The sequence below is a fragment of the Elaeis guineensis genome, chromosome 7 (genome assembly GCF_000442705.2).
Source record: "Elaeis guineensis isolate ETL-2024a chromosome 7, EG11, whole genome shotgun sequence".
Taxonomy (NCBI): domain Eukaryota; kingdom Viridiplantae; phylum Streptophyta; class Magnoliopsida; order Arecales; family Arecaceae; genus Elaeis; species Elaeis guineensis.
Genome location: NC_025999.2, coordinates 87166459 through 87238239, shown reverse-complemented (window position 1 = coordinate 87238239; position 71781 = coordinate 87166459). Strand labels below are relative to the sequence as shown.

The following is a 71781-nucleotide window of genomic DNA, read 5'->3' as shown; positions in this document are numbered from 1 at the left end:
CAAAACCACCATGATCCTTCCCTAGTTCCGGCTGCGAAGCCTCCCTTGAGGAGGATCCTACTTGAGATGTCTGTCAGCAGTCTTCTTTCCCACCCCCTGAGTTCCCCCAACCCTCCATGAGCGGAATCAGAGCAAATCCTAACCTTCGATTTTTCTTTCTCACTCTAGACAATCGAAATATGATGCTTTGATGTTTAGATCTTTGATTGAGAAAAAGATTGCATTGGTATCCTATTGGTGCAAAAATCCGCTTGCGCCGGAGAAGCTGGAGTCGGAGAAGTCGCGGTCACCGTCAGGACCTGCAAAAGAAGTTTAAACCGGAGGTAGGGTTGCTCCGGCAAGACCCTCCGACGCTCAAGTCAGTTCTCTGCCTCAACAAGAATGGAGTGCTCGAACGGAGAATTTAGCAGAATTTTTAGATGAAGATTAGAGCTTATAGAATAACGTATCTGGGGTCCCCTTTTATAGACGGAGGGGGCAACAAATTGATAGCGATGCCTGTAACCGTCTGGTCGTGGGCTGCCCATAGTCAAGAGGAATTTATTGCGGAGGGTAATGGAGTGGGATCGTGGCTATCGCCGTGGCTCGCCACGTGGAATCAGTTACGGAGAGTGGAGCGGCGTCCGCTGTCGTGACTTGTCATGGAGTGGTGGAATCACACAGGATCCGCCGCAGGGAGTGGGGCGGAATCGTGGCCGTTAATACGGCCTGTCAGGGAGTAATGAAGCTGCGTAGGGTCCGCCGCAGGGAGTGGGGCAGAATCGTGGCCGTTACTGTGGCCTGCCAGGGGTTTCAGATTTGTCGGCCGAAGTTCGGTTGGAGTCGGTAGTGAGGTCCGGTATCCGTAGGAGTTTGGGCGAGGTCTACCTGCAGTTGAAGTCGTGGGCGGAGTCCGGCTCCCGTAGGAGTCCGGACGAAGTCTGTCTGCAGCCATTGGAGTCGAGGATGAAGTCCGGCTCCCGTAGGAGTCCGGGCGGAGTCTTTCTGCAATCAAAGTTAAAGGCGAAGTCCGGCTCCCGTAGGAGTCCGGACAAGGCTTACCAGCAGTTGATGTTGAGGACGGAGCCCGGCTCCCGTAGGAGTTTGGACGGAGTCTACTTGCGGTTGAAGTTGTCGGCGGAGTCCGGCTCCCGTAGGGGTCCGGACGAAGTCTGTCTGCAGCCGTTGGAGTCGAGGATGAAGCCCGGCTCCCGTAGGAGTCCGGGCGGAGTCTTTCTGCAATCAAAGTTAAAGGCGAAGTCCGGCTCCCGTAGGAGTCCGGACAAGGCTTACCAGCAGTTGATGTTGAGGACGGAGCCCGGCTCCCGTAGGAGTTCGGGCGGAGTCTACTTGCGGTTGAAGTTGTCGGCGGAGTCCGGCTCCCGTAGGAGTCCAGACAAAGTCTGTCTGCAGCCGTTGGAGTCGAGGATGAAGCCCGGCTCCCGTAGGAGTCCGGACGGAGTCTTTCTGCAATCAAAGTTAAAGGCGAAGTCCGGCTCCCGTAGGAGTCCGGACAAGGCTTACCAGCAGTTGATGTTGAGGACGGAGCCCGGCTCCCGTAGGAGTTCGGGCGGAGTCTACTTGCGGTTGAAATTGTCGGCGGAGTCTGACTCCCGTAGGAGTCCGGACGAAGTCTGTCTGCAGCCGTTGGAGTCGAGGATGACGCCCGGCTCCCGTAGGAGTCCAGGCGGAGTCTTCCTGCAATCAAAGTTAAAGGCGAAGTCCGGCTCCCGTAGGAGTCCGGGCGGAGTCTTCCTGGAGTTGATTCTGCTGAGGACTTCGACTGTGGGTATTTTATACCCAACACCAATCTCCCTACTTCCGAGTTTGAATTTCGAACGAAGGAAGTACAGAGAGATGGGCACAGCCGAAATCATCCCCTCGAATCCTGCGCACTGCCGCCCTCAGATATTTTGGCATTAAATGTGCGCATGCTGGAGTCTTTTCGGATCGGGGCGACCTGAAGAATCTTTTCGGAACTCCCGCCGAAACGTGATCCCAAGCGTTGCGCTACAGAAATTTGCGAACAGTCAATCCTCGATAGCGGCGAGTGGGACACGTGGGACACATGGCATGCACCAATTGGCCTAGGGACACCCGCCGCCATAACTGTGCTAAGATCCGCTGGCTATTTAAACCCCCTACTCTTCCTTCGGGGCTTTATCCTGCCGAAAGGACGGTATCTTTCTTTCGTCTGAGAGCCTAACTACTCAGCCACTTCCTCCGCACCAGCCCTCGCCGTCTTTAGCCCCTCGATTCTTCACCTTGGGGGTTCCCACGTCATGCCCTCCACTCCGGAGGCCATCCTTGAAGGGATGTATCGGGCCTGGAGGAAGGCGAGGAGGAGAACAGCGGCCGGTGAGTTCGCCGGTCATCAAGTGGCCGCTGAGGATCCCCGTCGTTTCAAAGGGGGCTCAAGGAAGAATTCCTTCAACAACAGGGGTTTAATAACGGGGACCGCCGGTAAAGGTATTCTGTCCGAGAATTTCGGAGTAGCAAGGTGGGGTGATACCGGTCAAGAGGGCAGAGCTGTCGTCACAAGCTGTGGCGGGATCCTTGATGCCGTCGAGGTCGAGGGACCAGAAGCGATCGACATCGACGGTGGGATAGTAAAACTTGTTGCGGGGATGGTGGAAGTAGCGCATGCCGACCTTGCTAGAGCGTTCTGGACGGTGGCCACCACGGAGTATTCGGTGATGACGCATATTTCTGGCACCACCGTTGCCCCCAAGGTGACTCCGGTTCTTCTTGAAACAGGTCTTCGTCGCCGCTGCTGTTGCCCTTACCGCCCTCGGGAATCTATCCCATCCTTTTCCCCCTGAGGTTGGGACTTCGAAGGTGGAGCGAAACAAGGCGGGGCGAAAGCCGATGAGCCCATCACACGTACTGGACGACGCGGCTGGGAAGGACAGAAATGGGAAGAGAAGTTTGCAGCTCGAAGCGGCCTCCGGTGCATCCTTTCCAAACCGTGTTCGCGAGACTCGCAATGATGTATACATTTTTTTTTCCTGGCCCACCGGGTCTTGTAACGTACATCCTGTCAGTTGAAAAATGAAAAAGAGATTTTATTACCTCGTCTGCATCTTGTATCGAGTAGTCGTCTGTCGAACTTCTTTATTCTTCTTTCTTCTCTCTTCCTTCTTTTCTTCATTTTTTTTTCACGTCGTCCCAAGGTCGTCGACGATCTCTTTTATTCGTGTTGGATTGTTATTTGCCGAGTTCCTTTTCGACTTTTACGCCGTTCGAAGATACCTGGTTGTCATTTTCCCGTCAATGACTGCAGGCTCGCTTGGGGCCATTCGGGCCTGGGGTCTCTCCTAGGGCTTGAGTTCGGGGATCCGAGCTTCTGTCACCCTAAGTAAGTTGTCCTGTTTTGTGTCGAAAACTTCCTCAAAAGCTGGGACTCCCGATGGGAGCCCCAGTCCTTGCGGTGACAGAGCTTTCTGTACCTCGATCGCTGTCCGTTTTTCAATCGTAGCTATCATAGTCCGTTGCCTTCCTTTTTCCTTTTCGCTCGGAGTTTTTCTCCGCTGAAGTCAAGGCGAAGCTCGGCTCCCGTGGGAGTTCGGACGGAGTCTATTTGCGGTTGAAGTTGTCGGCGGAGTCCGGCTCTCGTAGGAGTCCGGACGAATCTTACCGGCGGTTGACGTTGGCGACGAAGCCCGACTCCCGTAGGAGTCCGGGCGAAGTCCTCCTTGGGGTCGGAGTCGTAGGCGGAGCCTATCTCCCGTGGGAGTTCGGGCGGAGTCCTTCTTCAGTTGAAGTTGGCGACGTAGCCCGGCTCCGGCAGTTGAAGTTGGTGACGGAGCTCGTCTCCCGTGGGAGTCCGGACGGAGTCCGCAAGGACTAATCCTGTTGAGAACTTCGGCCATGGGTATATTGTACCCAACACTCTCTCCATCCGGTCTAAATGGAACCGGGCCTTCGACTTTGCTCAAGTTAAGGCGAAGTTCTCCTCCTGTCCCTAACAGGGTTGTGGGGGCTCATATGGGCGTTGTAAGGCCTCTCCCCCCATCCGGTCTAAATGAAACTGGGCCTTCGACCTTGCTCAAGTTAGGACGAGGTTCTCCTCCTGTCCCTAACAGGGCTGTGGGGGCGCATATGGGCGTTGTAAGGCCTCTCCCCCCATCCGGTCTAAATGAAATCGGGCCTTCGACTTTGCTCAAGTTAGGGCGAGGTTCTCCTCCTGTCCCTAACAGGGCTGTGGAGGCTCATACGGGCGTTGTAGGGCCTCTCCCCCCATCCGATCTAAATGAAACCGGGCCTTCGACCTTGCTCAAGTTAGGACGAGGTTCTCCTCCTGTCCCTAACAGGACTGTGGGGGCGCATTAGTGCGTTGTAAGGCCTCTCCCCCCATCCGGTCTAAATGGAACCGGGCCTTCGACCTTGCTCAAGTTAGGGCGAGGTTCTCCTCCTGTCCCTAACAGGGCTGTGGGGGCGCATACGGGCGTTGTAGGGCCTCTCCCCCCATCCGGTCTAAATGGAACCGGGCCTTCGACTTTGTCGGGATGAGATTTCCCTTTCGTTTTTGACACAGTTTGTTTGCATTGTTCAAAGACATACAGATACGCAACTTTCAATTAAAATGAAGTTATTGGTAGTACACTCGCAAGTTTTTCGAGCTCCACGGTCGCGGGAGGTCGGCTCCTCCGAGTTCCCTAAGATAATAAGTTCCTGGCCGGACCACTTCTTTGATTTCATACGGTCCTTTCCAGTTTGGGGCGAGCTTCCCCCGGTCTTGGGGTTGCGAGACAGCAGCTCGTCGGAGCACTAGATCTCCTGTTTTGAAGGCCTTGTTCTTGACCCGGGCGTTGTAATATCGAGCAACTTTCTGTCTGTAGGCTGCCATTCGAACCTGAGCAATCTCCCGTCTTTCTTCCAGCAGGTCGAGGTTGGCTCTAAGACTTTGCGAATTTTGATGTTCGTCGAATGCCACGACTCGTGCCGACGGGAGTTTTAGTTCGATTGGGATGACGGCTTCCGTACCGAGGCTAAAGCAAAGGGGGTCTCCCCCGTAGGTAGCCTCTGGGTAGATCGATACGCCCATAGTACATGGTAAAGCTCGTCCGCCCAAGTTCCCTTCGCTTTTTCATGCCTCGTCTTAATTCCCTGCAAAAGGGTTCTGTTAGTCACCTCAGCTTCGCCATTCGCCTGGGGGTGGGCTACTGATGTAAAATTGTGGGAGATATTTAGATCTTCACAGAATTCGACGAATTTTGCTCCTGCAAATTATCGTCCGTTATCAGTGATTAAGGTTCTGGACAGACCGAACCTACACACGATCGACTTCCAGACGAAATCTTATACTTTTGCTTCTGTGATTTTCGCCAGTGGTTCGGCTTCAACCCATTTGGTGAAGTAGTCGATCACCACAAGAAGGAACTTTCTTTGCCCGGACGCCATGGGAAAAGGGCCAAGGATATCCATCCCCCATTGCGCGAAAGGCCATGGGGCACTCAAGGGTGTGAGCTCGGTGGCGGGCTGTCTCTGGACGTTGGCGTACCTCTGGCATCGATCACACTTTTTGACATATTCAATCGAATCACGATGCATCGTTGGCCAGTAATATCCCTGGCGGAGCAGCTTGTGGGATAAAGATCTAGCCCCCAAATGATTTTCGCAAATCTCCTCATGTACTTCCCACAAGGCGTAGTCAGCTTCCGAGGGTCGGAGACATCTCAAGAGGGGCAAGGAGTATGATCTTTTGTATAATTTGCCCTCATAAAGGATGTACCGGGAGGCTTGATTTCGGAGCTTCCGAGCCTCCTTCGCGTCCTGGGAGAGAACTCCATCTCTGAGATAGGTTATCAGCGGGTCGACCCAGCTGGGCTCGTGGTCGATCTCCATTACGGGCCGCGATTCTTCTGTACTCGGGTGTTTTAGAACTTCAAAAGGATGCCTTTGGGCAATTCGACCGGAGCTGATGTCGCCAGCTTGGAGAGAAGATCAGCTCTGGTATTCTCCAACCTTGGAATCTGTCTAATGTTGAAGCTGCTGAAGGCGGGGGTGAGCTCCTTTACCTTCTCAAGGTATCTGGCCATACTGTCCTCCCGCGCTTCGTAACTCCCGCTGACTTGCCCCACCACCAGTTGAGAGTCACTGTGCACTCGGAGCTGACTTATTCCCAGCTCTCTGGCGATCCTTAGTCCTGCAATCAGAGCTTCATATTCCGCTCCATTGTTTGTTGCGGGGAACTCGAAATGCAGGGCATACTCCGCGATGACTCCCTCCGGATTGACCAAGATCAGGCCTGCACCTACGCCCGACACGTTGGAGGATCCGTCCACATAGAGGGTCCAAAAGTGATCGGAGGAATTGGCCTCTTCGTTGGGTGAGTTCGGTTGAGACTTCAGGTCGTCCACTTTGCTTTGCTCAGGCTCGACCTCCTCTGGGATGGTGCACTCCACTATGAAATCTGCCAGTATTTGGGCCTTTATTGCTGGTCTAGGTCTGTAGTTGATGTCAAATTCCGTGAGCTCGATCGCCCATTTTGCCATTCTTCCGGAGGTGTCTGCCCGGTGCAACACCGCTTTGATCGGTTGATCGGTGAGTAGCGTCACGGTGTGCCCTTGAAAGTAGGGTCGGAGCCTCCGAGCTGCAACCAACAAGGCGTAGGTCAGTTTTTCTAATTTGGTGTACCTGGTCTCGACGTCCCTCAGCGCGCGGCTAATGTAGTAGACTGGTCGCTGGACTTTCGCTTCTTCTTTGACAAGGACGGCCGCGAGGGCCATGGGAGAGACCGCTAGGTATAAAAACAGTTCCTCCCTAGGTTCAGGCTTTGCCAACAGCGGGGGTGAGCTAAGGTAACTCCTTAACTCATCGAACGCCTGTTGGTACTCAGAGGTCCAGTATAAGTTCTTCGGCTGCTTGAGGGTTTGAAAGAAGGGCAAGCACCGTTCGGCCGACCTTGCGACGAAGCGATTAAGAGCCGCTATCCTCCCTGTGAGGCGTTGAACCTCTTTGATCGACTTTGGGGCGGTCATCTCCTGGATGGCGCGAATTTTCTCTGGATTGGCCTCAATCCCGCACCCCGATACCATGAAGCCCAGGAACTTTTCTGAGGTTACTTCGAAAGCGCATTTAGTTGGGTTCAGCTTCATTTTATACTTTCGGAGAGCGTCAAAGGTCTCTTCGAGATCGACGACATGATTTCTGGAAGACTTGCTTTTTACGAGCATATCGTCCACATAGACCTCCATGTTTCGGTCGATCTGCTCTTTAAAGATTTTGTTCACCAACCGTTGGTAGGTTGCGCCCGCATTCTTGAGGCCGAAAGGCATGACCCTGTAACAGTAAAGACCGCGATTAGTGATGAAGGCTGTCTTTTCTTCATCTTCAGACGCTATTCTAATTTGATTATAATCGGAGAACGCGTCCATAAAGGTGAGGAGCTCATGGCCTGAGGTCGCGTCCACCAGTTGGTCGATTCTGGGAAGGGGGTAGCTGTCCTTTGGACAAGCCTTATTCAGCTTTTTGAAGTCTATGCACATCCTCCACTTGCCGTTTGCTTTTTTGACCAGAACAACATTGGAAATCCAATCAGGATAATTGACTTTCTTAATGAATTCGGCCTTGAGGAACTTATCCACTTCCTCGGCTATCGCCTTCTGCCTCTCCGGGGCATGACTCCGGATTTTTTCTTTCGTCGGTCGATGTTTTGGATCGACGGCCAGATGATGCTCCATGACTTCTATGTCAATCCCCGGCATGTCTGCTGGAACCCAAGCGAAAATGTCCGCATTCCTTCGTAGAAAATCAATAAGACACGTCCGCACTTCCTCCCCCAGGTTGGAGCCAATTAGCGCCACATGCTCTGCGTTCCCATCATTCAAAGGGATTGGTACCAGATCTTCGATTGGGCCGCCCCTTTCTTCGGCGAGGTCATCGCGAGCATCTAGTCCATCGACCGGACAGGGGTCAGCCTGATCGCTTCTTTGCAAGGCGATGCTGTAGCAGTGTCTGGCCAGGGCTTGGTCTCCCCGGACCTCTCCGATCCCCTGGTTGGTGGGGAACTTCAACTTCAAATGGTAGGTCAAAACGACAGCTCGGAGAGCATTGAGGCCGGGTCGGCCAAGGATTGCATTGTAGGCGGATGGCGCCTTCACCACCAAGAAATTCACCAGAGCCCTGGATTGCTTTGGATATTGACCCGCGGCCACAGTCAAAGCTATCATTCCTTTCGTCGGAACGGCGTCACCGGTAAACCCCACCAGGGGGGAGCAAATCGGCCTCAGATGACCGCCAAGAGCAGACATTCTTGAAAAGGCGTCGAAGAACAAGATGTCGGCCGAACTTCCGTTGTCGACAAGAATGCGACGGACGTCGTAATTTGCTATATTCAAGAAAACTACGACCGCATCGTTATGAGAGAATTAGACTCTCTGGGTGTCTTCTTCGGTAAAAGTTATGGGTTCTTCAACTTTTTGCCGCTTGGAGGATACAGCTGGTATGTTGGTTGCCTCCCGCTGGGATCCTCCCGAAATTGTGTTGACGAAATCCGATAGAGGCCGATCGTCCGGCCACTCCTTATCGACGACCATAGCCGGAGGTAGTTGTGCGAAGGTCTCGCGAGAAGGCATCAGATGAGGAAAGGAGGAGTGGGTGCCGGATAAGATGACCGGAGGTGGATCCGTTGAGCGCTCCTTTAAGAACAAGGGTACTGCGAAGACACAGCCCCTTCCTCTAGCGCCAATCCTGTTGGTGCAAAAATCCGCTTGCGCCGGAGAAGCTGGAGTCGGAGAAGTCGCGGTCGCCGCCAGGACCTGCAAAGGAAGTCTAAATCAGAGGTGGGGTTACTCCGGCAAGACCCTCCGACGCTCAAGTCAGTTCTCTGCCTCAACAAGAATGGAGTGCTCGAACGGAGAATTTAGCAGAGTTTTTAGATGAAAGATTAGAGCTTATAGAATAACGTATCTGGGGTCCCCCTTTTATAGACGGAGGGGGCAACAAATTGATAGCGACACCCGTAACCGTCTGGTCGTGGGCTGCCCAGAGTCAGGAGGAATTTATTGCGGAGGGTAATGGAGTGGGATCGTGGCTATCGCCGTGGCTCGTCACGTGGAATCAGTTACGGGGAGTGGAGCGGCGTCCGCTGTCGTGACTTGTCATGGAGTGGTGGAATCGCACAGGATCCACCGCAGGGAGTGGGGCAGAATCGTGGCCGTTAATACGGCCTGTCAGGGAGTAATGGAGCTGCGTAGGGCCCGCCGTAGGGAGTGGGGCAGAATCATGGCCGTTACTGTGGCCTGCTAGGAGGTCCAGACTTGTCGGTCGAAGTTCGATTGGAGTCGGTAGTGAGGTCCGGTATCCGGAGGAGTTTGGGCGAGGTCTACCTGCAGTTGAAGTCGTGGGCAGAGTCCGGCTCCCGTAGGAGTCCGGACGAAGTCTGTCTGCAGCCGTTGGAGTCGAGGATGAAGCCCGGCTCCCGTAGGAGTCTGGGCGGAGTCTTTCTGCAATCAAAGTTAAAGGCGAAGTCCGGTTCCCGTAGGAGTCCGGACAAGGCTTACCAGCAGTTGATGTTGAGGACGGAGCCCGGCTCCCGTAGGAGTTCGGGCGGAGTCTACTTGCGGTTGAAGTTGTCGGCGGAGTCCGGCTCCCGTAGGGGTCCGGACGAAGTCTGTCTGCAGCCGTTGGAGTTGAGGATGAAGCCCGGCTCCCGTAGGAGTCCGGGCGGAGTCTTTCTGCAATCAAAGTTAAAGGCGAAGTCCGGCTCCCGTAGGAGTCCGGACAAGGCTTACCAGCAGTTGATGTTGAGGACGGAGCCCGGCTCATGTAGGAGTTCGGGCGGAGTCTACTTGCGGTTGAAGTTGTCGGCGGAGTCCGGCTCCCGTAGGAGTCCGGACGAAGTCTGTCTGCAGCCGTTGGAGTCGAGGATGAAGCCCGGCTCCCGTAGGAGTCCAGGCAGAGTCTTTCTGCAATCAAAGTTAAAGGCGAAGTCCGGCTCCCGTAGGAGTCCGGACAAGGCTTACCAGCAGTTGATGTTGAGGACGGAGCCCAGCTCCCGTAGGAGTTCGGGCGGAGTCTACTTGCGGTTGAAGTTGTCGGCGGAGTCCGGCTCCTGTAGGAGTCCGGACGAAGTCTGTCTGCAGTCGTTGGAGTCGAGGATGACGTCCGGCTCCTGTAGGAATCCAGGCGGAGTCTTCCTGCAATCAAAGTTAAAGGCGAAGTCCGGCTCCCGTAGGAGTCCGGACGGAGTCTTCCTGGAGTTGATTCTGCTGAGGACTTCGGTTGTGGATATTTTATACCCAACAGGTATCCTTGTATATTGTTGTGTAACATTCTTTACTGGCTTAAATATAATGGGCATTTTGTCCGATTCTAATGAGGGGTATGTTTGACATTATCTTTTTTTTTCTTGAAGTTGTAGTGCAAGAAATATTTAATTTGGATATTAAGTTAAATATGTAATGACATATACTGATTCAGTGTAGTTCACTGACGAAAAAAGATACATAAATTGCATGATGCTACATTATGCATAGGTTAATATTCTATAAGGAGAATTAATTCTACCAAACAGAAAGGATTTTCATTTGTAGTTTTACACTTAAGGTTAATTGACTCAAGAATAAGCCAGTTCAAGGATTCACAATAACTTTATTAGAGGTTTTTGGTTGAATTGAATCCTGTAATACATGTAATGTTAGACTGCCGTTGCTTGTGATGCCATCCTTTTTTTTTTTTTCCCTCAAACTCTGGACTATTTCACAAAACTCCTCGACGCATGTCAAGCGGCAGGCATAGAAAATGCCAACGTATTCTTCATTATATATATATATATATATATATATATATTCAGCATTTTATTTTTTATCCATCTCTGAAGTGTCTAATTAGGTGTTAATCCAAATGATAAATGCACTCGGAGAAAATATTGTCCCATTGTAAGCTATCTCAGACCTCTCCTCTCTTTTTTTTTTTTTTTTTTTTTTTTTTTTCTCTTCATTTCCTTTTTTTTTTACCTTTTTCATTGTATTTATGGCACAATGAGAGATCATATGCATCTCTTATTCCTCCCTCCCTCTAGATGGCTTCCTCATCCCCCCCTTCTCCCTCCCCATCTTTCTTGTACCTTCCTTCTCTCCTCCTTTCCTTCATACACTTATTCCTAAGCACTTCCTCTTCTTCGTTCTCTATGCATGCCCTCTTACTGCACATTTCTCCCATTTCTTCCATTCCTTTTACCATACACATCCATTCACATTCCTCTCACTCAAATGGGATGAAAGGAAGAAGAGGAAGTATCTTCGAGTCAAATCCACACATGCGGATGGAGAGGGCCATAAATTAAAAGTTGCAAAGGAGAAAATCATATCTCGTTCAGATGCGGCAGAGGGAAAAAGGAAAGAAGAAGGGAAAAAGGAAAGAAGAGGGAAAGCATGGGGATGGAGAGGGAAAGGGTGCCTTGGATGTCGTGGCCTCTAGTGGTGAAATTCATTGGAAATCCATTTACCTTATTCTTAAGGTAGCTTCTATCCTTTGATTGAAATTTGATGATGGGCATCACAACTCCATCCATTGGTTCCTCCCCATTCGTGTTGGCATCGACGGTGATTTTTCTCCAAATAATTAAAGCAATGACCATGGATTCGATGGTTTTCTCGATGTTGAATTTGTCGAGGTATGGCTTGAAGAGAATGGAGAAGATGAGCTCACTGGCACTGAGGCTAAACTTATAGTGATCATCATCATCATGGAACACTAAATGGGGAGTCGAAGGCACCTATCCCAATCTTGATGATGAGGTAGGAGGGGTTCTAAGAGTCATCAAGGTGATAGGAAATATGAAAGGAAGGATTGGAGTTGGAGGTGGAGCTCCCATGACTTGTTAACGGAAACCCCAAAAAGGAAAGGGAGGTTGAAGATGCTTATGGAGATCTTGGCCCTCATAAGGGGCTTCTAATCCTCCCGAAACCTGATGGAGGCCTTCGTAGCATCTGAAAGGTCCAAAAGATAATTTATTTTTTTTGAAAAAAACAACTATAATCATATTTTTGTAAGAAAAAAATAATTTTCATATTTATACAGCATCCGAATCTTGATATAATAATATTTTTTTCATATTAGACAGATATATCAAAATTTTATGCAGCATCTAATATTTAAGGATGTATTTGGTTACACTTTTTGATTTTTGAGTTTTATTTTTTTTTTTCATGAATATAGCTTTTGCTAATTATTATATTTCTGTTAAATTTTTCTATTATCTAATTATATTCACCTGCTAGTACAATATGATTATTTTCCATCAATCTATGATAATTTTTATCCAAATCTAATAGTTGGACAACATGTCATAAATGGAAGCTAGCTTTTGCTAGTTAACAAATAATGCATGGCTATAAGTTAACCTTATCAATTGGGTTTAATCATTCCTCTCACTTGCAAGTATGAAATTTTTTTTTTTGAATGCAAATTTTAAATAGTTTATGCAATTTTTAAGGTTGATAAACCTAAAATATTTTATAGTTCTCGGAGGACCTAGAGTGCAACTTAAGATTTCATATTTATTTGTAGAGTTGGATTTACAAATATAAGATCAGCAATCTCTATGTTTTGTGGACTTCAAAATAATTCAAAAAATAAGTGTCACAATCTCATCTTTTGTATTTCTTTGTAGCATCTGTAAGTGATTTCTACTCTATATGAAACACAAGAACGATGGTCAACACACACAAAAAAAAAAATTGTCTATATTAATTATAGATAAATCCTTTTGTCATATTCCATTATAAAAAATAAAATTATTTGTTCACATGTGGAAGATGTAAAATAAAACACAAATCATTCACCAGACATCCATATAACCCACCACGTGAAGCGCTGATGGAGCTCCATTATGTTATCTTGGACATTGGAAAATAATTCGTAAAGATCTGAGGTCTTATTTCTTTGTCCATCAATAACAAGTCATCAAGATCTTTTTTTTTTGGTAAACAGTCATCAAGATCTTTATACGAAATGTATTCTATACTAACACCTTACAACAATTCAATGCAAGTGTGGAAATATTACTAAAAAAGTATGTAAATAAATAAATTGTGGCACACGTTGGGTTTAAACTATGGAAGCTTTATGTATAGAAACATTATCCATGATTGGATGCGCCTCAACAATTCTCTCTTGCGAATAAACTACAGCTCTAAATACTAAAGTTTATATAATATATCATACGTGCTTCATGGTTTATATTAGAGGGTATGCTTAATTATCATCCAACAAATACAAACACAGTTCATGTTAACCATTCCCATAAAATCTCCCCAAGCAGCTGCAACCCACGGCTTTTAGAAACAGGCAGGGGCAAACTCGACATATTTCGGCCCCGCACCGGTAACCTAATCGCGTGTATCATAGAATGAACAGACCGCGCGGGTTTCCACAACTTCTGGTGATGTTCCGGGGGAAGCCTAGTCAGCAATCGCATGTCCGAACTGACTCGTTTTAATCATTGCTTCACACGTCACCGTCTTCTTCTTCCACCCCAATTCGAAGAAAGAGAGGCTTCTCCCTAGGGTTTCCTTTCCCCCATCTCTTCTCCTTCTTGTTCTTCTTATAGGGTTTCCTCCCGGATTCTTGTTTTCTTAGAGAGATTGGGAGATGGTGGGGCACGGGCATGCGATCCCGCTGGAGGTGGTGGGAACGATGATCGAGATGGCGGACGTGGCGTGGAGCGCCCTCGAGTACCGCCGCGAGCGGAAGGCCGAGGCGGCGGAGGAGGACGAGATCGCGCAGCTCAAGGCCGAGAACCTCCGCCTTAAAACCGTCCTCGCCGACAATCTTGCCGTCCTCCAGGGCCTCTCTAAATCTCCCTCCATCTCCAAAGATTGCCCTCCCGATGTAAAGCCCTCTTTCTCCTCATCCTCCTCCTTTCTTTTCTTTCCGTCAATTTTTTCATAGTTAAACCTTGATTAGGCTTGACACGGGATTGTAGCGTGAGGATGTGTGCAAAATTGCAATCTATTTGCTCGCACATAAAAATGATGAATTGTAAATCGGTAACCTATCTCTCTTCTGCATTTATGGAAAATACGAAATTTCAAAACGTTCAATAAAAAAAGTAAAACCAATGGTTAATTATGAAGATCTTGGCTTATCATATTCTGGAAATTTATGTCCGAAATGTGACAATTAATTCCAGTGTATGTGGAGAGGCTTGTTAATGTGTTTATAATTCTGAGTTATATGGAACTAGTCCGTGCATATCCTGATGTCCATTGGAAGTAATGTTATTTGGTTCCTGAGCTGCTTCAGTCTGAAAGGGTGGAGATCTCTATCTCTTTCCAGACTTCATACTTATTTGCTTGTTTCTTTTACTAGGGATCTGCAGCCACACCATTGTCTTGGTCACACTAACACCTGCATTCTTGTCATTCCAGCCGATTCTTCAATTACATAGTCACTGTTTTAGTTTTTACTATATTGCATATATATGGGTTAAAATTCCAAAAATGTCATAATATCTGCTATTCCACTCTATTCAAACCTTATTATGTACTTAAGCTTCCTGGAAATTTTAAGAGCCTCCTTTTCCTGCTATTGCATCTGAATTTGTTCCTGCATCTTCCTTTCATGTTCAACCACAGTCAGTTATATATCTACGGAAAAATGTATCTAAATGTTCATAATCTAAACCTATGAGATAAAAGGCAGTTGTTAAGTGTCTTATTGACATCCCAATTGTGAAAAAGGGAAAAAGGTTTCACATCTGACATGAAAAGCTAACCCCTCATAGCTTGATATAAAACTAGTTGATTATGGTTATATCAGTCTGAAGTCAAGTAATCTAAAGTTGTCAATTTGCAGTTATATACACGCCTTGTAGCTGCGGCGGACAGCTCGAGCTTCCTGGCCAAACTTGAATCACTTCATCAGGAGTCAACAGATTTACCAAATGGCAAATTCCCATCTAGCGAAGCCACAGGTTAGTCCTGGAGAACCATGCCTTTAGTGGTTCGAGTCATTTTTTTGGCACCTGTTTTCAATTAACATTAATATGAATTTTTTGAATCAGGGACCAATTTAAATTCTGTGGAAATTATGGTAGATGTTGATCATGGAGAGCCTAGTTGGTGGGTGTGGGTCACTCATGATATTGTCCCAGGTTGCTTGGAGGAAGTTAGTGGAATCGATAATGAAAATTATGTCATCATTAGTGAAGAGAATGTAATTGATGGCATTGCCGACTTCATAGCTAGATGCATCCTAGAAAACCCAAAATCTAAGGTATGGTTTAGAGGCTTTAGGAGTTGCTTCCTATTTGCATTGCATAATCTAATAATTTTCATTATCTTAAAACATCAGGATTTAACGCCGGAGGAACTGCAGAAAAGTAAGTTTACATGGACCCTTTTTCTGAAACTGTAATATGATATTTGTTCAGGAAATTCCCTCTAATCTACAACATAGCTTTGATAATAGTCATACATTGATTTTATTTTTTTTAATCATGAAAACACTTTTTATGTAAATGATTTTGCATATCTGATAGAATTTTTATCTGTTGATGTAGATATTTTTATCCTGTATGAACAGAAAGCATAATAACAAACATTGTTAATATTTATGCAATTACACTTCAAGCTTGGTTATTTGATAGGTTCTTAAAAGATCACTGATATTCATATTTGTTAGATTTTATTTGGGATCATATTGTACTGATTGTAAACCAGGATATCTTTATGCATAAGAAGAGATTATATTTTAATAACATGCTTCTGTATTGTAAAATCCATTACTTTACTCTTTTTGGAAGAATACCACTTGTAGTTTGGGATCCCTATACGAATGTGAAGGGATTGATTTTATGTATAAGTGGATCTTAGCATGCATCTCCTCCAAGTCCTTTCAAAGTTCATTCAAACCTTGATGGTCTTCTTTTCAAGTTTTTTGGGTTATTGAATGATGTGATCTTTTGTCCTCTAATCTCTACCATTGTCTTAACATGCTTTTTTTCCTTTTTCTTTTTTGTCATATGAAAATTTGTGAAACTTTGCTTCTTAGAGTCTCCATTCCATCATACCTCCCTTTCTTTTTGTGGGCCTGTTCTTTTATGGGTAAATATTATGAGAAAGTTGGTTAACTTTTTCATTGACCAACTTATCCATGTTCTCATGCTTTTCAAGATGGGTAAGTTATTTTCCATGAGTAGTATTTACCCATGAAATGGAGGAAAAATTTTGTCCACCTAAAGGGTGGCTAAATAATTTTTTCATCAATTAGTAAAGTAGGCATTTAATTTTATTACTAAAATACCTCATTCTCATTTCCAATGCCTTCATCATTCAATGCCCAATAACTTAGTCATCCACTTTCTTCAAACATAAAAACCATAAAGGATATTATGAAAAATATGGATAAATTTTAGTAAGTTACCAGGAAAGTAGTAATGCAAAAAAACGTGGGTAACAGATTTTGAAGCCACTTTTCCATGCATAAAAAAATATAAGAATATGAATAAATTATTTTTTTATCTAAATATTGCCTGAAAATATTTATCAAGGAAAATATGGATGTCTAGGTAAATATTTATCCTCAAAAGAATGGACCTTGTATGTTTCATCCTTAGTTGACAGACACTTGTACTTACAGTGCTGTATCCACTTTGTCACTCTTTCCTGCACCCTCCTTTTAAGGATTTCCTATTCCTTTTTCTTTTTTTTCTTTTTTCTTTTTTTAATTTTTTTGAAAGAGAGAGATCTGCTTTCCTATGCCTGCAATAGGCATACATTTGCTCCCAATTCTGGTAACTAAGGTTTCATTTTCAGTTTTACCTGAAATTTGCTTCCTATACAGCTTAATATTTTTGGGGAAACACATGGAAATATATTTGATTCAGTTTCCTCATGACGAGGAAATAGATGGGAAATGTGAACATGATTACTTGAAAAATCATTGATTACTGAGAAACTTGTGCAAAGCCACTGCACAGTATTTTGTCTGTGATTTCGCGATGATTTTTTGAAGGCTTCCCATGTATTTTGCATAAGTTTTGATTTGCTTTAGCTGATCGTTTGCCAATTCCAACTTTTGGACCTTTTCCTAATTCTCATTTTCTGTTTCTTGTGTACTATATTATGCATTTGTTTGCAATTATGGTTTCCATTGTCTGGTGCATGCTCTTTTTGAAGGTGTATGGTATGATATGGCCATCTGGAAAATTTTAAATTGATGCTGGCTTATAACTATGTGATTCCTAAAAGGGCGTATTATTAAAAATGCTTTAATATCTATTTATGTATGATATGATATTTCTTCTCTCACTTGTTAGCTAGTGAATGACTTTTTCTTTTTCTTTTTTAAATTGGAGAGATGAGCATGACTTCTTAGACAATTACATTATTTTCTTCCTTTCTATAATACTCTTTTATATTTTAACTTCATATCATGTTTTCTGTACTAAAAGCATCTAGGATATGACATCCTACAATTCCTGGCTTCCTTTGGGTATCTAGTGCATGTGATTTGTGTTCTAGGACTTGATCTTTTTGTGTTTGGATTATTCTATTTTACAGTTTGGCATATTTATATATACCTAAATTGACATATGAGATTGCAGCTGTGACAAGGGTTTTGGGTGGCATTAAAGATAGGAGCAAGTGGAGAAATGTTTGGGAGGCTGGAAAAATTATCTACACCTTATCAACCTGGGGAATTGCTTTGGTGGGGTGAGCTTTCATGTCATTCTTCCTTTTTCTTCTCAACACTTTCTAGTGATCATCATTCTTTATATCCTGTAGAACAAATTATTCAACAACCACTATTATATTATAGTTGTAAAAGTGTTTCCTGACTTGCATATTCAAACTGTGTGGATCTATATCCATAGTCATCATTGCACTTGTGATGCTATATTATTAGCTCTTGTATTGCGGCAGGTAGAAGGAAAAGTGGCCACAAACATCAGAAAGTGTAATGGGTTTGGTTGGGGGGCAGTGTCAATGGTTGATCTGGTCCCATATTCAAATGGTGTGCATTAACTTAAGGATCTTTTTGCCTGCTCTGTCACCGCTTGCTGCTGACGAGCAGCCAGGCAACCTGCTGTTTAGCTTATTTTGATACAACTGGAGAACCTTTGTCCCCTTAAAATTCAACTTGTTCTGCTGCAATTTCCATTTTCTTTATAGTGTAATTCTTCAAGAGTAAGGGGCTGGTGAATAGGTGGATTTTGAATCATTTGAGCTGTCACTGACATTGAGACTGCATTATGTCAGTGGTTTGGAATTTTTGTTTCGTTGCTTTTTTTTTTTTTTTTTTAAAAAAAAGAGAGAAAATTCCATGATGAATTCAACTGATAGATGATTTGTATGTGCTGATGTTTGAAAGATCATAGTCAGCACATATGTTTGTATTGAGGTTGCACCATATAGTTATGCCTGGTCTGCCAAAACTGGATCAGCCAGGCATGCCTAGCCGTCATGATTGTGTTAGCTGTGCATAAGGGAAAGTGTCAATACCACTTAATACATTAGATGGACATGACTTCTAGAATATTGGAATGCCATGTTTCTGTTGCATCCTATTAAATTTCAGTCAAATCTATTCTATTAAATCTGTAAAGCATGTAGGATTGAGAAGAAAGGTACACAAGTCACACAGATAATGAATGCATTAGGTGCTAAAAGGGGAAATGATTTTCAAGAATTCCTCCCTAGTACTTCTGCTAGCAATAAAACTTAAGGATCTATTTTGCTCAATCCCTCAATTTTATCTTTTAGCATAATATATGAAACTACCATGAGTTTTATTCACAAAATCCATTGGTTGGAACAAAATGAAGTTACAAAAAAAAGGTTTTAAGGTGTAAAGTTGGCTCAAATACTTTTACAGTTCAAAGTTCAATTTCAAACTACTCCAAGTTAACTGGTTGTATGCTGAAGATGCAACAAGTTGCTTGCTGCCCAGATGTAAAACTAGTTACAGTGAAGTTCTTGTGGAAATATAGCCAAAGAGGAAGCGCATACAGGATGAAATCTGAGGCGGAATTTGAAGAGGGAGCTCAGCACACCTCAAATAGGAAATGTGGAAGACTTGGGTTGTCAGTTGACCCGAGTGGATCGATCTTGACTCAGAATAAGCTCGAAACAGGCACACCGAGCTTGAACTAGGTTCATTGGCTCAAAATTAATTTCAAGCTGACTGGAAACAAACCTAGCTTGGTTAGGCACAGCCTGATATAGCTCAAAATAGGTTTAATATATTACAATATATGTGAAAGGACATTGCCCAATTATGAAGATCCGGGATCTTGAGAGGCGCAAAGAGGGGACGGTCCTAAGCTTTGGCATTTTTTTGCACAAAGTAGCTGCCCAAGACTCGAGCCCATGCCATTGTGCTTGTCAGCCCCAGCTTTTTACCATTGCACCAAGCAATGACCCCTATATGTTTTGTATAATAATCAACATTGAAGCTGAGCTTGATCTCGAACTTCAGGCTTGAAATATTTTCATGCAAAGCTTGATTGAACCTAGCTAGCTTGGTCCTAGCGGAGACCAGGTAGGCATGGCTCCGGAGCTGGTGCTTGTCTTGACGCTTTTTTGATGTTGAGGGAGGGGTTAACTTGTTGATCAGAAAAAGGCAGGGACCAAGTTATCTTACGTAGCATTTAACCAAGTTTAAGAAAAAGGTAAAATAGGTATCAGAACTTATTTACCAGGTAAGGTACCTTCAATGAGATTTTTCTGACCAACCTTTGTTGAGTATATGGTGCTTTAGAATTAACTACTTGAATGGTTTTTTTTTTGGTTAAAATATGACCCATAGTTCGGGTCAAGGGATGTACATGGTACTATCCTTTGGTCTTTTTTATCCTTGTATTTGAACCTTGTTAATGATCAAACCTACAGATATGAATCAATGATCAAACTTATAGATATGAATTGAGTGTCATTTGATGAGTAAGATCGAACAAGGGAGAGGGATATTGGAAAGGATGAAATAAGAGGAAGTCATTGCTAGTAGTAATGGAAAACAGGTATTTTAAGGAAAAGAAATTTGATTGTTAAGAATCAACCAACAATAGAGCAGCATTGATCATTCTTGTTATATGCAGTACCATCATGTAGGCAAAGTTGCAGGATCCTTAAATTTTGGGTGCTGTGCAAACTTATTCTTGCCCCTACTCCCAAAAGCTTCCCAGCATTTATGAGCTTTGACTGCTATATGCCGCCATCATGAAACTAATTGCTTTTTAGTTGATGAATTTGCAAGCTTCATTGCATTTGTGACCTATTCTAGATCTAGGTTGTGTCAAAATATCTTCAAATGCTTAATATGATTGAGCAATTGTAGGAATACCTTATCCAGATGCTTCTTAAGGGGCGTTTGGTAGCATGTAATCCTGATAGGATTACATATAATTTTGCAACAGATAATCAGATTACACTGTTTGTTTCGTTACTTTCACAGATAATTCTGCATTATATGTAATGCAGCATTACCTCAAAAAGATGTAATCTGATTGTCTAGGGAGAGGTGGTTATGTGATTACATATAATCTTACAATCCTTCAATCTTGTAACAAGATAACTTCAGAACCAAAATTTTTCCATCAAAATAAATCAAAATAAATTATGGGTAGTCCCAGTTGGTGAAAATATAAAAGAAAATATAATGGATGATGTCACGAAAATGGTTGGTCTCAAATTAAGTTGACCCTCTAGAAAATAGACAATAATCAATAAGTAAGGATGGGGGTACTGAAAAAATTAGCTTATATTCCATGTAATCTAAATTGTATACTAAACACTGCAATGTAGGATTCCCTGTAATTTTACAACAACATTACTGCACATACGAAATACTGCAATATAGGATTCTCTGTAATTTTATTAGGTAATCACATTCCCTCTGCAATTACATTACCATAGCAACATTATCTATGTAATGCACCAAACGCTACTTTAACTACTCCTGCCTTGCAATGTTTTCTAGGATGCTACTTTGCTGCTTCGTGTTTTATTTTACCAACTGTTTTTTTTTTTTTTGGACTGCCACTTTGCTGCCTGACCTGTAAATGCTCTTATAGCTGCTCCCAGATAGGGGATCTTTAGTACAGTTAGTCAGGAATGTATTGTAAATAATTTAACATGTTTATATATTAATTTATATAGATATTGATCAGTATGTTATGTTGATTTATATAAAATTTTCCAAAAAATTAAGGAAATAACCCATTTTATTTTTGTTGTTGTAGAATTGATAGATTGTTTATTTATTTATTGCAAGAATGACATAGTTTTGAGATTTTTCGACAATTGCACCTAGGGATCCACTCCATCCTATGTGTATTGTAGCTGAACAATATAAAATATGTGCATCTCCAATGAAAATATGTGCACCCAACTCTGCCTAAGCTGCTGGAGCATATTTTTTGGATTCAGGGATGAGATTGTTCAAAAATTTTAAAATGGTCCTTTCCTGCAAGAAAAATAACAGTGCTCCAAAACTGCAAAATTTCCAAAAATTAAACAGTTGTATACTGATACAAATACTGTGATCATTTTATCCTTTCTCATGAATAAATATATATTTACCAATCTTTAATAATGTTTTGAATGATTTTCTTGAAAAAAGCTTTTTCATTATTAATGACAAAGAGGGAGAGAGGGGCTAAATATTAAATCTTTCGTAAAAATAAAAGATTTAATGATTTAAAATCATTTAATGACAAAATGTAGATCGTCTATGTGGCTGGCCCATGTTGGTTTTTGAATGGCTAAATCTTTGACAAATGATTTAATGTAATTTCTAGCAAGAAGGATTTCATCCATGGTTTGTGTTGTTGGTTCTCTCAACTGTTTCTTTGATAAAATTACAATGTCTTGATAAAAAAAATTAAGCTACTGTACCAATATACGAAATAATAAGGATGATTTTATTTTGTAGAAAGTACAAACGTTCCTTTCTTTATCAAAGGGCATACGGAATATAACAGTATTGGGGTTTAGAGAAATGTGCTTCTATAGTCAAGAAATTAGTTGGACAAAGAGAATCTTAACTGTTGTAATTATATGTATGATGGATGTATGATGGCTTTTGGGTTCCTGTTAATGAATTGCAGGTTATATAGGCACCGGGCAATTTTGAAAGCTGCAGCGAGGGGTGTTAGTGCATCTGCCAACCTTGTCCTGAAGGTTGTCTAAAGTGTGACATTAAATCCATCCATGTGGTTATTGACTTCATCTTGGAGTAAGTCTCTTTGTTTGGAAAAACATGCTTTGTGGTTAAGATTTGTGGGCAGAAAATCATGCTGTTGCATTTAGGTGCGGGGGATGTATAATGATGTTTGTGTTCGCGTTACTTTTCACTGCAGGTTATATGAGCACCTGGCTATCTTCAAAGCTGCTGCAAATGGGTGTTATTGCGTTCACCACCCTTGTATAGAAAGTCCTGCAATGCTGTAACACTAAATCCATCATGTAATCCTTGACTGCCTCATTGATGTTTGCTTCAAATTCTGTACAGACTACATTTGCATGGTATTTGTTGTGTACTATTCATTAAGTTAAAGTCCATGAATTTGAAAAGTCCATGGAAGTTCTCAATTTCATGGCTTGAAGACTGCTACAAAATTTCTTCAAAAAAAAAAAAAAAAAAAAAAGAACTATAAGATGTGAAGAAGTGTATGATCACCTATGGAAACACATCAGATGGATGGGGATTGTTGGGTGCCGGGTTGGACCGGGGAATCTTTATTAAGCCAACGTGGAGTTGGAATTTTTGATGGCATCTCTTGGCCTTCTCAACGATCCACGAGGGTGGCCAATTGAAGTAAGCGGAGTTGGTCTGTTCTTTGGTGTATGTTCTGGGTGATTGAAATTTTATATGGCGTCAAAGGCAAAGCTTCCTTGTAAATGTCATGCGGTAGCTGGTTTGGTGCAACTTCTGTTAGGTGGTGCATTGGCTGAAGGTGCTTACACTGGCATAACGTTTCTTTTGGGGTCCCACAGTTGAACTTTATACGTGGTAAAAGACGTGAGTGTGCTCTCATGGATTTTGCAATCTACCGCTTTTCAGGTGCTGAGAAATCCAACTCGCTTAGGATACCTTGGGGATTAACCAACCATATTATCTGAATTGTTTTGAAAATATTAGCGTGATATTAACAATTTTTCATTAGTTAAATGATTCCTTTTCTTAAAAAAACAAAAGGTAAATGATTACAAATGTTGCCGATCTAATTGTGACGTTTCTGTAAGTCATGACGCATTGATCGCTCTTTGCTGTTTTGGTAGTTAATCTGAGGTTTTCCATGTTCTTGTCTGTGTGTCTGACAATCTGTTTTCATCTTTTGATTATCCTTCGTTTTGTTTGCATAACAATACAACCATTCGATAACTTAAAAGCGTTCAAAATTGTGCCCTTCTAAACTCTTTGGAACGTCTGCAATATTTGCCCCACCATTCAATAAACGTTTTTTTTTTTTTTTTTTTTCAATTTTGCTGTATTTTTCTAGGAACTTTGGTACGTACCGTAAAGCACATATGTCTGGTATCCTGATTGCCACATTTTTTTCTCTAACTTGTACCAAATTTAAATCTATTCAGCTTTTCAAAAACTTGCTAAATATTTAAATGCCCAAAAACTAGGCACATGAAGTTGACAATAAATTTTTTAGGAGTGCGTTACGTGCAAACATTCACAGCTTACCGCTCGGGTCCAAGGATGCTAAGGTTAGCCAGTTTAATAATAATTTAAATCAACAGCTTATAAATAATTCACCAAACTAATTTATAGAGATTATCTTAATGATTACTTGAACAACTTGACTTTTCTAATGAATGGACACTGAGGTGGCAGTGGGATATCCTAATCCAATACCTGGACTATGTGTACCTATTGCTTTCATTTGTTGAGAGGTGGACTCACGGAATCCTTCATCAAGACCTTAAGATGGTTAGGCATGACAAATTTGACAGCTTGGAAGTATATGCCCAAACAATTATTTTAATAAATATATATTAAATCGTACCAAAAAAAAAACACACACACAATAAAGGAAAGATTGCCATTATATCAGACATTAAACAAAACAGATAAAACTAAAAAACAATAAGGCAACCTACGATTATTCCAACTCATAATGTGAAATCACCACATGTTTTTACAATACAGATGCTCATCATCATGGCACATCATTCGAATAGATGTTAAATGCATACATCAAAAAATCAAAAATATGTTAAAATAAATCATAATTAGGACATCTAGTGGATTTTTTTTTTTTTTTTTGCCTCTCCAACCGGAAAGGATTCCAATCCCGCACCTTATCCTATACCCACTCTGATCGAAATAAGGGCTGATAAAATTCGAAAATTGAAACTTTATCCTTTGGACATGGAACCTGTCTAAAATGACTAGTCCACCTGTCATCTAAAATAAATTTTAGTACTGATTTAATGTTTATATGGTCATCGTTGGAAAGGGGAAAAAAAAAAAATTGGGAACGGATCACTACAAGTAAATAATAATGCCTTTCATTTGAAAGCCTAATTTAAGTAATGATAAAAACTTTGTATGATTCTTCAACTCAGGTACTGTTGTAACGGCCGTTATTTAAAATCGTGCCGGCCGTGACTATTGCCTCCCCATTGCCGCAAGGAATATTCACGGGCGGGGCACCGGAGAACGCTAAGTTCGTACCACGGCTTGATCACATCCGTCAACTACGCCGGTAGAATCCACGTGGCCATGTTGTGGTAATAACGACAAAAAAAAGAAAAAAAAAAAAGAAAATTTGGGGGAAAGGTGAAACGGCCTTCCGATCCGAAAGTGGCGTTTGAACTAGAAATTGAGAGAGATCGAAGAGATCTCGATCCAAATCGGGAGGAAGGCCACCGTCAGAGAAGGAGGGAGGAGGAGGCACAGATGAGGAAGAAGCTCGGCACCCGATTCCCCGCGGTCTGTTGCCCCTCTGATCACTTTCCCCTTTTTTTCTTCGTTAAATTGACGCGAACGGGATTTATAGTTTTTTGATCTAGCTTTAGCTTCTTTGGATTGTTTGATGAGGATCTTGCACGGATCTATTATTTGGTGCTCCGATTTAGGCTTTTCCGCCTTCAAATTTTTCGATTTGCCCAATGACCTGTGCTTGGGGGAGCCCTAATTGGTATATAGATCTTCAAATTTGGTCAATTTGATTTGTTGAAACTTCAGAAGTTTTCTGCTCGTTGTTTTTGCCTGCCTCGAATCGTGGAAGAAGGAATTGGACTGAAGTCTCGATTTTGGATGAACAGCTGGGACTTTTGGGGTTGTAATAAGGGGTTGTATTGATGTAATTTATTGGATAGGGTGTATTACAAGGACGTTAATGGCTCCATGAGTGCTGCATGGTAAGTTTATACTGACACGGCCGTTTCTATGAGTTGGATTTAATCAGAGTAGAGAGATCCTTAACATAGGTCAGAGATCAATGCGCAAGTTTGGGTTTTCGGCTACGATTGCCAGAATTTAGTGCTTGTTTGCCGTGTAGCTGCCACCTGATTGTGGAGTTACAATGGTTGATGACGTGTAGGCGACGATGGATCTTCTGCACTGAAAGGACACTGCATCTCTTTCTTATTCTCTTCATCTCTCATATACAGAATTTGAACCACGTCTTTGTAAACAATTTGATTACTCTAGAACTACTACAGAATCCTGCTCTCTGTTTCACTTAGTTCTTTCCCACTTGTGGCAGTCATCTATCGTCATGTCTTCCAAAGCTCACTTTTCTGGCTAGCCCTTGTGTCTGGGAGCTGCAGTATGAATGTCAAATAGACCACTCCCAAATTTGGTCACCAAAGCCTTCTGATGATTCTGATTTTCTATTACTTCAAGTTTTGGCACGAATAGTTCCTTCCTTCATCAAAAGGGTTTCATAATCACCTGTTTGACATGAGATTATTTTGCTGTAATCGTCTCTATGTATGCACCACATGTTTGTTTTGTGCAAGTCTGTAATTGATATTGATAAGTTCATCATTGATAAAGGGACTTTTCTTATCTAGTTTCAAAGAAGTGTGTCCTGACTCCTTTTTGTCCATTCTCTTATAGGAGGAACTAAAATTATTGGTGGTAAGATGGTCTGACTAATTGCATGAGTATGGTTCTGCATGTTTGTAACACTGTGATGCAGACACACACAAAGCACTTAATAGTGAAGGAGAATAATCATAGATCTCCTCCCCAGTTGGCAACATTTGTTCTCTTCATCTGAACACCCAAACCCAACTACAGAACAAAAAAGAAAATAAAAACACTACATATGCTCTTAAGTCACAGTGCCATTACATATGGACATAGTATGCTCACATAGACAGGATGCCTTTGAAAACAACAATCATTCAATTTTGACCATTGCCTCCAGCAACATGCAGGTACAAATGCTAACATTCTGCTACAACTTGCTTATGCCTCAAACTTCTTTCAAGTGACAACCAAATGCCAATCACATGCTACAATTTTCTCAAAGTTGAAGTGAAAACCTGAATACTTTCCTTGTAAAACCCATAGTATGAGCCTACATTCTAGTATAGTTTTGATCCTTTCTAGTGTCTAAATCATTACTGTAATTCAATTTTCCAATTATAAGCTTGATTACATTGAGGGCTGTTTGGATGTTTGGGCCCAAAATCCATGGGTTTCATGGCCTAACCACCAAAAATGTATTGGATTATAAGTTGGCTAGGCCTATGTTTTTAAGTATTTGGGGCCACCTTTTGAGTGGGCTGGCCCGAATTGCTAAGAAAAAAAAAAAAAATCACCTCAGTAGGTGTTTCTTCCTCTCTATGGGATTCAGGCCAGCCCACTCAAAAGGTGGCCCTGGATACTTGAAAACATAGGCCTAGTCACTTTATAATCCAATATTTTTGGTGGTTGGGCCATGAATCCCCTGGAATTTTGGGCCCAACCATCCAAACAAGCCCTTGTTCAGAAACTCAAAAGTATGCATGATTCTTTTTGGGTTGGTTGAATAAAAATGAAGTACACATGTAATTGAGTTCATGGAGACTTATGCTTGAATCAATCATAAAAAATGATATTAATTATTCAACAGTAGCTAAATTCCTCCCTAACACAGCCTGTGACTATGGTCCCAATTTACTGGAATTTTCTGTTAATCTTGTCGACATTCTGATTGGTTGGTCTTCAACATTCATGGTATCATTCTAATACTTATTTTACCTGCATTTGTTTATTAACAAAAGAAAATTGTAGTTTTATTTGTCTATTGAGCTTGTCCATATTTAATATTTATTTAGCAATATCAACATTATTGTATATTTGATGTGTTACAGTAATTATACACAAGTGCCTTGCTATCAAGTTACTGCTGCATGTGTGCACCTTACCTATAATGCTAATTTGTCTCTGTCAACCTATACTTAAGCTGGAGTTGGCATAAATGTTCAATCATCTTGTAGATAATCTATGATCAATAAAGAATCAGCACATGTGCAGCAAAAAAAAAAAAAAAAAAAAACCTCTCTCTTTGTTGATCTAAGTTGATGTCTGAGAGGCTGATGTTAGTGGTACATGATGCTTTATATATGATCCTGTGGTGTTGTTATTTGATATGATAAGTTGTAACTGATTTCGTTTGCTTTATTCTGCTATTGCAGTCACGCATAAAGAAGATAATGCAAGCAGATGAGGATGTAGGCAAGATTGCATTAGCCGTGCCTCTTTTAGTTTGTATGTCTTGCAATAACTCAGATTTTTCTTATGCCATAGAAAGTATTGTGCCATGGAGCTGCTGAAATAGCTGATCAGTCAATTTTGTTTCGATGCATTATTTGTTATTTTATATATTACTGTTTTCTTCATTCCCAGTACTCTTCTTCTGAAGATTGTAGTTGTGCATTTAGGGTATGGCATGTGTTCATTGCTTCAAGTGTCAACTTGTAGCATGGTTTATCATGATTTGTCCATGTACTCTTGAGTTCTTTTGATTCATATGTTGGCTATCCATGCTTTTCTGTATTCTAAGTGACCAATTAAGTCCCACTTTAGTTATTGTGTAGTTTAATTGTTAGAACAGTGCAAATACATGTTAAGAAGGAAACATATTTGTAAATCAATATTTTGTCCACAATGTATTGTTACTGCTTCATGAGGTGTTCGCATGAATAGGAACTGAAAACTTGCTATGCATTTGCTCGTTTCTATTGACAATTTTGTAGTTTTGTGGGAAGGGCTATATTTTAGAAACAGAATTTTGATGAAATGGAATCAAATTGTGGTTCAATAGACAAGCATATGGCCTGAAAATGAGGGAACATGGGGGAGTTTATAAAGAGTGTAGTTTTACATACAACAAGAGAGAGGATTATAATCTCAGTAAAATAATTTGTTTACACATGGAACCCTGAGATGTTGGTTTAGCAAAGAATTATATCAGGTTCATCAGTTACTGCAGCAAAATATAAAGTCTGTGATCCATTCAGGAAACTGAACAGTGAAATATCATAGTAGGAACATTTTGTCTTTATTGAAACCTACTAAATTGGCCTATCAACATCACCTGCAGGCATCACTTCTTAAATATAATTTACTAAAATCAATTATATATATTTAAATGCACTTTAAAAATCTATTAAAATTAGTTTTATGCTGATTTTCAACTAAAGATGGAATATCGGATGTAACCTTCTCTTATGCTACTAGTTATCAATGCAATACAATAAGGGGGCAAAATGTATTTTGATTATGACATCCAGATGCCATATATGCAACTTTCCTTTGAACGTGAAGAATATTATTTTATAGCCTCAGGATTTTATGCTTCTGTGTTGTGAATATGCATTAGATAAGTTGGCCTTAAAAAAGTTAAGAACTCTGGCTAAAGCCTTAAAAAAGTTAAGAACTCTGGCTAAAGAAGTCATTTTTTTTTGATTTAATATGAAGATGTTGTCTCATAAATTTGAAGAATAGAATGTGCTTTTGCATTGATCAGTATCTTGCTATGTTGAGATCATACATTTATTTAAAATCTATTAATGAAATTATAACATATTTGATGATTTTTTTTTTAATTCAAAACTAGAAAAGAAAGTTTTTCATTTTCTATGCCTTAAACTCAAGGATCTACTTGATATGATCTCATTTATCTTGTGACTCTTTCTGAAACAGTGGCATGGATGGCAAATTCTGTTACTCAAGGAAGGTGTGTGTGTGTGTGCTTGCATGCATGCACACAGATGCATGTGCTTGTGTGATAGCCTCTGTGTGATGCATGATCCAATATTCAACTGAAAAAGCGAGATATTATATTAATAACTAAGTAAAAGTCCTTACCTCATATTATTAAAGATTATGACCATATCATATGAGAAAAGTATAGCCAATGTTGACATAAATGATTCACAGTTATGATCTACCTCTAAGTATTGCTTATTGGTTTGTATTTTAGCCTTCAAAAAGTTTTCATGGATATGCAGGGTTCAAAATTGTCGTAGTTTGAATGCACCATGATTTATCAAGCGGCTAAAATTTCATGTTAATGACTGACTCGCAGCAAAGGCTTTGGAGTTATTTTTACAAGATCTTTGCGACAGGACTTATGAAGTTACTCTACAGAGAGGGGCAAAGACATTGAATTCATTGCATTTGTAAGTCGACCTTCAAATTTTCCCACATTAATGACCTTGCATGGCTAAACATACAAATAGTTAAAGAATATTTTAATATGGATGCAAATCTTGCATGATATGATTAGTAGGTAAGTACCATTTTAAAAATGTGGTGTCGAGCAGCGTACATGCTTAGCATATTTACCCTGGAAGATGTGTGCGGTGAGCATGATTTGGAGGCTAAATGATAAAATTTCATCTCAGAATTTCCTGTGTGGGTATCTGTTGATGACATTTCAGCCTGCATCATGCGACCAAATTTCATGGTCTTGAATGCTTTTGACATCATTACTTAAAATCTGGTTCAATAATATTATTCATAGCTGGTGGGGCCTTTATTTTGGTGGTGTGTCACAATTGTAGCAGTAAGGGAAATTAATATTGTTGACAAGCTAAAGGAATAGAATACAAAACTTATTAGTATGTATGGGTGTTGTCTGCACAATGTTATTACATCTATTATCTCATAATTTGGTGCTGTCCCTGTAGAGGAGTGAAATTGATGCTTACATGATGTGCCCACATTCTGTCGTGTTACCATATTGTAAAAAAATGCATTAGAATAAAAGGTCTCAAGAAATGTGTTGCACTCTTCCATTTACTATAGATGCTTACAGTAAATGTCATGAGCTTGTGTCAAAATTTGACTCCTTTGATCATATCTTGTGCCTTAGAGATATTGTTCCATATATTAGACATTGCCATATGGTCTCTTCTTCTGTGATGTTTTCCCAAGACCAGAGAAAATTTTGAGACCAGCTTTTAGTTTAATAAAATTTGAATTTGTGACTAATAATCGCTACCTATCAACTAGCTTTCAGGTTTCATATTAGATCCTGCTCCTGCCTGCAGTTGCCCTCACCAGCAATTTGGCAGTTCTTTTTGAAGGTTCAAGTTTAGGTTGGTGACAGTCACAGAAATCTGCTTCAGTTTTCCATGTAGGCTTCTGTACGAGTTGTGCTTTATAGTTAACCCTAATTTGATAAGAGAAAATTCAGATGATAATGGTACTTTAGGGAAAATGCTCATACAAAATATAACGATCTTCGCAAAAAGTTTTAATTTTTTCAAAACTATAAAGTTGAAACTAAAATCATTTTTTATTAACTTTTTATGCCTAAATTTCTTCATAACTAGAATCGTATGCCTATGCCACACCTCTTGTTCCTATTGGTTCCAAGTCCCTCTATATTCAAGTATCTTTTGTACTGTTAGATTCTATCATAATTATTCATAGTCCAATACAATTATATCATCTGTGGTTCCACATTTTTGTGAATGCTAATTTCATGCGGTTTTAAATGGTAAGTCAAACCATCAATCAATAGTTTTCTTAGTTCAGTATTGTTAATTGTATACAATCACTTCCCAGGTCCTTTTTCATTCTTTATTTTTTGAGTTCTGCTTCTTCATTCCTGCACTTGCTGTTGTTTTGGGCAACTAAGCAAGAGTTTAAGGTTCTATTTATGACAATTAAATTCTAATATTATGTGCTTATAATTTCTCAAAAAATAATAAAGATATTTAAATAAAATCTTAGACAAATCTGTTGATCTTGAAACTGGCATGGAGTGAATCTTGATCAGGATTTCTTTCAAATACACGGAAATAATATTTTCTTTGTTATGCTTTGCTTGGTTCTAGATCATCCAGTTTGTTTTAATTATAGTTATATGTAAAGGAAGAAGAAGCTCTAAAGGAAACATATTGAGAACTATATGGTTCACTGCATGTTTATTTATTCTATTTTCTTGTGTCAACTTTATGTCAAGTTCTTTTGTGCAAATGAAGGACATGCAAGTTTTGGTAATAGCTGTACTGTCCTTTAGGATTTAATTGAAGCAGTTGAAACCAAGGTTTACAATATTGGTCGATACCAGTGAGTACTTGCCATACTGATAGGTAGCACTGCATACAACCTGTACCATACTGTATCATTACCAAACAGATTTGCAGTATGGGGGGGTACAGACACTTGGTATGCTGAACTAGATCCCGTACCAGGCGTAATGGCACTATAATAGGATGGTACCGGTATGGGGTCCGGTATCAAGATTGCGAACCTTGGTTGAAACCAATTTCCTTTGTGCTAAAAATAGTCCAATTATCACTCAATCAGTTTCATGTATTAGAATCATACTTTTGGTCTAAGACATGTAGACTAGAAGGTAGATGTTTTGGCTGAAACTTTGTCCCTGCTTGGAGTTAATCTGGTCAATACTCTTCATATTCTTGTTAGATAGTTTCTGGTAGCTTGAGGAGTTCTACTTGATGATTCTAGAGTTTATAGAAGCAGGTTGGTGAAGTTCATTGGCTTTGGTATTATCAAGCACGAAGTTGCTTTAGATTCCATTTCATGCAATCTTTAGCTCCCAGTCATGATACTATGTTCCATAATTTGAGTTCCTAAGGATTTTTTTTTCCTTCTTTTTGTGGAAAAGACTAAGTATTGAATTGTTGAGTTCTATATTCTACAAGTTGAGTAATTGAGATTTTAGTGTGGCACATATATTGATGTGGCTGTTTGAGATATAAAATGATGTCAACTATAAATTCATTCTTTAAGTCCTCTTCAAGATTTACTTCTTCATATTTTAGTTTGTTGTTTTAGTACTAGAATTTACTATGTCTCTTAGAGGAGGTTGACTGCCGAATGTTGGACCTTAATTGAAGAGTGAAGTTTCCCTTGCCTAGAATTTAACACCAGTTTATTAGCATCAAGCTGAGGAGCTTGTCATGAATTGCTCTTGTAATTTGATGGATTGTTCTTGGATCCATGAAGATGACTGTTTACAAGTGGGATAAGGTTAGCAAACATGATTGAAGTTTCATTTGGAACACCAAAACTGAGATGGTAGCAAATGGGTGCATGTATTTTTGGTCGAGGACCTGGATTGGTCGGGTCATGACTCACAATTCCTTCACTTGCTCCAGGAATTCTTTGTTACTTGGCTGTGATCTGTATTTGTTAAATTTTTAAGCATTTACTGGTCCATCCTTCCTTTTGGCCATTTAACACATGATGGAGTTCTACAAATGATTTGACATAACAATGATCGTATGACCTTGACAAGGAGATGAGAGCTACCTTTTGCCCCTGATCGTATGACCTTCCTTTTAGCTGCTCTACTTGAAAATTTCATTCTCATAAGCAGATGAGGGCTACTTAATAGATGATTTGAGGAGGGAATAATGCGTTGGACAAGTTTTGCAGTACTTATGCTTTAAGGGATATAATATAAATGCAGATGTTTTTGTGTGTTTGTGTGTAAATACGTGTACACATTTACGTACACAGACTCAAATATAGTTTCCATATAAAGTAGAGAAGTGGAAGAAACCACTAAATAGTTGCATTTTAAAACCACCATAGAGAGCAGATTCTACAGGGGAGTTTTCAAAATAGGCACGTGGCTAAATTTTGACGTCCTAGCTTTGGCTCATCTTTTTCTCGGTTGCTATACTGTTTCATAAGCATATTTGACATACCAATATTGTACTTACTGTGGGTTAATAATTTGCACTTGTTTGCAGCACCTAGTATTATCATGCTCTTATTTTTAGCTTGTGATTAGACCTATCAATGGTCCAGGTTAGGACCCAACCGGACCTGACCTGACCTGAGAACTTGACCCTACCTGAGAATGACCCAATCTCTGGACTCTTGCAAAGACAAAAGTGAGACATTGCAGCATTCTCATCCAGTCTCCTCGAGTTTCCCTTTTGGCTGCTCTCTTCCCCACTGCCTTAGCCACCAATGCAGGCTGCTGTGCCCCACCACCACCTCCTTACTTGCACCAGCCCCTCCGGCTATTTCCTGCACTAGACCTCCCCAAGAAAACCATCCTTCTCAATCCTCCCTAAGTTCCTGATGAATTCCTACCCCTCACCACCCTCCCATGCCTTCTCCGCCCTCTGCCCTATCCCTTTGCCACCTCGCCTCCACCCTTTTGCCATCTGAGATGCCCCATTTGTGCTGACCTCCTCTCCTTGTGGCAATGATTCCCTTATTTTCTTTTATCATTGGAGAGAAGAGGAGAGGACATGAGTGTAGGTTCAGTCAGGTTGAAATTTGGGCAATCGGGTCCTAATCTCGGGTAGGGCTGGGTCGGGTTATGGGATGCATTGGATCAGTCCTGACCCATTGACAGGTCTACTTGTGCTTATGTGCTCTATTTGTATTCGATCTTTCAAGAACCAAACAAAATTTCTGCAGCTGATTTTACAAGCAATAATGTATCTTTATCTCTTCTGAGTTTTCCAGAAAACAATGTGTGAAGAGTTATAGTGCTTTTGATTTCCTAACTGATGTTGTCAACAAGGTACCAAACCTTGGTAGCACAGAACCTTGTGGGGATGAAAAAGGAATATCCAGGAGAAGGTAACTCACTGTCCATACTTTCCATGCTTCCAGTGATGCATGATAAATATTAAGCAACTGATTTGTTATAGCCGATGCTCAGAAAGACCCTGGCCCATGATGGCGATTTGGAGACCAATAAGGAGTTGAGGTCCCCCAAAATGGTATGGCTCTTTTGAATTATATCTACTAAAACATGTTCACTAGTCTATTCCATCGACTATCTGAGCAGCTGTTTTGTGGCAGGCAATGAGGAGCGCTAACATTAGTCCAAGAGGACGTGGCAGGGGTAGAGGAAGAGGCAGGGGCCGGCCAAGAACGAGGGATATTGGGTGTGTCAAATTTGAGGATGACAATGACATGTTTCCGGAGCATGGTGACCTGTCTAGGGAAACCGAAGGTGAAGAGAAGGGCCTGGAAGGGAAGGAAAACATGGTGCAGAGTGTGCATCCTTCCTGCAGCTCTGCATCAGTCGAGGGTGCAACTTCAACAGCAGAGGCAAAGCACGACGAATTCTCTGCTTGGCCTTTGCCTGATGTAGTGGGCAACATTGATGTAGAACCATCAAAACTTGTACAATTAACCATGCAGATAGATGAGGATGAGGATTATGACAATGAAGATTAGTGGATTGCAGGTTGATTTCTAGTGCTACTAACAAAGCAGTCTTCTTTGTTCTGTAATTAATTTTGCACTGTGACTGCACATCTATTATAAAATTTGGTTATTTTCTATGTACAGTGCTCTTATTGGACTTGATCATATGAGAACATTGAATGAATTTTTCTCTTGGCATTTGGCATCCAAGTTTAAACAGGTTCTATAGGGTGAAGTGCGAAAGACTTGATATGGTTATGGAATCTGCCTCCTTTGCTGTGGGGCCTGTAATATTGCTTGTGAGGTGAGGGAAATTATGTCAAATGTTCCAAGAATCATAAAATCTAATTTGAAGCTTGACTCAACCATTGAGGTTCGTATAATGAATCATGTAGATAGTCGAGGATGAGAATTTTGGACAATGAAGACTCGAGGACTGCAGGTTGACGTCACTCTGCTGCAAACTCGTTGATATGCAATTAGTTTCACATTATGATCCAAATGTACTATAAAGTTCAGTAGTTTTCTATGTCTGTTGCTCTTACCAGACGATCATGCGAGGTCATTGAATCTGCATGTGTTTCTCTGTTGTTATTGGAACAATCCATTGCTGCACTCTCTTCGCATTTGGCATCTCTGTTTAGGCAGTTCCTGTAGGTGTGACTTAAAATGGTAATAGAGTTTGCCTCTCTGCAGTAGTCCCGGTAGTATTTGTAGTAGTAGATAGTGAGAATTGTAGTACACTCTGAAGGAGTGAAGTTTCCGGCTCTTCTTTACCAAAAGAAAACAATAGACTCTTGAACTGAGAATGATAAAAATGTGCCTCTTTGCTAGCAGTTTATAATTGTTTCGAATAATTGGCTACTCGATACATGGAAGTTGGATTTTCAGGTTATGGTGATAATAGGTCTCTCTAAATGTCAGTAAACAGTTTGTGTCATCTGGATATAATCTCTTATAAGCTTATAATTTGGGGACTGTGGGGATCCATCCTGTTTTGGTGCATTAATCAATAAGGCCTTTCAGGTAACTGTGCCGTTTTTCCTAAAATTAAAAAAAGGAGAAGGGGAAAAAAGAACATGAAAAGTCCCATTGTCAAATGTTTAGTACAGACGAAGGCCCGCTTAATACATGAGTGCAGTGGTTATTATGTTAAACTTGTTGGGACGCTACCATGCCATGCTTTAACATCCATAAAGTTTATTTTTTAAAGGCTACTATCTCTCAAATTGATGTAAGCCAAGATGCTAGAATTTTCAGTCTGCCTTTATCATATTGATCAATCTACAACATAGAGATAGACAATCATCTGTGTAACTGTGATTTGTTTACTATCGATGATAGGGTTTGGAGGGCTTAGGATGTCATCCGTATTTTTTGTGGTTAGCTTACTGACAGAATTTTTGCTATTCCGATTCCTATCCATCGAATTCATGACTTAAAGATGTGGGGTCGGACTTGCTGCCCTAAGATTCCTGTAAGGGGCCTTGTTGAGATAAGTAGGTTAATGCTACAAAGGAGAATAGAGGTTACTTAGATCTGAAGAGTGACTGTCCATCCTAGGATCAAACTTTTTTTTTGGAAGATTGCTTGGGACCGACTGCTGATATGGACTCTTCTCAGAGACAGAAGCATGGAGCTTTCGGTAGGTTGCCTGATTTGCAGACTGGAGGATGAGTCAATGAGTATGTCCTGCTCTATTGTCTGAGGGAGTGTTTGATTTGGGAGATTGTGGGTGGCTAACTTTGGGGGGGGGCGAATAATGGTGCTTGGCTTTCTTATTTTTTGGATGCGATCCATTAGAGTATGATCGAGGATTTGTCCTGAGGTGGTAGGATGGCATACGTCACCTATCAAATTTGGCTGTCGAAGAATAGCCAAATCTTCGAAGCCGAGGTTGTGTCTGTGTATCGGATATTAGAGAGAGCCTATTGTTTAGCTGCTAAGTATAACTGTTTTGATGCAGCTAGCATATGCCTTATTGCCTCGAGTTCCTAAGACTTTCTTGCTCCACTTGTAGCAATCTAGAGGAACTCCTTTTTATTTTTCTAGGAACCCCTTCCTCAAGATTTGTCAAGATCAACTTTGATAGAAGTATTAGGGATGGCAGAGATAGTACGGACTATATTATCTATGGCCCGAATGCTAGGCTATTGGTTGTAAGGGCTCACATTTTTTCAAGTCATTCGTCTCCGAAGCGAAGGTCTGTACCACTTGAGTGGGCATCATATGCGCGAAGCAGGAGCTGCAAACGGAAAAGATCTTTATTGAGAGTGATTTAACCACAATCATCGGTTGGATCTGAGATGAGGTGAAGTATCTGAAAGTTCATTTACTGGTTCGTGACATCTGGAGTCCATTGTGATGTTTATTCTACACATCTTTTGGGAGATGAATAGTGCTATATATTGGATTACATCTTTTATTATCAAGTACACTGGAGACTGGATCTGACGTCAAAACAACGATTATCTATGGATCCTATGAGATATTTTGTATTTTAATTTTTTGGACTGTATTCGTACCAGAATGGTATGATTGCTCATTTGTATAAAAAAAAAAAAAGACTACCATCTCTCATTGGTGTAACATGCACAACAATGAATCAGAACTTGCATTACAAATTGATAAAATTTACCAAAAATAAATTAATTATATTTTTTTAAAAATTCTCTCTTATTGGAAGAGGAAACTAAACTTCCCTTCGAAGTTCAAAAAAATAAAAAAATATAATAAAATCATCTAGAGTATGCATATTTTTTTTAAAAAAATAAAAATTATCTATATATACTAAAGTTATTTAAATATGTTAAAGATATCCAAAAATGTTAGAAAGCATCATGTAAAGAAAAAAAAGAAAGCCTTGTCCTTTTGAGAAATATTTTTCTCTATGCACTTAGAGAAAAATCTCTTGGGACTCTTCTTAGTTATTTTAGGAGAAAAAATCGAATGAGGCATTACATGGTCATGTATATAATTGATGACAATATTTTTTTTGACATAGTATTGATAGGAATGCTATTTTTTTCTTCTTCCTTTCTTTTTCCTTTTTTGTTGGCATATATGACAATATATATATTAACCATTTAGAGGTCATATACAAGAAAATTATAAAAAAATCATCTATAATAATAATATTTGTTAAAAAATAAAAATTATTTAGATATATTAAAGTTATTTAAATATGTTAGAAATTGCCATACATAATAATATGTTAAAAATATCTAACTATGTTAGACATCATGATATATAGGAAAAAAATCTATATTCATCTTAGAATATATCTAATTATGTTGGGAATTTTAAAAAATAAATTTAAAGTTATTTTATAAAGCCATTAACTTAGAAAAATTTCAAAAAGATTTGCAAAACTCTTCTTAATTATTTTAGGCTTAAAAATATTGGCCATCTAGAGTTCATGAAGGAAAATGAATTCAAAAATCTTTTATGAATATTTTTTTATGCATGTAGAGGAAAAAGATTTGAGAAAAAAAAATAAATTTAGAGTGACTCTTGCTAATTATAAAAAATTAAATTTGAATTATTTTAGAAAGCTATTAAGTAATTATATATATACAAAAAAAATTAAAAAATTAAAATTAATCTAAATTCTTATCTCTATCTAAGGAAGAAAAATCAGCCTCCCCTCAAAATTTATAAGGATTAATCATGCCAAAAACTATGAACCATTTGGGGGTTTCAATTTCCTCTTGAACTTCGATTTAGTGTAATCAAGTCATCAAATTTTTAATTTTTTCAATTCAGATTTGGATTGTGAATTCTGTTTGGCTGCTGTAATTGAGTGGTCATGTAATATCATACGACTTGCCGATGTGGCAGAAGAAGATGATGTGGATAAGTTTTTGTCCTCCATTTTCATCTCTTCAGTTGAGATTTCAACTTTCATTTTTGTCTAAATCCCAACTCTCATTAATGGTATTTTTCTTGGGCGACAAGCGACAATCAATTGACAATGGTAGAAAAAGAGAGAAAGGAGGAGATAAATTACATAAGAAAAGAGAGTTCAAGTATTTGGATCTAATTATTTTTATATTTTTTTTCATCTTTATTCTTTTGCTTCTTGATTTCTTGAGGTCATAGTTTCACGAAGAAATAGTGAATGATTTTGATTTGGAGAAATGGTAAGTGTTTAACTATTAGTTCTTTTCTTTCTTTTCTTTTATTTTCACCCTCAAAAAATTTGAGAAGTTGGATTGATACAGACTATGGTATGAGATTTTTTTGGATTTACTTTTTAGAGTACTTCATCCTTTATCTTGGTTTTATTAGGTTCCCTATCTTGCTACATCATGTGTTTTGAATATTGTCATATAGATTATCAAGTTATATATTAAAAAAACAAACAGCTTTCAAGAGCCCTAGATAATGAATTGGAACCCATTATCATATTTTTCTATCTTTGTTTTTCATCTTCTTAATTTTTTGAACCTATTATTTGTGTTTTGGATAAAAAAAATTTGTAGAAATTAAATATATTATAATAATTAATTTTTTATTTTTTTTATTTTTTTTTCCTCACTATTGCTGCTCGTCCCACGTCATCATCGGTCTCCAATTGTCAGATGGGAAGAAGGGATGGAATTAGGTAAAGAAACCCATGCCAAAGGAGGGGAGAAGGATTTCATAACCTTTTTCCAAATCTGTTAAGAGAAATGATAAATCAGCAATTTTTAACATGATCACACCATCTTGGTAGCTAAACGAAGATTAAGTCAAGATACGAATTGAATAATTTTGAATATTGATGGTGTGATTATATTAAATAAAAATTTTAAAAAAAATTAAAAATCTTCAAATAACTCAGCGTTCTGACGTGATTAACCCAATTTATAAAACTTAGACGGAAGGTCATCGAAAAAGCGCCCGTCGCGCGGGCATCGTTATATCACGTTAATTAATTGACACCACGGCCGTCTCCTGGGCACCAGGTGAGCGGTCCCTGCGTGGAGCTCCGAGAAAGGCAATCTCTCTCTCTCTCTCTCTCTCCCCGCTTCTCAGGAAACCCTAATCCTCGAACCTCCTGCCTCAAGGATGCCGTCCAAATCCAAGTCATCGAAGCGCCATCCCTCCTCCGACCCTCCCGAACCCAAATCCCACCCAAATCCAACATCCTCGAATCCAATCCTAGATCCGGCCGCCCCCACTCCCTCCAAAAACCCTAACCCTAGATCCTCCAAACCCACCAAACCCTCCTCCTCCACCCCGGCCCTTCCCCAATCCCCCTCCAAACCGTCTGACACCATGATGCCCGACGACTCCTCTGCCGCCTCCCCCTCCCGCAAGAGCGACCGCAAGCGCAAGGCCCGCGACTTATCCGACGACGAGCTCCCCGCCGCCAAGAGCCCCCAGCCTGGCCAGCGCCGCCTCGCCGACGACAACGCCGTCGCCCTTCTCCGTGCCGCCATCGACTTCCGCTCCCGCACCGGATCCATCCCGCTCGCCTCCCACATGTCTGCCTTCTACGACTCCGCGAAGGCCTCCCTTCTCACCCCCCTCACCAAGGATCAGGTCTACAACAAGCTCCGCCACCTCCGCCAGAAGTTCCAGAAGGCCGGCCCCCCGGGCTCGGGCCCCAACGATGGCCTCGTCCACGAGCTCTGCGCCGAACTCTGGGGCGGCGAGGACAACAAGGATGTTAGCAAGGATCGAAAGAAGGCCAATAAAGGCACCCTGGTGGTGGCCGTCGAGAATGGGGTTGCAGCAGACGAGGAGGAGGAGGAGCCGGAGGAAGAGGTGGACGGGGAGGAGCGTGGAGGTGGCGGTCCGGATTCCTTGCCGTATGTGAGCAGTGCGGCGGCGGAGCACTGGAAGGCGAACGGGCTGTGTGGTGTGTCGTGGGAGGTGGGCTTGAAGCGGATGGATTCCTCCAAGGCGAGATCTTTGGAGGAGAAATGGAGGAGGCTGCTGGGCGACGAGATGAGGCTCCAGATGGATTGGTGCAAGACGAGCAGGGAGATTCTGGCTTTGCTGAATGATGCATACAAGCTTATGAGTGCGTAAAAAAAGAGGTCCTTTTTTTTGATGAATGAATTTAGTGGGTTTGGACAAATGTGACCATTTTGGAGGTTTGATTGTCATTTTGTTCGAGTAGATTAGGTAATGCTGATATGGTTAAACAGATTGGTTTATCATGTTCCCCCCTATGTTATGCTGTTGATGTTACTCCAATGTAATTATGCTCTTGAAAAATCTTCTCTCATGCTCTGAATTCTATTTTTTGCTTGACTTTGTGGTGACATACTCGGTTCTTTTTTTTTTTTTTTGTTGGACATAATGCTTTTCTTAGCATGTGTGCCGTTGGTATATATTTGTAACTCATATATGCAAAGAAATGTTCTTGCTGAGAGTGGTAGTGCAGAACTAGGTGGACAAGTTTTGATTCTGCAGTATGGTTGGCTGCATAGCTGTCTTGAAAGTTCTTGCTCATCTGGTTTTTGTTTTGCGACTTGTTTAGTTATTGATGCAGTCAATATATTGGGTAAAAGATTTTGAATGTTCTGTGCATTTTTTTCAAATATATTTCAGATATGAATTATACACATGTAGGTTAAATGAGTATCTGTGTTAAGAGTTGGTTCAGGGTCCATCACTAATGCATCCAAGGCCAATTCCTAGATGGGTATTAATTAATGGTATAAACTTGAGGTGAAAGTAGAACTTTCCCCTTATATGTATTTTGAGGGTGTCCCTTGGAGCAAAAGTGTATTCTGAACATGATTTTTGTGTTTCCTCTTCTGTTCTGGTAGATTCCATCATTTACTTTATTTTTTTTTTCCTCATTGAACTTGAGTCTGTTATGTTTTATACCTATCAGTATTTTTGTCTGCATTAGATGTCAAGTGCGTGCAACCAGCAAGCTGCAGTTATGTTTCAGTGTTTTGCATTAAGGAACTGGAATTTGTTCAACTCTTCTTTCACTATCATTACCTAGCAATGTTGTTATCACTAATCACCACCCAAATCTTTGGTAAATAGCTTCACTTGTCTTTGTTCTCCTCTTTTTAAAACTTTTTTCTATCCTGTATCAAACTTTGGAAACTTTATAGTTTGCATTCTTTGTGAAGTTTGTCAAATTAACCAGCTAAGATCTATAGTTTTGGAATTACTTGTATAACGTTGTTGATGCTTGTAGGATGATACTGCAATTACACTTGAGAGAGAGATTTATCAACCCTGCTTCAACCCTTCTTTTATGAGTCACCAGAACCTCTCCCACCTTTCATGTTTTGACACTAGCCAGCAATCACACTAGAGTTAGTCTTTGCCCTCACTCATTGATGGCCCAATCATACCTTTTCTAGCTCTTGCCACTCGATACTCCACAGTTGCATGAACCGGTGGTCCTAATACTTCATCCGACCTGCCACTAGTCATTTCTAGCTCTCAGTGATTGGAGCATAGAGGTGACTTTAGGAGGTGTGGAAGCTTGGAAGTGAATTGTGACACTGGTCATAGGAGTAGTTCAGCAGATGCTAAGGTTTTCTGATCTTCATTTCATGGAATTCAATTTTTTTTTTTTTGGGTAATTCTAACTAGGGAAGTTATGCTGGTATTTTTTAGTAAAACCTAGTCGATGCAATCAAATTTTTGAAGCTTCAAGTTTGCTAAAATTAATTTCAGTTTTCTGTTTATTAGGTATTATCTGCAGTTTTAGTCATTATTTTGATATTTAGTGAGTTTATTTGACATATGGTTGAGGTTAAATCATCTAATCTCATGTATGAAGGGTTTAGATCATCATAGACGTGGCCACTTAAAAGAGGCCTATCAGCTAGGGTTTTTAGTGGTGCACCTTTGGCTTGATGGGATAAAAGAAAAGGGAAAAATAGAGCGGAATGCATGGATGAGTGGACCACTTTTGCTGAGCTTTCATACAAGTAGGCTTGTCAGTGGATCAGGTCTGCACCCAACCTGAAACATGATCCAGCCTGATCTGATCGATAACCTGACCTAAAATGGAATATTGAAAAGATAGGTAAAGAAGATAGAATTTTATTGGAGAGCAGGATCCAACACAGGACAGTGGTGGTGCAGTCTTTATGCCTCATTCAGGACAGGGTTTCAAGGGGCTGTGCTGCTTGGTTCCTTATAGCCCTCCCCATCTTAGATGTATGATGACCTTAAGAAGCACCATCACTAATTTGCCCTCCTATCGTGCAGAGGTTACTGCTTTAGGTATTTCCTATTTTTTAGAATTTTTTCCGTTCTGTGGAATAAATATAAACTGCTATCCAATTTAGATGTGGAAGTTTTTCAATTATTTAACTTTGGTTTCCTGATTAAAACTGTGTTTATTTGAAGCATGTTTGCTGATGTTTGTGTGCGGTTGTCTCTGTTTTGTATGCAACTGATTACATTCTCGCGAGCTGCCTTCAACTGCTGTTTTCTTGTACCAAAAAAAACAAGACTTTTGCTTTCAGTAATAGATTCCACCATTCTTGCTGAAAAAATTGTTGGAAGAATGTCTCTTCCTTTCCATTTGTGTGACCGTACATTGATATTGGTTTGTAGTATTTATACCTGTCAATATTTTATGTATAATCTGCCACCAAGGATGGCCGATGTACTTTGGGGATGGGCAATCAGGTGAGCAAAGGCTGCATTTTCACAGTGATTGTCACCCTTGTGTTACATGTCAACTTTGTGTCTGGTGCTTCAGTGCCACATGATGATGGTGATATTAGGATCCGGAATTTTTTGGTATATGCTAACGAATGGTAAAGAGAGCAAATCATGCAATAACAAATCTAATCTGCTTAAAATATAAGAGCAATAGTAATCACTGTATGTGGTTATGTTTGGGCTTTTTGAACTAAAATTAACTGCTTCATGATCATTTGAAAATGTGAGGATCTAGCTTATCTGATGAGTAAAGTTCTAAATTAGCAATTCCTCTTTTTTGGTTTGCTTTCTGCCACAATTAATTACAAGATGGTAAACTAAACTAGTAACAGCCGATTTAGAACCCCTGTGATGAGTTTACCAAAGAAACCACTTCGTGAGATGTAAATATAACTGATGTAGTATATTTGACCTTTTCCATCACTATGATGCTGGCAATTCTTTCTTTCTTTCTTTCTTTCGATGGATGACATCATTCAAGATTTGAAGATGATTATATTTCAAGGAGGTGATGGACATGTTATTTAGATTGCATTTGGTGCATCATTAGACAATTTTAGAAGGTAATATGGATTGCTTTCAAGATAGATTGTCATCATTAAATTATCAATAATGTTGACTATTGAGTTTGATACATGTAGATAAAGTTGCAGTATAGTTATTAAAAATTTTAATTGATATATTTTGTATGGCAATAAGAATGTTGGTAACGTAAAATCAAATTTTTAAAATATCTCTATAAAATTTATAAAATTTTAAATTACTAGAGATGAATTTGATTTTATTTTTTAAATTTAAATTAAAATTTTTAAAATACACCGGACGAGAAGGAAAAATCATCGAGACGAGTCTTATCGCCTTAGCCTCCAATGTCGAGACCCACTGCCCCATGAGCACTAGATCGGTAGCATTCTCATATCCGACGATCGCCGGCAGCCACTCGAGTGTCCTGAGATCGACAGTGATGGCCAGGACGTCAAGGAGGTGTCTTCAAAGCAGCATCGGATATCGCAGGTGGCGGCAAGGTCAATCTTGCCACCAATGTAGGTGCCGTGGATCTCTACAACCACTGGCTTTCAGTAGTGCTCGACGGTCGAGATCACATCTTGCAGCACGAGGATGTGGTGGTGGAGGAGCTTGTGGATGGTGGTTGGGTCGTCAGAGTAGGGGGCAGCGATGGTGGAGGTAAGGGAGGAGAGGTCGACGCCGGTGCAGAAGTAGGGGTTGTGGCTAGAGATGACGAGGGCACTGATAGAGGGGAGGCGATCGAGGATGGCGAGGGTGCGAGAGAGTTCGGAGAAGGAGAGGGTGATTTTTTTTTGAGATAATTCTATCCAAAATTTTTATTACAATATTGCTAGAAAAATGGTAATTTAGATAGCTATCCCTCTCCAAGACTCTAGATTGCCCCATGATAGGCAATGTAAATTGTCAAGATAATTTGAATTGCCATTTAAAAATAATATCAAATACAACAATCTACGATCCACTTTAAATTGCCGGCAATCTGGATAGAATGCCAGCTACCAAATGCAACCTTAATACATTTTAAGGAGGTGATGGACATGTTATATTTCAAGGTGGCTTGCACCAAAAAAAAAAAAGATAAATAATGCATAAGATTAGGAGTGACAAACGGGTCGGATCGGCCATAAATAGGTCGGATCATAAATCGGTCAGGTCAGAAAATGATCAATCCAAACCCGATCTGTTTATTAAACGGGTCAAAAATTCAAGTCTGAACCTGATCTGTTTATTAAACAGGTAATCCAACTCGATCCGTTTAACCCGTTTATTAAATATGTCAAATTAGGTTAAACGGATTAAACAGATTAAACGGATTAAATAGGTTAAATGGGTCACGTTAAATAGGTCAGAAACAGGTTAAACATGTTAAACGGATCTTAAATGGGTTAAATAAGTTAAACAGATCGCATTAAATGGGTCAGAAATAGGTTAAATAGGTTAAATGGGTTATCTGACTCAATCCAATCTAAATATTAAATGGGTTAAACGGATTAATCGGACCAGATATCTAAAATTTATATCCAACCTATTTATTAAATAGATTGATTTGTTTATGATCTGAATTTATTTAGTCTAAACTCAAATCTGTTTATAGCAGATTGAATTGTCAGATCAAATCATATTTTATCAGCTCTATAAAAGATATAAATGAATAGAAGATTCCCAAGACTGGTAAAAAAACTGAAGGCTAGCCAGCAAAATCGGGAAAGAACGGGAGATTCTAGCTATATTGGAGCAGCCTTCTCCATTGAGCTGCTGAAGAATAAAATAGTCTAGGCATTCGATTCTTCCAAGAATAAGTTGTTGCCTCTGTACGATATTGGTGCCAAACGAACCAACATTAGCGTGCTTTCACGTACGTGGCCAGGTTGATCAAGCATTTCTCTTCGATACTCTGCAACTTTTTTTTTTTTCGAGGGAAGAAAAATGGTGGCAGATGCTTTGGCTGTCACATTGTAATTTATAATTGTGATGGATTCCCTTTTTGTTCACGTTCAGTACTTCTTTAGTTTTAATTACAGCCTTCCCTTTTTAAAATTAGATCCGGAATAAAGTTCACCAAAGAAATCTTGGATTCTCATCGGCACTGACCGGATGTTTGTTATACAAATGATGCATTTTTTCCGATAAACCAATTCCGTGAATTTATTTGTTGATTGGAACTAGTTGCAACTCTCCTACTATGTTCTTCATTTTATTGCACCTTTTGTACTGAAAAAAAAAAATCTACACGGTAGAAGTATAGAGAAATTAATTCTTTGTCCAAAGTATCCACACGGTAGAAATATAGATAAATTTTTGTCCACCACCTCCGGTGGAGAAAAAGTGCATCATCCAATCATATTAGGCCACGTAGCATAATTAATTATCGAACAGATATTTAATGCTGCTTAGTTTTTTTTTTTTTCTTTCAAATCTTTTTGATGAAAATACTTTTCTCTCCTTAAAATAAAGATAGAACAGTATTATTATTTTCTAATGTCTTATGTGACTTCTTATGAATATATATAACATCCTAAACAGTATATATGACTTCCTGTATTTTTAATATCGTATTGACTGTTATAACTTCCTGATACTTTATATAACTTCTTGAATAATATATATGACTTTTTGAATAATATATATAATTTTTTGTAAGTATATATAATATCCTGAATAATATATATGACTTTCTATGTCTTTATATGATATCTTGTTAGTTATTATAATCAGTAGGAAGTCATATAAGGTATCAGGAAGCTATAATAACCATGGGCTATTCTGTTGGTTATTATAATCAGCAAGAAATCATATAAGGTATCGGGAAGCTATAATCTATTGGTTATTATAACCAGCAAGAAGTCATATAAGGTATCAGAAAGCTATAATAACCATAGACAGTCATATATATTGTTTAGAAAGTCATATATATTGCTTAGGATGTCATATATATTCATAAAAAATTATATAAGGCATCAGAAAGTATATATATTATTCAGGATGTCATATATATTCATAAAAAATTATATATATTGTTCAGGATGTCCTATATACTCACAAAATGTTAGATAAGGCATCAAAAAGTCATATATATTATTCAGAATATCATATATATTCACAGAAAGTTATATATATTGTTTATGATATCATATATATTCATAAAAAGTCATATATATTGTTCAAAATATCATATATATTCACAAGAAGTCATATGAGGCATCAAGAAGTCCTAATAACCAATAGGATATCATATAAAGATACAAAAAGTTATAGATATTATTGGGGATGTCATATATATATTCACAGGAAGTCATATAAGATATCAGAAAGTAATAATATCATTCTTTTTTATTCTAGGAAGGAAAAATGTATTTTCATTTGAAAAAATTTGAAAAAAATGTTGCATTGCAGATCGATATTAAAGACATTTTCATTGGGAGTAGTGGATAAAGAATTACTCTAGAAGTATAATGTCCGATCTACAATGTAACTTTGTTGCTTAGGATCCAATTCCACCATTACCATCAATGCAAGTCCTTTTAGTTGATCCACATATGTTTATCGAAGGTGAAAGCAATTACCATTTTGGGTTCACTACAGGAAGAATGGTATTTAGCAACCATTTTTTGCTGACGCTTTTGGAAAGCGTCGGCAGATTGCGCTGACCTGCCGACGCTTTTAAAAAGCGTCGTATTTTAACGACGCTTAAAAGTGTCGTAAAATTTGAGAATTGTCAATGCCGATGCTTTTAGCAAAAGCGTCGTCAAATAAAAATAATACCGATACTTTTTTACGTCATTATTTAACGATGCTAAAAAGCGTCGTTAGATTCCTTTAATACCCCCGCGCGTGCCCTAATCTATCTACCGCCGCCCCTTTAGTTTCCACCCATTCCTCTCCGCCGACCCCGGCCCATCTCCGCCGCCGGCACCGCACCCGCCGTCCACGTGCACCCGCCGTCCACGCCTCACCGCCGTCTGCCGCTCCCCTCTGCTACTGCGTCCGTCGATGCCCACCCGCGCGGTCCAAGCCATCTTCCCCTCCCTACCGGCCCTCCTCTCCTCCCCCCTCCCGACGGCCATCTTCGCAGGCCCAAAAGTAAGATATGTTATTGATAATTATTTTTTTCGGCGTAAGTTCAATTTTTTTCTGTGCGATGGGCTGTGACAGTGGTCTTATGATATTTGTTGCCAGCGATTGTCTTGTTTTGGTTCATATCATCTGCTGTGTTCAAGCATTTATGGGTTGGTGAAATGGTGTAGAAGTTTTCGATCTCATCTAGAGAAATCCATTTGCCATCTGTTATTATTATTCTTGGGAGTTGTTTGTTTGTGCAATGGGTTGGGAGAGTGGTTTTATGATGTTTGGTGCAAGCGATTGTTTGTCAGAAACAATTTACATCCGTGATCCCCGGACTCGATGCAATATGTGGCGGATGGAGGAATTCTTGGTTTGTACCCAAAAAAAAGAAAAAAAAAAGTCTTGCGGGTTGACCATCCAAAGTGGTGCCTTTCTTCTCAAACCACATGCCATCTTGAAAACAATACCTAAAGACGAGTGAGGCACACGAAGAGTTAGTTGCTGGATTTTGAATCTATGAGTATGTTCCCATTTGCATGTGGTTATAAATTGCATATATTAGAGTTGCTAATAATTTGTGATGTAGAAATAGAATGGAATAATGATATATTTTTGTCAACCAATCAATAAGCCTTAATTTTTCTTGAATAAATTAAGTCTCTTTTTTTGATGCTCTGGTACCTTAATTATCGGGCAGTAATTTATGTTTTAATCTTTATCTAGTGGTAGAATTGTGAGATTTTAATCTCCCTTGCATCAAAGAAAAATAATTCTAAGCCAAAAAAAAAAAAATGAAGAGAGCTACGCAATTGGAAGATAATAGAAGCATGGAGGCAGGACACTTTGTCAAACATAACAAGTTATTCCTTTTTTGTTTTTTCTTTGGAGATTGACCAAGGAAACTCTTCTTTGATCGGTTGGGATAATTTTTTCTCTTTTTTTCATCTTATACGGCCAAGATTCTTATAAGATGCATGGTTCCATTTCTCGTACGACTTCTTTTAGTGCGTAATTTATCTATCTTAATATGTAGACAAGTTAAATAATGAAATAGGTAAGTTATATGGCAACAATGCCTTCAAGTAATGAATGTTTTTTTTTTTTTGTTAGAAAGATCTTATCAAAATATGGGATTGTACTAAATAAAAACTCTAGAGAGGTATTGTCATGAAAAAGTATTCGGTATGGATGACAACAAGTTGAGTTAGATTAGGTTCGTATCGAATAAAGTAAGGAGAGCAATATACAAAATCTTGATCCATACTTAACCTTTTAACGGATCAGGATTTCTCTGTCTCCTATCATGGTTTTAGTATTATGCTATTGTCGTTTTAAATAATCTGTCATAATTTAATGTAGTTTCAGAATTCAGAGTGTTATTGAGACAGTACTCTTTTGTAACACCACAGGTCCCTTAATATAATTCACAGTCCATGTTTTCTGTTCATTTCCGTTTTTAATTTCATGCTTCATTAAAGAAATTCTCAATTTATTGTCTTGTATCTATTATGGTGAAGAGAAATGGGTATAACACATGGTTAGCCTAGCGAAACAAGGATTATGAGAGATCTTGCCGAAAAAAATATTTTAATGAAAAGATATTTGGTATGGAAAAGGTCCAATTAATTGTACTTATTTGCTATCTGAGAATAAACATGTAATATTTTCTTACATAAAACGTGTGCTGTCTAGTGATATTGAACTTTTGCTAGCACAGGGCATGCTTACGGAATGTCCTAGGTGTCATTTGAATGGGTGTTGTAACCCAATTGGCTATGGTTGGCAGCAAAAAAGGTTAGAATGTAGATGTTTTATCTTCTTACCAAAAAAAAAAACACCGTAAACATCCTAATCTTAAAGAAAAAAACATCCTTAATGCATGCAGTACTTATTCTGTTCATGCAAATATTTTACTATGATTTATAAGTCGTTACAAGATACATAGACCCAAAACAAATGCATGCTTCTAGTTCTAGAGAAATTTAGGCCACAATTACTTTTTACCTTTCGCCGATGAACCACGAATTGATTTCTTTAGCCAATTGCCTATGATTATAAATGCCATCTTCTCTAAATTAAAGTTACACTCCTTGCATTAAGTTTTAACTAAAAAGATGAAAGACAATAAACATTTTTCAAAGACTTGAAAAAAAAAAATGTTACATTTTTTCCAATCCTTGGTTCATGGGGTCTCAGTCTTATTTTAAATAAACTACATGCATGATACATGTAGACATCTTGTCTGCCAACAATGGAATTATTCTGTAACTATATACTGAGCTTATTCATTAAAGTTCTGGACACATCTACGTTTCAGTCATATATATATATATATATATATATATATATATATATATATATATATATATATATATATATATAGTTAAATGACAACTAATGAAATAAACATTCCAATGTGTAACATATTCTTCAAAATTTATTGTAACATATTCTTCAAAAAAATGTATAACCATAAATAATTATAATCAACAACATAATTATTGATAATATCTTCAACTATATAAAATAAATGATATAGAGCTAGATCAATTTACAACCACACCCTCTTAGTATCTCTCTATGAGGTTCACCCAAAAATATATAGTACAATTAATTAAGGTTGTGATACATGGTTGATGAATGGATAATTTCATAGTTTCATGAATCCTGATTGATTGCTTATCTGACATGTGGCGCTCGTTATGTGGCTGGATCCTGATATCGTGTGGCCTACGTTATCCTTATCTTCGTGGCTGATGAAGACTAAGCATCTGGATTAAGCTGGGCCAAGTTTCTTTGTCCGTTACTCCCCAAGTTAATATCAGGTATTATACTTCTTTTTCTCTCTTAGTCTCTGTGGATATGGCTATGATCTGCCTCATGACAAGACTTGAAGTAGACTAGCTCTAGAATACATGACAAGATTCATAGTTCTTGCTTCCTTAGCATAACTTTCAAGCAACATTAAATACAAAGTTAGACAACAGGTGATAAAGTTGCCAACTCATTAGAGGGATGTGATGAAAGATACCAGGCAATATTAATTATGAATTAATTTTAAAAAAAATTATATTGCATAGAAACATAGACCCATCTTTTGATTAATGTACATATTCTATTGTATCCATATATTTATTTATTTTTATACGGATAAAAGAATTATGTACATTGATCAATTGATTGTCCAGTATGGACAGTTTAAAAAATGTGAGTAATTCTATAGGTCATTACCATAATCAAATGGTATGCTGAGGGTTCGAAAAAAATTTCGGATGGTATTTTTCTTTTGTTCTCCCTATACGGGAGAACTAAGGAAAAATACTGCCGAAATTTTTTTTGGCTCTTGTTGCATATCATTTGATTTCTGTAATTGACCTATAGAATTAATGTATTTTCTGAATGGGATAGTACCTTCTTTACCTATTAGTTGATGATAGCAAGCATTTACTATGTAAACTTTATCTAGCTGTTATTTTTTTTTGGATTTTATGAAATGACTGATATTTTTTACTCATTGCATTAATATAGATTGTATAATTTTTTTTATTTTTAGATAAATTGCAAGTTCGATCATTTTTATCCTACAATGGACAAAAGTTGGATAAATAAACCAAGGAATAGTAAAGAATATTTAGATGGAGTTCATGACTTCATTAAATTTGGTATGGAGAAAAGTAGTTTGAATGAAAAGATTTTTTGTCCATGTCGGAAATATGTAAATAGTTCTTCTTTAGATCCACAAATTATTGAAGAACATTTGGTATGGAATGATTTTTTAAGAAGTTATACCGACTGAATTTTTCATGAAGAATCTATGTTGCCATCATCATGTAACCAATCCCTGACTCATTTTGGATCTACTAGCCTACAAGATAATTCTGCAAGAGATGATGATATAAGGGGTTTGATCACAGATGCTTTTGGACTTGGTGTTCAAAATTTAGGAGAATCCAGTAGTATACAAGAAACAGTTGGGATGTTTGATGGATGTACGCATACGGAATGCATATATGTTGAGGAGCCTATACATACATCTAATGATGAGACAGCTCGTTATCACACCTTAATGAAAGATGCAAATGAAGAATTATATCCGGGTTGTACGAAATTTTCTAAGATTTCTTTTCTTGTACATTTATTTCATATAAAATATTTGAATGGATGGTCTGGAAAGAGTTTTACCATGCTGCTCAAGTTATTAAAGGATGTATTTCCAGAAAGTACTCGTTTACCACCATCGTATTATGAAGCCAAGAAAGTAGTAAAGGAATTGGATCTTGGATATGAAAAGATTCATAGTTGTCCGAAAAATTGTATGTTATATCGGGGTGAAAATGCTAATCACGAGTCATGCAATGTATGTGGATCTTCAAGATGGATAACACAAAAAGAAGATCGAGACGATGTACTGAATGAATTGGATGCAACGCGGAGTAAAAAGAAACCGGCCAAGGTATTGCGTTACTTTCCTCTTATACCTAGATTGAAAAGGATTTATGCATCATCAAAAATAGCTTCATCAATGAGATGGCAGATGAAGGACGTACAAAGGATGGAATGTTGAGACATCCAGCAGATAATCTTCAATGGAAAGCATTTGATGATAGGCATCCTGATTTTGCCTCTGATGTTCGCAGTGTTAGGTTTGGCTTAGCTTCTGATGGCTTCAATCCATTTCGGACCCTGAGTTCTACCTACAGCACTTGGCCAGTCGTTTTGATACCTTACAATTTGCCACCATAGATGTGCATGAAACAATCATCACTTATCTTGTCAATGGTTATTCCAGGAGATAAGGGTCCAGACAATGATATTGATATTTTCCTACAGCCTTTAATAGAGGAATTGAAACAGTTATGGGAGGGTGTTGATGCATTTGATGCTTCCAACGGCTAAACATTTAAACTATGGGCAGCTTTGTTATGGACTATTAATGATTTTTCAGTATATGCCAATTTATCTGGCTGGAGTACAAAGGGACGGATCGCATGTCCTTGTTGTGGAGATTCAACACATTCAATTTGGTTAAAATATGGAGGTAAATTTTGTTATATGGGACATCGTTGATGGTTGGAAATAAATCATCCGTTTTGATTTCAGAAAGATTTGTTTGATGGTACTATAGAATTGGGATGTGCCCCTATTCCACCTTCTGAAACTGATGTTCATAGACAAATGGATGGCATCAATTACAGCTATGGTAAGCACTCAAAGTCCTCTAAAAAAAGAAGAAGGGATGATGTTGAAAGCTCAGTGCACGAAGGATTACTAGAGGAAGTCAGTATCAGTACTATAGATGCAGAGGTGTTTCAAGATCCAGATAATTATTTAGAAGATGAAAATGAGGAAGACACACAGATAGCATCTACACAATAGCCCAGTAAACATTTATGGAAAAAATGAAGTATCTTTTTTGACTTACCTTATTGGAAACATAATCTTATTCGGCACAATCTTGATGTCATGCATATAGAGAAGAATATTTGCGATAATTTACTTGGAACATTTTTAAACCTTGATGGAAAGAGCAAAGATAACATGAAGGCACGTCTTGATTTAAAAGAAATGGGTATCCGACAGGAACTTCATCCTAAAATGCTTGCTAATGATAGAATTTATGTGCCTCCTGCATGTTACACAATGTCTGCTCGAGAAAAGGATAATTTTTTGGGAGTTTTGAAAAGTATCAAGGTACCTGATGGATATGCATCAAATATTTCATGATGTGTGCATCTAAAGGATCGAAAACTTTCAAATCTTAAAAGTCATGATGGTCACATATTGATGCAAGATATTTTTTCAATAGCTTTAAGATCGTCATTGCCGAAACAAGTTGTTACAATTGTACTTCGATTATCATCATTCTTTAAGGCATTATGTTCCAAAGTTATTGATCCTCGAAACTTGATCAGTTAGAATCCGATATTGTAATTACACTTTGCCAGATGGAAAAGATTTTTTCTCTTGGATTTTTCACTATTATGGTACATCTGCTCATTCACTTAGCTTCAGAAGTTAAAGTTGATGGACCGGTACATTATAGATGGATGTATCCTATTGAGAGGTATTATTGTAAACCTTAAATCTTTTGATAATTTTATTAGAAACAACAGCATACTGATATTTTAATAAATATTTAATTCTTGAAGGTATCTTGTGCGTCTTAAAGATTATGTGCGAAATAGAGCCTATCCCGAAGGCTCGATTGCTGAAGCATATATTGCGGATGAATGTTTGATATTTTGTTCAAGATATCTTCAAGGTGTAGAGACTATTTTTAGTCGACCTCAACGGTATAATGACTTTGTGGAGAATGCAGAACTGTATGAGTTCTTAACTGCTGAAAAATTCTTGGGAAGAGCTGAAAGTATTGTACTTGATCAAAAATCCTTAGCACAAGCACATCATTATGTGTTATTCATAGTGTCATAATATCTGACCATCGTAGGTTAGTATATTTAAGGAATGACATCAAAATTTAAATTTTATATTAGATATAATGTTCTAAATGATATATTTATATTTTATGCAGTGAATTTTTAATTTATCAGAGACGAGCCAATCATAACATTCGTCCTAATGCAAGGATTGAACAGCGATGGTTGGTCGAGTTATTCCCTATGTGGCTTTCGAATCAGATGTGATTTATATTTAATTATGGGATATATTAATTTTTGATACATATTTAATATCAGATAACTCAACAGCACTTCGTCATATCATTTTTTTTTAGGTATCAAAGATGATGGAGACAAATAATTCAGATGAACTAATAGCTCTTGTTCGAGGACCTAACAAGATTGTGAATAGATATAACGGTTTCATAATTAATGACTTTAAATTTCATACTAGAGAACGGGAGAAATTTAGAAAAACACAGAATAGCGGTGTTATGATGGAAGCGGATGGAAAATCCTATTATGGTGCACTTAAAGATATCTATGAGTTGGATTATTATGGAAAATTTAAAGTAGTACTGTTTAGATGTGATTGGATAGACATAAACTCACCAAGGGGTTTGAAACAAGATGCAAATGGATTTACACTTGTAAATTTTTCAAGGTTGATACACACTGGTGTGTTATTGAAGGATGACCCATTCATTTTTTCATTTCAAGCTCGTCAAGTATTTTATATACAAGATGCAAAAGATAAAGATTGGTTTACTGTCATCAAAACAAAACCTAGAGACTTATATGATATGGAAAACCAAGTAGAGGATGATGATGATGACACTTATACACAATGTATGCCCTACAATTTTGTGCCAGCTGATGATTTAAATGCTACGACGACGTTGGTTAGAACAAAATTTGAAGGAAACACTACTGCTTGATTGTTACTGGTAATAATTATTTATGATGTATATATTTTGCATTAATTATTATGTTATTTTACTCCATATGTTAACTGATTCTACCTTTTATTTATATAAATGCTAGGTGACATCATGCGTCGCAGGGGACGATATGCTGGTGTGCAGTTCCAGTTTTCACAGACAGAGGCCGGTACGTCTTCTTCAGCACAGCAGCCTGAGGCCAGTTCAGCTGCACAGCATTCTGAGTCCTGTCCTTCATCATCAGCACAGCATGATCCTCCTGTTCATCAGCCAGATGATGAGATACACGTGCAGGGTATATATTGTCTTTCATGTAATTTTATTTTTATTTCATTTTATGTATATTTATGATATAGTTACTTTTATGTATTTTTTGCAGACGGATCCGGGAGAGTACGCCCCAGACGCGAACCCACAGTAGTACGAGATGTGTGGCAGATGCGTGAGGGCGAGAGAATTATTGTGGAGTGCAATCAGCTAGGTCAGCCAATTAAGAAAGCTGCCTGCTTATTGACTTCATTTTTGGGGACTGTTGCTCGGAGGCCTCAGCTATGTCCGTTGGGCTATGCAAAATGGAATGACATACTTCCAACGTACAAAGTTGAGCTCCTCCGAGTTATAGAGGTAATGAATTGATGTTCATACTGTATATTAATTGTTAATCATTTATATAATTTATTTTATTTAACTTTTTTTTTATAGAGCAAGTTTGTTCTCCCTCCATTCACTCATGATTTTGTAATGAAGTCTCTCAACCGTAAATGAAAAGAATATAGAGCACAATTGAAGAAGGACTATATGAGACAGGGTATGACAGAGGAGGAGGTTGCTAGGAATTGTCCTCCTGATGTACCCCCTCATCAGTGGATGGAGTTGGTTCATTATTGGTTCTCCGAGAGGGCACATGTATATTATCTGCTCATTATCTTTTTTTTCTAAATATTTTATAAAAATATTAATTTTTATTATATATTATACATATAACAAGTTCTTTACTTTATTTTATAGACTTATTCTGTTATTGGTAGAGCTGCACGAGCAGCTCAGTCTGTTCCTCATACATCGGGGTCGAAGAGTTATGCACGACTCCGACAGAAGTTTGTATGTTCCTTAAACTTTCATAATTAATTTTTAATTTTTATGTTGAAATATTTATATAACTAATATCATTATGTATCGTGGACCATGTCTGTATCACGATACTCATATATTTTTTAAAATTATTATAACTGTTTGCTTAAAATTAAAATTATTTGTGTAAGTGGATGAGCATGGGAGGGAACCCGGACAAGTGGAGTTTTATCGGATGACTCATACTCATCAGAATGGTACTTTTGTTCGAGATTAGTCAAGAGATTTATATGTATGGCATTATTAATATTCTATTTTTTGCAATGATTTAAATTTAATTTTGTTAGCTATTAATGTATAACTCTTATTTTCAAAATAAATACAGGAGAGGGCTACATCTCTCATTGCGGAGCGTGACGACGAGTCCGCAGCATCTACGCAGCAGAGTCGTATCGAGGCCGAAGTGTTCACAGAGTTGATGGGACCAGAGCGCTACGGCCGAGTGAGGGGTTATGGAGTAGGAGTCACCCCCACTCAGCTATCTGAGGTTAGTAGATATACGCAGCATGCTGCAGCAGATGCTCAGGATTCACGCGTTCGCAGACTCGAGGCGGAGATACAGGAGATTAGACAGAGTCGTGCCGCTGAGATGGAGGAGATGCGACAGAGCCGTGCCGAGATGCAGGCCATGAGGGGACAGATTGATCGGCTTACATCTTTGTTAGAGATGTATGGTCCATCTCAGGTAAATACATATTATTAAATATATATTTTTATATTAATTTAATAATTTATATATTTTTATTTATAGATATGCAAATCATGCTTTTGATATGTTTCTTGTAGGCTCTTGGCACATCAGGCACCCATCGAGACAGCGGCACGTCACGTGGAGACAGCGACGACCATCCGCCTGCGGATTGATATTATTTTATTTTTATTGTATTCTTATATTTATTTATATTACTCTTGATTGTAATGGACGATTAGTACTTTATTTTTATTTATATAAAATAATATCTTTTGGTTTGGTTAAATTTGCTATTTAAGTTTGCTTTTGGTGTGAATGGTGGTGATTGTACAGGTGTGAATGGTGGTGATTGTACAGGTTTATGTTAGAATAATTGATATAATTTTGTACAGGAATGTATGTATTCTTTTTTTTTGTATATAAAACCTGTATTTTTTTTTTCTTTTAAAACCTTTAACGACGCTTATAAGCATCGTTAAAATAATTTTAACGACGCTTATAAGCGTCGTTAAAGAAAAAAAAGCCGACGCTTCGAAAAGCGTCTTGGTAGAGTGGAGGACGCGGAGTCATTAACGATGCTAAAAAGCGTCGTTAAAATTGAATTTTACGATGCTTTAACGCGTCGTTAGAAATATATTTAACGACGCTTATAAGCATCGTTAAACCAAGTTTAACAACGCTTATAAGCGTCGCTAAAAACCTAACAGCCGACGCTTCAAAACGCGTCTTGGTAGAGTGGAGGACGCGTTGTCATTAACGACGCTAAAAAACGTCGTTATAATTTAATTTTACGACGCTTTAAAGCGTCGTTAAAAAATAACGATGCTTTTAAAAAGCGTCGGCACTTTTCGTCTCCACTCTTACATAGGCGATGCTTTGGCGAGGCTTTTTGAAGCGTCGTAAACGTTATTGACGGCGTTGTAAAATAACCTTAATAGCGTCGTTAATGATCATTTTCACTGTAGTGGTTGCTTGCTGAAGATCTACGGTTTTAAAAAAAAGAGAGTGCAATCACCATTATCACTAACACATAAGAGATGTCCATTTATATGTTAATCTAAATGCCGACCATGCACCTTTTTGCTAGGTGGTCTTAGGTGGTAGTTTGGCTTACTTTGGACTCCTTTCCCTGCCTTCAGGGCCTTGTGTGTGGCCAGGCAATGTAGATGTTGGATGTGCATGTATTATATGAATAATGCTAATCACATAGGATACTCTATCGGCATGAGATACATCTAAGCATCTGCAAACCCATATGAGGGGAACTTGTTTAATAATATACTTATCTGAAAAAACATAAAGATGAGTCTCTTATGATGGAGATGCATGAGATACATTTAAGCATCCATGGATCCACAGAAGGGCTCTTGTTTAATGATGCAATTATCCTAAAAAAGAAAAAGAATTAAAAATGGGTCCATATGATAGAGACCACATACATTATTTATATAATGTGATTATTTTAGGAAAGCCTAGTTGCTCTACAAAAGTTGAATGCCCACTTAGTGGCACTTAAACAGGCCCTTTATTCCCAAAGATTCATCTTTCCTTTTTTTTTTCTTTTTCTTCTGAGATATGGTAAGGGGTTATGACTATCTAGCCACTCGACTCTAGATGATAATGGAATCAAAATTATTGCATACGACGGCCCAGAAATTTTATCAAGAAAAAATTATATATAGGTCCTTAGATTGATTTGGACTTACTTTTAAGTCTCTGAACTTCTCAGATAGAATAAAACCTCTTTGAACTGTTTAAGGAGTTTTTTTTAGGTCCCTGTCGTCCATAAGTTTATGGTTAGATTACACAGATTTATGTTCAGATTACACAGGTTACACAGTTCTCTGATTATCTAGTTTCAATAACTGGTTATACAGATTTATGTTTAGGTTACACAAATATATGCTTTGTTTACACCATTGTCTTATCCGGTTATATAGTTTTATTATTCGATTATATGATTGGATGGTAGAGACCTAAAAGTAACTCCTTAAGCAGTTCAAAGATGTTTTATTCCATCTAAGAAGTCCAGGGGCTTAAAAATAAGTTCAGATCAATCTACGGGCCTATAGATAATTTTTTCTTTTACCAACTAGGCTTGTCCCCATAATTAAGAAAGAAAACCAGACTAAGTTTGCAATTTGTTTTACAAAGATCTTGATTTATTTGTTCTACTTTCATCTAACGTACAAGCTACTTGGTCAAATAAATCAAGTTACTTGGTCAACTAAATGCACAAGATGCTCATGCTAACTGGACCAAACATCTCCACGTTTGCTATTATCAGTAGAAACAAGTAGTCCTATCACTTTGAGAGGCTTGTCGGGACTATTTTGGATCATGTTCTGATTCAGGTTGACATCCCTCTAGATTTCAGAATTGATTCCATAAAGATGTGGCTCCGTCTTGCCAGATTTTTGTATATGTGCATGATCTCATGGCATGATAATTATATGCAAAGTAATTGGTCAGGAATGCACCCCAAAATGTTTACATATCAAGGGGTGATAGGACAAGATTAATACCATGTCGTTTCCCAAAAGGAAAATAGAATTATCACCATGTCATGGGGATTCCTAAGTGCAGCAGAAGCTAATGGCCAACTGGTCCATGGGTGTTTCAGCCAGACACTTCTCTTCTTCCTTTTTTTTCCTTTTCAAAAGATTAAACAGAGACTGCTGCAGAGAGAAAGGAAATTCTGCTAAAACTCTTGCATGCATGCGCCATGGAATATTCTGTCCCAGCTATCACGTCTCCAGGGTAATCTACAGAACTGGATAACATCGATCTTATGTGGCGAATCATATTGGATCTATTTCATGGATTTTTTGGATAAATATTTCTGTTTAATTTTTTAGTATTCTATTTTCTGATTTTTATGGATGTACTTATGCCTGAATAATTTAAAAGATCTGATTCACCAGAAAAAGAAAGAATGTGTCACGCATCAATTTACCAAAAGCTGAGGTTTCAAAAGCCCTGTTGCCCTGTCATGCCTTCCCAGTTTCCTTTAATTGACCTTTATAACTAAAGGCATAGGTTGCATCTGCTACGTGGCAGAACCTTACGCTTCTGTCATTGGTTAGCATAAGATTTACGTCAAACAAAAGATTCCTGTTTGGTACATGATTGAGGTAATTAGGCAACTATCAAGTGCATCGGAATGCATCATGGACCAAGAATTTTTTTTTTTTTTTTTTAACAAAAAACCCTCAAAATCTGCCATAGTTTTTGCAGTACAGTATTACATTCGGTTGAAATATGCTGCAACAAAATAAAGCTACCACCGTGGCCACTGCTGACTGTTATGGTTTGATACAACATTGTGTCAAGAGCAAAAGAACAGTATTACATGACAAAACCATCACCTATGATTTATGGTAATTAAAAAGAACACCTGATATCTAGCCTTTAGTGCAGTCATACAATAGACACTAAAATTTAAATGGATATGTTTGTAGATACGAGTAACATAACCTTTGCCACAAGTTGTCTACCACGACTGTTGCACATTTGCAGCAACCAAACACACTTACGTGGCCACAAAATGATTGTAATTTGTGAACATTCCATGGCCTTGGATAAGTCCAACCCAATGGGATGCAACGCCATCCTAAAATTAACGAGCGCACCTGCAAGTTGGCCTGCCCTCATCAGCATGCACTAAAACCTGTTTCCATTAGGCTCTCCTTTAAGTCGTCACTCATCAATAATTTCATTTTCTTTAGACCCCAGAAGGATGGAGGGAAAGGTGGTCACACTTTAGACTGGCTTTCTTTTGACTACATCACTCGAAAGATAGTGGACCTTTAGACCTCATCTCAGCTCATCTTACCTCTCGGTGTCCTTGGAAAATGGGCTCTTTTCCTGTTGTCTATAGAAAATAATGGAATCTAGGAGGGACCCCCACCCCTTAAAGACTATTGTTCCTATGGTGATCTATAGGGTGGTGGTCTGATTTTTAGCTATATAAGGCTGCATGCATTTAGCTTTGAGTCCCATGAGAGAGGTTCTGTGAGGTGGGGGGTTAATTGGGAAAGAAGGGTGTTAAAGAGATAGGAGGAGGGATAAGATGTCCTTTGGTGGGGTTTGGAGTAGGGTGAAGCCGTACTTGGCTATGGTCTTCTTGCAGTTTGGGTTTGCCGGGATGTACGTGATCTCGGTGGCAACGCTCAAGCAAGGCATGAGCCATTATGTGCTTGTGGTGTATCGCAATGCCATCGCGACGGCCGTCGTCGCCCCATTCGCATTGTGGTTCGAGAAGTAATTCTCTCTCCCACTCCCTCTCTCTCCTAGCTTTGGTTTGGCATGATTCATATAAAATACATGCATGCATGGCATGAATTAGATTAGATAAGCCATTCATCTTTGCCGATTAAACCAGGTTTAACATAGCACTTTGGTGGTGATAAAACCAAGGAAAATGGAAAGGTGCTTGTTGGACTCGAGCTAGAATTACATGACTCAAAATAAAATGTGTTTCCACCAATCAAGGCCTCGTCACATCCAAGTTATACATGGTGCATCACACCAATCAGATTTTTCATTCCTATGGGCTCTGTTGATGTGGTGCTTCTGGTGTAGGATATAAATTTCCGCATCTAGAGGGGTGCCATGTCATAGGGTTATACATACATGTTGTTGTTCTACTCTCCATACGACCATTATCATGCAGTGAATCTCCGCTCATTAACGCTTGCTTAGGGTTATGATAGATATATGAGTGCATGTTAGGCTCCAAGATATTTCACATATTTCAGTCCATCAAGCATTTTCTTTGCGCTTAGCTAAAGAGTTAAAAAATATTCCCTAAGACTGCACGCTAGACTGGATTTAAGTATTTTAATGCATAAGCTTGGCTTGGGGCAAAATTTACATTCTGGCCGTTCATTAGCTAGTTGGATATTGGAAAGCTCCTATTTTGTTTCTACTTTTTTCGTATATATCTTGTCTATTCTTTATTTTTGCATGATATAAAGGTGACAGTTCCACTCGCTTCAGTGAAGAAAAAGCCAAAAATCTAGTGGATGATTGGATCAACAGCGTGATAAAATATTAAGCACTCCAAAATTAAGGAATTATAAAGCCATGCCAATTTTAAAAAGGTCAAAAAAGGAAGAGCCTAGACTTTGGATGGTCCCACAATCAAAGATCACTGAAAAGAATCCAAAAAAGACTGAATCGTGAAGAAGCTGAAAAGAGTGAGTTTTTTTTTTACTTCCTTTGCCTTTTCGTAGCACCAACTGAAGAGAAAGCAAAAACATAATTCTATAAAGAGAATCTGGTCAAAAGGGCCACTCGTAGATGGGTACACTTTACACTGCTTCTCTCCAAACTCCTTCCCACATGGCCTAAGATGAATCCCCTTATTGACTATGGTACGCATAGAGTTTGGATACTCATACATGGCTATGAAATCTAAAAATACTTTTCAACTAGTTTTTTTTTTTTGGAGGTTCTAGATTATTACAAGTGGTATTAGAATAGACATGATCTATGGCATGTATGAATTAAAGGACACTACAATATTAGATATTTTGAGATTGATTCAGACCAATTTGATGTTTGTGATTATTTTTTATTCGATTTGGATCCTTTAGTTTGGCAAAAATATCAGGGCTTAAACAATAATAGTATGTGAGGACTTGTGCAGATATATATTTAGTCCTATATAAGTTATAGGATCAAAAAATCTAAGTAACATCGCTCAGCTCATCTTTTTAGATGAGATTTTAGATCTTAAACTCAAGCATCTATAAATTGCTTTTGAATCTTAAATTTCCCTTCTAATCTCCACATCATCCAATTCAAAAATAAATTTTCTTCTTTTAAAATTTGTTAAGCAATAAAAATGAACCTATCAAGTTTTCTCTACATTTACACCATGCAAAGCTAAAGTGAATTATTGATTATTTTTCTTGGTTATGCAAAAGTCCACACACACACACACATAATTTTTTCAAAAAGATTGTCACATAAAATTCTACATCGGTGAAACAAACAAATTGCTCGCTCAATTTACACTTGAAAAAAGTTTCATTCTCAAGATCACCAAAACCAAAGCTGGCATATTCAATTAAGCCAAAGCTTAACCCAATCTTCCTCAAGAAAATAAGAAAAAGAAGCAAAACACATCCCTACACATAGCTATCAAGGACTAGGTCACAGATGAGTCAATCCATTTTCAACCCCTAGCATGAAGAAATGTGCAGTTGATGTGTTCATCCATGAAACTATAGTCAGAGACAGGTTTAATCCAGATTGGTTGGATCATGACCTGTGTTACGAGTCAAAAGATCTGTTTGTACCTCTAATTCTTTTATTTGTGTAATCTGTTATTTTCAAAATATTATGGCCATGATGCAATAGTCATGGAGACAATCAAATCATTCCCTCACACAAAAGAGCCACTAACCTTTAAGTGGCCCTCAATTTATGGGCGTTTTATATATACAAGCAAACCCATCCACAGCATGCCTTCTCGCACGTTCTATTATTATTATTATTATTATTATTATTATTATTTTATTACTCACGTTCTATTTTTAAAACAGCCCTCTAACCTTTAGCAACATTACTAGCTAATTGCATGCATTGCACGTCTCTTTCTTTTTTTTTCGAGCCAACATGTCCATTTCTTCTCTTCAGCAGGAAAGCCCGGCCGAAGATGACACTCTCCAACTTTCTCAAGATAATGGCTTTAGCACTACTAGAGTACTCATCTACTCACCAACCAAAGTTTTACGTAATTAGTTTAAACTTCATCAAAATTAACTTCTTCTTTTTTAACGGTATGCCTCATCTTCCATGCCAGGCCTGTGCTTGACCAAAATTTCTATTACATGGGGGCCAAGAACACGAATGCAAGCTTCGCATCTGCCCTTTACAACGTACTTCCTGCTATGACCTTCGTTAATGCCGTTATTCTCAGGTAAAAGCTGCAACCATCGATCTCTATCAACATATATTAAGGAAAACTTTTCATGTAATTATCAAACAGAGTTATGTTAATCATTAACTATGTTTACTCGTATGATCAGAATGGAGAAAATAGATATCAAGAAACGGCATAGCCAAGCCAAGATCGCCGGCACTCTGGTGACTCTGGTTGGTGCATTGCTCATGATACTATACAAAGGACAGGTGGTAGAATTTATTTGGACAAAGGGACGCAACCACTACAACAATAACGCTGGCAGCCAAGATGATAGCCACTGGCTTGAGGGCGTGTTCATGCTATTATTTAGCTGCTTCTGTTGGTCTGCTTTCTTTTTACTACAAGTAATGCTCTTTCATCACCAGAATGGAAGCTCCAATATAATGTCTTATATATGTTTCAATCATAGAAGAAAAGTGTACATTATTGGGTGACTAATGCACCATGATGGTTGATATTTGGTCAGTCACATACACTGAAGTCCTATCCAGCAGAGCTTTCCTTGACCACCTGGATATGCTTCATGGGTGCGGTGCAAAGTGGTGCAGTTGCTCTCGTAATGGAGCATGAAGCCAAGCCATGGTTGATAGGATTTGACTTGAGACTCCTAACGGCCGCTTACTCCGTAAGAATGGGATCTTTGTTTGAGATAATTATAGATGTTAAAGCATCTAAATCATAGAAACAGACTGAACTTATGCTAGTATTTATGTTCTTGAGCTCAGAAATTTTAGCAATTGAGCTGATTCTAATGCAGGGAATAATGTGCTCTGGGATCACATACTATATTCAAGGAAAAGTGATGAAGGAAAGGGGCCCTGTCTTCGTGACTGCGTTTAACCCTCTATGCATGATAATAGTAACTATAATGGGCTCCATCATTTTAGCAGAGGAGATCACTTTGGGAAGGTATGAGTTCTTGTTATCTCATTGCAGCTATAGTGGTACGGAGTCTGGTTTTACTAACTTCTCTGAAATTGATAGGGTGGTTGGAGCAACTATCATAGTAATTGGTCTCTACTCTCTGATATGGGGTAAGAGCAAGGATCACTTGACCCAATCCTCAGATGATGATGAGAAGAAGGGGCGTTCGAGCTGCCGATTTCTGCGACCGATGCGATGAAATCTAATTCTGCTGACCATGGCACTGTTGCAGAGATTCCATCCGCAAAGAGTCCTTGAAGAATTTAGCTCCATTTTCTATACGCAACTAGTAGATTATGCTGTCACTTTTTTAATTATGTAATCGGGCTTTCAGCTATTAGTGCTTGCACTTTATGAATGATCGGGGAATGAATTGGACTAGATGCAACTTCTTGTCAAAAATTTACAGAAATGTAACAGTTGTGATGAAGTATGATGTGCAAAGCTAAAGCTTATCACGTGGCAATGTGAGTACTTTAGGCTAATTTGCATGCATCGTCTCAATCATTCCTCTTGTTGGTCCCAACACTTTTTCTCCTTTTAGGGGTGTTGATCCTTCACCTTCCTCCCTGGTATTATAATTTGTATCCTCCTTAAAGTTCATTGCACGATGAAAATGGGATTGCTGTTGGAAGATGCAGAACTTCAAACGAATGGCACGGAACACTACTTCATGATTGCTTTTACCTTTTTAGTGAAAGCTAGATTGATCAATGAAATTCGGTCAATCTAAGTTTGATCTAGCATGAAGAGATGAAAGGATGGACATTAGGGCTAACAAAATATGATCCGATCCATGTTCGATTCGTCATAAATAGATTTGGATTTAGGCTAAATGGTTTGGGTTATAAACAAATCAATCCGTTTAACCCATTTAATAAGTGGATCGGATTTGAATTTTAGATATCTAATCCATTTAATTCATTTAATATTCAGGTCGGATTGATCAGATAACCATTTAATCTGTTTAACCTATTTAACTTATTTTTGACCTATTTAACCCAATCTGTTTCACTTGTTTAACCCATTTAAGATTCGTTTAACCTCTTTAATCTGTTTCTGACCCATTTAATCCGATCTATTTAATCTGTTTAATCCGTTTAACCTAATTTGACATATTTAATAAACGGATTAAATGAATCGGATCGGGTTATCTGTTTAATAAACAGGTTGGGTTCAGATTTGAATTTTTGACCGATTTAATAAAAAGGTCGGATTTGGGTTGATGATTTTCTGACCTGACCTATATTGACTTGATCGTTTATAACCCGATCCGATCCAATTGCCACCCCTAATGGATATTTGATTTAGTGATTCAGGGCACATAGGTGTTGAGGTGCCTAGAATTTGTTCTTTATGGTTCTGACAACAAGAATTTAGACCGTCCCAAGATAAGAAAGCACCGCTAGAGTCAGATGCCTTCTTACGCTATCTACGAGTGTGAAAAAATCGAAACAAGCATGATGATTTTAGGAGGCAGATAATGTGATGGCCTCATCCATTGCACCAACCCATCACTAAGATGGCCTAAACCCCACCCAAATGGCAGTCAAAAAATGAAAAAAAAAAGAGACGAAGACACCCAACGAGAGTCTTCTTCTCTATCGAGTTTGGCATGAAATCGGACTCTTAGAGCTACCAAAACCCTATGAGATTCTCTATAAAGTCATCTCCCCTCCGTCCAAAGCAATCCATGATGCGCCCGGTCCTCCTCTTCTCTTCTCCTTCTTCTTTTCTTCCTATTTTGCTGATTTTCCTAGAGCCATACTCATCGAAAATTGGAGCCGGAGACACTATCGGAGCCAAGGTAAAGCCCTACTCCTCCTTTCTCTCTCTCTTCCCTTCTTTTCATGGCTTTGGGTGCTACTGTTGACCACCGACTTCTTTGAAAATCAATGAAATCAAAATCTCTTGTTTTCGCTATTATTTTCTTCTTTTTCTCCTTTTCTCCGACTGCCTCCACAATCGACAATCATCATTGAGGGATTTGGCCTCCTCCTTGCACCAAGCCATGGCCAACATCGGGCCCCAGCCGCTGACTAGTGAATTAGGATCCAAGGAAACCGAGCAAAGAGCCTCGTTTTGGCCTTGTTTCTTGCTCTTTTTATCAGTTGGCTACTTGCCATCGGCCGTTCTTTGCTCCAGCACCATTGGCCGCCTATGTCGCCACCTGCTGCTTGCTTTTGACCACCGGCCACCGTAGACCACCATGTTTGGCCAAGAAAAGAAAAGAAAAAAAAGAAGAGAAGAAAAGAAAAGAGAAAGAAGAGTTCTCTCTCGTCTCTTTCTTCTCTCTAAGGTTTCTCTTTGTCCTCTCTCTTTCTCTCTCTATCTGATCTTTAGATCCTAATATGAACTTAAGATGATCTTTTCAAAGAGATCCAAAATTGCCTCAATATCCATGCAGTATGTCGAATCTCAATTCGATCCTTGTTAGATATATATTTATAGAATTTGATCACTGTTAACCCTTTTTGAAACATCCTGATATGACCCCTGATTATCTTGATCATGAATTTCTCTTTTGAGGGATATGAAGACTCCATTTTCTCTCTCTAGAAAGACATGCACCTTAGGATAGAGTGTCATTTTCCTGCTTAGGGATCCGAGTTGACACCAACAAGATGATCTCGGATCACTTTGATGTCCGGTGGTCTATCGAATTGATCGCCTGATCAATAGTCTCATTTTATTATTATTTAATTAATTGAAAGAAAATTGATTAAGATTTAATATTTTAAATAGGATAACAGATTTATATAATGAAGTTTGAAGATTTAGGATAAACAAGGTAAGTAGATCTTATGTTCGTTATTTATTTTTAAATTATCATATTTTTTATATAAATAATCTGTTACTGATGAAATCATATTTTTCATAAAATAAGGGTCAGCATATGTTTTATTATAATCATTGATTCCATGAATATATTTTATAAAAATAACATGTCTATGAAGCATGAATTTTTATTGCTTTCTTATCTATGTATATGCATGCATTAAGAAAAAATATAAGGATTTCAAAAGCCCTCTGATAGCTATGAATAAATTTTTAAAAATTAGAAAGATGGATACTTGGAGCTAGCATCCACAAGAAATATGACCCCATCAATAGGTATAAAATTAACATGCAAAATAAGAACTCTTCAATTAGAAACATGGCCCTGTAAAGTGTTGGAGATGTTTGGCCATGACACTACCTCCACAGAATTTTTTCGATATCGGACGTCACGATAGAAAAATAAAATAAAATAAAATAAATCAAATACATAGATCCGTAAAAAAATGCTTGTCTTCACTGGACATGCCAGCTTCACTATGAGAAAAGAGAAAAAAATTACAAAAAGAGATTACACTCTCAACTCCCATATACCCAATCTCTCTCTCACAAGAAGCTCTCCCTCACAAAAGCTCTCTTTCTAGGAAGATTCCCTGAACCCTGAAACGATCGCTGTCCGCTACCTGACAGTCTGCCTGAAGCACTCTACTTGCTCTCTATCGGCTTCGACGCTTTGCCTCTGCTGCCACTCTGATTTTCTATCGAATAATCAATCACACTTCTCTGTACTGTGAATAGAGCTTTTAAAGTCTTAAATCTGTGAGAAAACAGGAGTATAGACTCCTCACAGCACCCAAAAACTCCCTAAACTCTCAGATCATGATCGATAGTGCTCGAGGCGTCGGATCATGCCATGGTCCATGAAACCCCTGTAGACCATGAGAAATCATAGGAAAATGCTTGTCGGTCCATGGTGGACCACAAAAAACCAAGGAAAAATGCCCTTTCGATCCATGCGGGTCCCTGTGGACCGCCGATCCACGCGCTACGTGTGGACCACGTGAGGCATAATGCGCAGGCCATGCCGCATGGGCCTAGGCAGTGCATCTGCATGCTCGTGGTTGGGCTGCATGCGGTAGCACCACCTTGGCCTCCATCGGCTCGCCGCCGGCCGTCGTCGGCCTTTGTTGCTATGATTTTTGTACCATCTTTAATAGAGCGTATCTTCTTCATCTGGATTCCTTTTAGGTTGATCTTGAACTCGTTGGACTCCGTTCGTCATTGTGGACCTCACTGTGGACTCAGTATGGATCGAATCTCGAGATATCAAATCTTAACAATCTCCATCTCAACTCGATATTTGACTTCCTCTTAACTCTGAGAGCTTCTGGATCTCCTCGCCCCCATGCCTTGGGGCAATCACCTGCTGATCATGAATGGACAGACATGGGAGTCAAGTCAAGCTGCTTGATCCCATCTCCATCATATACTATGCTCTTCCTGATTTGAAACCTGCTCGGGATATCATCCTGTGATAATAGAAATCTTACTTTATGATATCGCCTTTCATCCTTTCGAGTCTTGCATCTCGTGCTCGATCCATCTCTACTTGGAGCTCACCTCGCTCTGGACTCTTTTTGGCTTCTGAAGCTTCACCTCGCACTAGACTTCCTACCGGGTAGTAATATCTTCTCGTCTTTTTTTTTTTTTCAGAATTATCCGATCACTGTGCAACACCTTCAGAATTTCTCCACCAGCTACCATCCTGTAGTCTCTCGAATCCATTCTGCTCAGTGAGATAAGATTCCGTCTGAAATTGGATATATATCAAACCTCCTCTAATCTCCTCATAGCACCATTATATGTCCTCCAGCTGACCGTTTCAGTACGTCTGATCGCACAGCTCGATCCATCCGACAAATAAACAGTGCCCTCACTATTCTTCAGAGAGTCAAACTACTCCTCTCTGCAACATACATGATAGATGCATGCAGAATCTAAAACCCACTACTGAAAAGAAGTAGATATCTCATCAGATATCTCCAGGGCATTACCCTCTGACTCGCTACTGATCGTCACTGCAGTAACTTTCGTCCGATCACTGAGTTGAGAGCAATCTCTAACTAGATGCCCCAACTCATCACATCGATAACATCTGATCTTACTCAAATCCTTCGTCTTGGACTTGGACCGCCCTTGTCGTGATCTCTTGTCGCTCCATCTATCGCCTCCTACTCCTCCAAAAATCACCAAAGCTGAGCTGCCATCTGAGCTCGAAGTTGGATTCTCCCTGCTAAGAAACTTGTTATGAAGAATCGTCGTAGTGACCTCGTCCATCTTGATGGTGCTTTTCTCTACTAGAAGAGCAGTCACCAAAGACTCATATGAAGAAGGAAGTGATGCTAGCAAGATCAGCACCCTGATCTTCTTCTCAACTTTTTTGTCAATGCTGAAGAGATTGGTGAAGATTTTCTGAAAGTGACTGAGATGCTCCTGCGCGCTCTGTCCCTCAATCATCCATAGCTGGTAGAATTGCCTCCAGAGGAAGAGAGTATTAGTGAGAGACTTCATCATGTACAATTTCTCGAGCTTCGACCACAGCATCGTCGGAGAAATCTCACCAAGCACATGGATCACCACTTCATCCACTAGATACAAGTGGATCGTACTCACTACTTGTATTTGGAGCCGTCTCCAATCTTGCTGTGGTCAGCTTCTCTTTGCACAAAAGAGCATCGATCAATCCTTACTGGATGAGCACGTCCTTCATCCTTATCTGCCACAGGAAGAAATTACTTTTTCCATCAAACCTGTTGATCTCCATCTTGATTGATCATGTCTTCTTCATCTTCAATCTTACTCACCACCGTCGCAATCTACATTTTGGTACTACCTCGCTCTGATACCATTTATTGGGGATGTCTGATCAGGACACCACCTCTACAAGATCTTTTCGATATCGCACGTTGCAGCATGAAAAAAAAAAAATAAAACAGAAACAATCAAATACGTGGATCAGCCAAAAAAAATTTATCTCTATGGGGCATGCAAGCTTTACTATGAGAAAAAAAAAATTATAAAAGGAGATCACACGCTCAACCCTCATACATCTAATTTCTTCCTCACAAGAAGTTCTCCCTTACAAAAGCTCTCTCTCTAGGAAGACCCCCTTGAACCCCTGAAGCGACCACTGTCCGCTGTCTGACAGTCTGCCTCAAGCACCCTGCCTGCTCTCTATCGGCATCGGTGCCTTGCCTCTGCTGTCGCTTTGTTCTCTGCCGAATAATCAACCACACTTTTTTGTACTGTGAACAGGGCTTTTAAAGCTTTAAATCTGTGAAAAAAAGAAGTATAGACTTCTCCGAGCACCCAAAAACCTCTTTGAACATTTAGATCATGACTGGCAGTCCTCAAGGCTGTCGGATCACGCTATGGTCCATGAAAACTCTTATAGACCGTGAAAAACCATAGGAAAACACCTGTTGGTCCACGATGGACCGTGAGAAACCAAAGAAAAATACCCTCTCGACTATGTGGGTCCCCATGGACCACGTGAGGCGTAATGCACAGGCCGCGCCCGCGTGGGCCTAGGCTGTGCCTGGGCGCGTGCTTGGGCCTGGGCAATGCGTGCGCTTGGGCCTGGGCCATGCACCACCTGCGCCCGTACGTCCGCATGCTGGGTCGTGCATTGTCGTGCATGGTAGCGCCACTGCGGCCTCCGTTGGCCCGCCGTCAGCCTCTGTCGCTTTGATTTTTGTGCCATCTTTAATCTATCGCATATCCTTCATTCGAACTCCGTTTAGGCTAATCTTGGGCTCGTTAGACTCCGTTCGTCGTTGCGGACCTCAATGTGGACTCAATGTGGATCGAATCTCGAGACATCAAATACTAACATAAAGTAATCATGGTAAGAATATTTATGAGCAATATATTGAAACATGATACGAACACTTGACAAGTATAATTTACAAAATATATTTATAAAATTTCATAATTTAAACATCTATGAATATCATTATGACTTATTTTATAATATATTCTATAAATATTTTATTTTTATAATATTATTATTTTTTAAATATTTATTATAGTAAAAATTTAATTTTGATTTGTAAGAAATATAGATTTTACTTACTAAGTTGGTGTACCTCATATCTCTTTATTTTTTTTTTATTTTATAGAAGAATAAGATTAGGAACA

General features: G+C 39.2%; 4 protein-coding genes and 1 long non-coding RNA gene across 8 annotated transcripts; all 5 read left to right on the top strand.

The window, feature by feature from the left end:
• The first annotated feature begins 13451 nt into the window (after positions 1 to 13451).
• LOC105048708 (uncharacterized) lies at positions 13452 to 22508 on the top strand. Of its 2 annotated transcripts, none has more exons than XM_010928126.3 (7): positions 13452 to 13818; positions 14785 to 14902; positions 14993 to 15204; positions 15283 to 15310; positions 17537 to 17645; positions 22040 to 22112; positions 22292 to 22508. In XM_010928126.3, the coding sequence occupies exons 1-7, from the start codon at positions 13579 to 13581 to the stop codon at positions 22298 to 22300; spliced, it is 789 nt and encodes a 262-aa protein (XP_010926428.1). In that variant the 5' UTR covers positions 13452 to 13578; the 3' UTR covers positions 22301 to 22508. The 2 variants fall into 2 exon arrangements, with proteins under 2 accessions (XP_010926428.1, XP_010926427.1); XM_010928125.4 differs by having other exon boundaries at positions 22040 to 22167.
• Positions 22509 to 24630: 2122 nt separating this feature from the next.
• On the top strand, positions 24631 to 34685 carry LOC105048707 (uncharacterized). 2 transcript variants are annotated; one of them, XM_010928124.4, is made up of 6 exons: positions 24631 to 24879; positions 27582 to 27621; positions 29477 to 29570; positions 33856 to 33972; positions 34055 to 34115; positions 34198 to 34685. In XM_010928124.4, the coding sequence occupies exons 1-6, from the start codon at positions 24847 to 24849 to the stop codon at positions 34576 to 34578; spliced, it is 726 nt and encodes a 241-aa protein (XP_010926426.1). In that variant the 5' UTR covers positions 24631 to 24846; the 3' UTR covers positions 34579 to 34685. The 2 variants fall into 2 exon arrangements, with proteins under 2 accessions (XP_010926426.1, XP_010926425.1); XM_010928123.4 differs by having other exon boundaries at positions 24652 to 24879; positions 27582 to 27654.
• A 4754-nt stretch (positions 34686 to 39439) lies between these two features.
• On the top strand, positions 39440 to 40805 carry LOC105048706 (uncharacterized). The gene has a single exon (XM_010928121.4). The coding sequence runs from the start codon at positions 39601 to 39603 to the stop codon at positions 40567 to 40569; it is 969 nt and encodes a 322-aa protein (XP_010926423.4). The 5' UTR covers positions 39440 to 39600; the 3' UTR covers positions 40570 to 40805.
• A 14193-nt stretch (positions 40806 to 54998) lies between these two features.
• LOC140859453 (uncharacterized) lies at positions 54999 to 55738 on the top strand. The gene is made up of 3 exons (XR_012142950.1): positions 54999 to 55126; positions 55224 to 55415; positions 55500 to 55738. It is a non-coding gene; the product is annotated as an uncharacterized lncRNA (long non-coding RNA).
• A 5219-nt stretch (positions 55739 to 60957) lies between these two features.
• Positions 60958 to 65349, top strand: LOC105048705 (WAT1-related protein At1g21890). Of its 2 annotated transcripts, none has more exons than XM_029265606.2 (7): positions 60958 to 61205; positions 63594 to 63656; positions 63757 to 63873; positions 63983 to 64223; positions 64346 to 64504; positions 64637 to 64788; positions 64864 to 65349. In XM_029265606.2, exons 1-7 carry the CDS (start codon positions 61015 to 61017, stop codon positions 65000 to 65002), a joined length of 1062 nt encoding a protein of 353 aa, XP_029121439.2. In that variant the 5' UTR covers positions 60958 to 61014; the 3' UTR covers positions 65003 to 65349. The 2 variants fall into 2 exon arrangements, with proteins under 2 accessions (XP_029121439.2, XP_010926422.2); XM_010928120.3 differs by having other exon boundaries at positions 63591 to 63656; positions 64864 to 65341.
• The last annotated feature ends 6432 nt before the right edge of the window (positions 65350 to 71781 follow it).

Coding starts and splice junctions, on each gene's coding strand:
- LOC105048707 (XM_010928123.4), top strand. CDS start 24,847: ATGAGGAAGAAGCTCGGCACCCGATTCCCCGCG. Junction 24,880..27,581: donor TCGGCACCCGATTCCCCGCG/GTCTGTTGCCCC, acceptor CTGCTATTGCAG/TCACGCATAAAGAAGATAAT. Junction 27,655..29,476: donor AGCCGTGCCTCTTTTAGTTT/GTATGTCTTGCA, acceptor ACTGACTCGCAG/CAAAGGCTTTGGAGTTATTT.
- LOC105048705 (XM_010928120.3), top strand. CDS start 61,015: ATGTCCTTTGGTGGGGTTTGGAGTAGGGTGAAGCCGTACTTGGCTATG. Junction 63,657..63,756: donor ATGGCTTTAGCACTACTAGA/GTACTCATCTAC, acceptor CTTCCATGCCAG/GCCTGTGCTTGACCAAAATT. Junction 64,224..64,345: donor CTGCTTTCTTTTTACTACAA/GTAATGCTCTTT, acceptor ATATTTGGTCAG/TCACATACACTGAAGTCCTA.
- LOC105048708 (XM_010928126.3), top strand. CDS start 13,579: ATGGTGGGGCACGGGCATGCGATCCCGCTGGAGGTGGTGGGAACGATG. Junction 15,205..15,282: donor TAGAAAACCCAAAATCTAAG/GTATGGTTTAGA, acceptor TTAAAACATCAG/GATTTAACGCCGGAGGAACT. Junction 15,311..17,536: donor GCCGGAGGAACTGCAGAAAA/GTAAGTTTACAT, acceptor ATGAGATTGCAG/CTGTGACAAGGGTTTTGGGT.
- LOC105048706 (XM_010928121.4), top strand. CDS start 39,601: ATGCCGTCCAAATCCAAGTCATCGAAGCGCCATCCCTCCTCCGACCCT.